Raw genomic sequence first — 70,726 nt, 5'->3', positions numbered from 1 at the left:
CAAACTTTGAGAACTCTTTGGTTCTTTCTTCATGTCTTATGGTTTTTACCAGCCGTGGGTAACAAACTTTGAGAACTATTTGGTTCTTTTATGTCTGTCTTAAGAATCAGTAAGCCATCATTCATGTATTATGGTTTTTACCAGCCGTGGGTACCAAACTTTGAGAACTCTTTGATTATTTTATGTTTGTCTTAAGAATCAGTAAGCCGTCATTCATGTCTTATGGTTTTTACCAGCCGAGGGTACCAAACTTTGAGAACTCTTTGGTTCTTTATTCATGTTTTATGGTTTTTACCTGCCAAGGGTACCAAACTTTGAGAACTTTTTCATTCTTTTATGTCTATCTTAAGAATCAGTAAGCCGTCATGCATATCTTATTGGTTTTACCAGCCGAGGGTACCAAAATTTGAAAACTCTATGGTTCTTTCTTCATGTCTTATGGTTTTTACCAGCCGTGGGTACCAAACTTTGAGAACTCTTTGGTTCTTTATTCATGTTTTATGGTTTTTACTTGCCGAGGGTACCTAACTTTGAGAACTCTTTCGTTCTTTTATGTCTATCTTAAGAATCAGTAAGCCGTCATTCATATCTTATGGTTTTTACCAGCCGAGGGTACCAAAATTAGAAAACTCTTTGGTTCTTTCTTCATGTCTTATGGGTTTTACCAGCCGTGGATACCAAACTTTGAGAACTCTTTGGTTCTTTTATGTCTGTCTTAAGAATCAGTAAGCCGTCATTCATAGCTTATTGTTTTTACCAGCCAAAGGTACCAAACTTTGAGAACTCTTTGGTTCTTTCTTCATGTCTTATGGTTTTTACCAGCTGTGGGTACCAAACATTGAGAACTCTTTGGTTCTTTTATGTACGTCTTACGAATCAGTAAGCCGTCATTCATGTCTTATGGTTTTTACCAGCCGAGGGTACCAAACTTTGAGAACTCTTTGGTTCTTTCTTCATGTCTTATGGTTTTTACCAGCCGTGGGTACCAAACTTTGAGAACTATTTGGTTCTTTTATGTCTGTCTTAAGAATCATTAAGCCATCATTCATGTATTATGGTTTTTACCAGCCGTGGGTACCAAACTTTGAGAACTCTTTGATTCTTTTATGTTTGTCTTAAGAATCAGTAAGCCGTCATTCATGTCTTATGGTTTTTACCAGCCGAGGGTACCAAACTTTGAGAACTCTTTGGTTCTTTATTCATGTTTTATGGTTTTTACCTGCCAAGGGTACCAAACTTTGAGAACTTTTTCATTCTTTTATGTCTATCTTAAGAATCAGTAAGCCGTCATGCATATCTTATGGTTTTTACCAGCCGAGGGTACCAAAATTTGAAAACTCTATGGTTCTTTCTTCATGTCTTATGGTTTTTACCAGCCGTGGGTACCAAACTTTGAGAACTCTTTAGCTCTTTTATGTTTGTCTTAAGAATCAGTAAGCCGTCATTCATATCTTATGGTTTTTACCAGCCAAGGGTACCAAACGTTGAGAACTCTTTGGTTCTTTCTTCATATCTAATGGTTCTTTTATGTCCGTCTTAAGAATCATTAAGCCGTCACTCATGTCTTATGGTTTTTACCAGCGGAGGGTACCAAACTTTGAGAACTCTTTGGTTCTTTCTTCATGTCTTAATGTTTTTACCAGCCGTGGGTACAAAACTTTGAGAACTTGTTGGTTCTTTATTCATGTCTTATGGTTTTTACTAGCCGAGGGTACCAAACTTTGAGAACTCTTTGGTTCTTTCTTCATGTCTTATGGCCGTGGGTACCAAACATTGAGAATTCTTTGGTTCTTTAATGTCTCTCTTGAGAATCAGCCAGCCGTCATTCATGTCTTATGGTTTTTACCAGCCGAGGGTACCTTCGTTCTTCATGTCTTATGGTTTTTACCAGCCGAGGGTACCAACCTTTGAGAACTCTTTGGTTCTTTTATGTCCGTCTTAAGAATCAGTAGGCCGTCATTCATGTCTTATGGTTTTTACCAGCCGAGGTTACCAAACTTTGAGAACTCTTTGGTTCTTTCTTCATGTCTTATGGTGTTTACTAGCCGTGGGTATCAAACTTTGAGAACTCTTTGGTTCTTTTATGTCTGTCTTAAGAATTAGTAAGCCGCCATTCATGTCTTATGGTTTTTACCTGCCGTGGGTACCATACTTTGAGAACTCTTTGGTTCTTTTACGTCTGTCTTAAGAATCAGTAAGCCGTCATTCATGTCTTATGGTTGTTACCAGCCCAGGGTACCAAACTTTGAGAACTCATTGGTTCTTTCTTCTTGTCTTATGGTTTTTACCAGCCGTGGGTACCAAACTTTGAGAACTATTTGGTTCTTTTATGTATGTCTTAAGATTCAGTAAGCCGTCATTCATGTATTATGGTTTTTTCCAGCCGTGGGTACCAAACTTTGAGAACTCTTTGATTCGTTTATGTTTGTCTTAAGAATCAGTAAGCCGTCATTCATGTCATATGGTTTTTACCAGCCGAGAGTACCAAACTTTGAGAACTTTTTGGTTCTTTATTCATGTTTTATGGTTTTTACCTACCGAGGGTACCAAACTTTGAGAACTCTTTCGTTCTTTTATTTCTATCTTAAGAATCAGTAAGCCGTCATGCATATCTTATGGTTTTTACCAGCCGAGGGTACCAAACTTTGAAAACTCTTTGGTTCTTTCTTCATGTCTTATGGTTTTTACCAGCCGTGGATACCAAACTTTGATATCTTTGGTTCTTTTACGTCAGTCTTAAGAATCAGTAAGTCGTCATTCATATCTTATGGTTTTTACCAGCCAAAGGTACCAAACTTTGAGAACTCTTTGGTTCTTTCTTCATGTCTTATGGTTTTTACCAGATGTGGGTACCAAACATTGAGAACTCTTTGGTTCTTTTATGTCTGTCTTAAGAATCAGTAAGCCGTCATTCATGTCTTATGGTTTTTACCAGCCGAGGGTACCAAACTTTGAGAACTCTTTGGTTCTTTCTTCATGTCTTATGGTTTTTACCAGCCGTGGGTACCAAACTTTGAGAACTATTTGGTTCTTTTATGTATGTCTTAAGAATCAGTAAGCCGTCATTCATGTATTATGGTTTTTACCAGCCGTGGGTACCAAACTTTGAGAACTCTTTGATTCGTTTATGTTTGTCTTAAGAATCAGTAAGCCGTCATTCATGTCATATGGTTTTTACCAGCCGAGGGTACCAAACTTTGAGAACTCTTTGGTTCTTTATTCATGTTTTATGGTTTTTACCTACCGAGGGTACCAAACTTTGAGAACTCTCTCGTTCTTTTATGTCTATCTTAAGAATCAGTAAGCCGTCATGCATATCTTATGGTTTTTACCAGCCGAGGGTACCAAATTTTGAAAACTCTTTGGTTCTTTCTTCATGTCTTATGGTTTTTACCAGCCGTGGGTACCAAACTTTGAGAACTCTTTGGCTCTTTTATGTTTGTCTTAAGAATCAGTAAGCCGTCATTCATATCTTATGGTTTTGACCAGCCAAGGGTACCAAACTTTGAGAACTCTTTGGTTCTTTCTTCATGTCTTATGGTTTTTACCAGATGTGGGTACCAAACATTGAGAACTCTTTGGTTCTTTTATGTCCGTCTTAAGAATCAGTAAGCCGTCATTCATGTCTTATGGTTTTTACCAGCCGAGGGTACCAAATTTATAGAACTCTTTGGTTCTTTCTTCATGTCTTATGGTTTTTACCAGCCGTGGATACAAAACTTTGAGAACTTGTTGGTTCTTTATTCATGTCTTATGGTTTTTACCAGCCGAGGGTACCAAACTTTGAGAACTCTTTGGTTCTTTCTTCATGTCTTATGGCCGTGGGTACCAAACATTGAGATTTCTTTGGTTCTTTAATGTCTCTCTTAAGAATCAGCCAGCCGTCATTCATGTCTTATGGTTTTTACCAGCCGAGGGTACCTTCGTTCTTCATGTCTTATGGTTTTTACCAGCCGAGGGTACCAAACTTTGAGAACTCTTTGGTTCTTTTATGTCTGTCTTAAGAATCTGTAGGCCGTCATTCATGTCTTATGGGTTTTACCAGCCGAGGTTACCAAACTTTGAGAACTCTTTGGTTCTTTCTTCATGTCTTATGGTTTTTACCAGCCGTGGGTACCAAACTTTGAGAACTCTTTGGTTCTTTTATGTCTGTCTTAAGAATTAGTAAGCCGCCATTCATGTCTTATGGTTTTTACCGGCCGTAGGTACCATACTTTGAGAACTCTTTGGTTCTTTTACGTCTGTCTTAAAAATCAGTTATCCGTCATTCATGTCTTATGGTTTTTACCAGCCGAGGGTACCAAACTTTGAGAACTCTTTGGTTCTTTCTTCTTGTCTTATGGTTTTTACCAGCCGCGGGTACCAAACTTTGAGAACTCTTTGGTTCTTTTATGTATGTCTTAAGAATCAGTAAGCCGTCATTCATGTCTTATGGTTTTTACCAGCCGAGGGTACTAAACTTTGAGAACTTGTTGGTTCTATATTCATGTCTTATGGTTTTTACCAGCCGAGGGTACCAAAATTTGAGAACTCTTTGGTTTTTTCTTCATGTCTTATGGTTTTACCAACCGTGGGTACCAAACATTGAGAATTCTTTGGTTCTTTAATGTCTCTCTTAAGAATCAGTCCGCCGTTATTCATGTCTTATGGTTTTTACTAGGCGAGGGTACCAAACTTTGAGAACTCTTTGGTTCTTTCTTCATTTCTTATGGTTCTTACCAGCCAAGGGTAACAAACTTTGAGAATTCTTTGGTTCTTTATTCATGTTTTATCGTTTTTACCTGCCGAGGGTACCAAACTTTGAGAACTCTTTCGTTCTTTTATGTCTATCTTAAGAATCTGTAAGCCGTCATTCATATCTTATGGTTTTTACCAGCCGAGGGTACCAAACTTTGAAAACTCTTTGGTTCTTTCTTCATGTCTTATGGTTTTTACCAGCCGTGGATACCAAACTTTGAGAACTCTTTGGTTCTTTTATGTCAGTCTTAAGAATCAGTAAGTCGTCATTCATATCTTATGGTTTTTACCTGCCAAAGGTACCAAACTTGAGAACTCTTTGGTTCTTTCTTCATGTCTTATGGTTTTTACCAGATGTGGGTACCAAACATTGAGAACTCTTTGGATCTTTTATGTCTGTCTTAAGAATCAGTAAGCCGTCATTCATGTCTTATGGTTTTTACCAGCCGAGGGTACCAAACTTTGAGAACTCTTTGGTTCTTTCTTCATGTCTTATGGTTTTTACCAGCCGTGGGTACCAAACTTTGAGAACTATTTGGTTCTTTTATGTATGTCTTAAGAATCAGTAAGCCGTCATTCATGTATTATGGTTTTTACCAGCCGTGGGTAACAAACTTTGAGAACTCTTTGATTCGTTTATGTTTGTCTTAAGAATCAGTAAGCCGTCATTCATGTCATATGGTTTTAACCAGCCGAGGGTACCAAACTTTGAGAACTCTTTGGTTCTTTATTCATGTTTTATGGTTTTAACCTACCGAGGGTACCAAACTTTGAGAACTCTTTCGTTCTTTTATGTCTATCTTAAGAATCAGTAAGCCGTCATGCATATCTTATGGTTTTTACCAGCCGAGGGTACCAAATTTTGAAAACTCTTTGGTTCTTTCTTCATGTATTATGGTTTTTACCAGCCGTGGGTACCAAACTTTGAGAACCCTTTGGCTCTTTTATGTCTGTCTTAAGAATCAGTAAGCCGTCATTCATATCTTATGGTTTTGACCAGCCAAGGGTACCAAACTTTGAGAACTCTTTGGTTCTTTCTTCACGTCTTATGGTTTTTACCAGCAGTGGGTACCAAACATTGAGAACTCTTTGGTTCTTTTATGTCCGTCTTAAGAATCAGTAAGCCGTCATTCATGTCTTATGCTTTTTACCAGCCGAGGGTACCAAATTTATAGAACTCTTTGGTTCTTTCTTCATGTCTTATGGTTTTTACCAGCCGTGGATACGAAACTTTGAGAACTCTTTGGTTCTTTCTTCATGTCTTATGGCCGTGGGTACCAAACATTGAGATTTCTTTGGTTCTTTAATGTCTCTCTTAAGAATCAGCCAGCCGTCATTCATGTCTTATGGTTTTTACCAGCCGAGGGTACCTTCGTTCTTCATGTCTTATGGTTTTTACCAGCCGAGGGTACCAAACTTTGAGAACTCTTTGGTTCTTTTATGTCTGTCTTAAGAATCAGTAGGCCGTCATTCATGTCTTATGGTTTTTACCAACCGAGGTTACCAAACTTTGAGAACTCTTTGGTTCTTTCTTCATGTATTATGGTTTTTACCAGCCGTGGGTACCAAACTTTGAGAACTCTTTGGTTCTTTTATGTCTGTCTTAAGAATTAGTAAGCCGCCATTCATGTCTTATGGTTTTTACCGGCCGTGGGTACCATACTTTGAGAACTCTTTGGTTTTTTCTTCATGTCTTATGGTTTTTACCAACCGTGGGTACCAAACATTGAGAATTCTTTGGTTCTTTAATGTCTCTCTTAAGAATCAGTCCGCCGTTATTCATTTCTTATGGTTTTTACCAGCCGAGGGTACCAAACTTTGAGAACTCTTTGGTTCTTTCTTCATGTCTTATGGTTCTTACCAGCCGAGGGTAACAAACTTTGAGAATTCTTTGGTTCTTTATTCATGTTTTATCGTTTTTACCTGCCGAGGGTACCAAACTTTGAGAACTCTTTCATTCTTTTATGTCTATCTTAAGAATCTGTAAGCCGTCATTCATATCTTATGGTTTTTACCAGCCGAGGGTACCAAACTTTGAAAACTCTTTGGTTCTTTCTTCATGTCTTATGGTTTTTACCAGTCGTGGATACCAAACTTTGAGAACTCTTTGGTTCTTTTATGTCAGTCTTAAGAATCAGTAAGTCGTCATTCATATCTTATGGTTTTTACCAGCCAAAGGTACCAAACTTTCAGAACTCTTTGGTTCTTTCTTCATGTCTTATGGTTTTTACCAGATGTGGGTACCAAACATTGAGAACTCTTTGGTTCTTTTATGTCTGTCTTAAGAATCAGTAAGCCGGCATTCATGTCTTATGGTTTTTACCAGCCGAGGGTACCAAACTTTGAGAACTCTTTGGTTCTTTCTTCATGTCTTATGGTTTTTACCAGCCGTGGGTACCATACTTTGAGAACTATTTGGTTCTTTTATGTATGTCTTAAGAATCAGTAAGCCGTCATTCATGTATTATGGTTTTTACCAGCCGTGGGTACCAAACTTTGAGAACTCTTTGATTCGTTTATGTTTGTCTTAAGAATCAGTAAGCCGTCATTTATGTCATATGGTTTTTACTAGCCGAGGGTACCAAACTTTGAGAACTCTTTGGTTCTTTATTCATGTTTTATGGTTTTTACCTACCGAGGGTACCAAACTTTGAGAACTCTTTCGTTCTTTTATGTCTATCTTAAGAATCAGTAAGCCGCCATGCATATCTTATGGTTTTTACCAGCCGAGGGTACCAAATTTTGAAAACTCTTTGGTTCTTTCTTCATGTCTTATGGTTTTTACCAGCCGTCGGTACCAAACTTTGAGAACTCTTTGGCTCTTTTATGTCTGTCTTAAGAATCAGTAAGCCGTCATTCATATCTTATGGTTTTGACAAGCCAAGGGTACCAAACTTTGAGAACTCTTTGGTTCTTTCTTCACGTCTTATGGTTTTTACCAGCTGTGGGTACCAAACATTGAGAACTCTTTGGTTCTTTTATGTCCGTCTTCAGAATCAGTAAGCCGTCATTCATGTCTTATGGTTTTTACCAGCCGAGGGTACCAAATTTATAGAACTCTTTGGTTCTTTCTTCATGTCTTATGGTTTTTACCAGCCGTGGATACGAAACTTTGAGAACTTGTTGGTTCTTTATTCATGTCTTATGGTTTTTACCAGCCGAGGGTACCAAACTTTGAGAACTCTTTGGTTCTTTCTTCATGTCTTATGGCCGTGGGTACCAAACATTGAGATTTGTTTGGTTCTTTAATGTCTCTCTTAAGAATCAGCCAGCCGTCATTCATGTCTTATGGTTTTTACCAGCCGAGGGTACCTTCGTTCTTCATGTCTTATGGTTTTTACCAGCCGAGGGTACCAAACTTTGAGAACTCTTTGGTTCTTTTATGTTTGTCTTAAGAATCAGTAGGCCGTCATTCATGTCTTATGGTTTTTACCAGCCGAGGTTACCAAACTTTGAGAACTCTTTGGTTCTTTCTTCATGTCTTATGGTTTTTACCAGCCGTGGGTACCAAACTTTGAGAACTCTTTGGTTCTTTTATGTCTGTCTTAAGAATTAGTAAGCCGCTATTCATGTCTTATGGTTTTTACCGGCCGTGGGTACCATACTTTGAGAACTCTTTGGTTCTTTTACGTCTGTCTTAAAAATCAGTAAGCCGTCATTCATGTCTTATGGTTTTTACCAGCCGAGGGTACCAAACTTTGAGAACGCTTTGGTTCTTTCTTCTTGTCTTATGGTTTTTACCAGCCGCGGGTACCAAACTTTGAGAACTCTTTGGTTCTTTTATGTATGTCTTAAGAATCAGTAAGCCGTCATTCATGTCTTATGGTTTTTACCAGCCGAGGGTACTAAACTTTAAGAACTTGTTGGTTCTATATTCATGTCTTATGGTTTTTACCAGCCGAGGGTACCAAACTTTGAGAACTCTTTGGTTTTTTCTTCATGTCTTATGGTTTTTACCAACCGTGGGTACCAAACATTGAGAATTCTTTGGTTCTTTAATGTTTCTCTTAAGAATCAGTCCGCCGTTATTCATGTCTTATGGTTTTTACCAGCCGAGGGTACCAAACTTTGAGAACTCTTTGGTTCTTTCTTCATGTCTTATGGTTCTTACCAGCCGAGGGTACCAAACTTTGAGAATTCTTTGGTTCTTTATTCATGTTTTATCGTTTTTACCTGCCGAGGGTACCAAACTTTGAGAACTCTTTCGTTGTTTTATGTCTATCTTAAGAATCTGTAAGCCGTCATTCATATCTTATGGTTTTTACTAGCCGAGGGTACCAAACTTTGAAAACTCTTTGGTTCTTTCTTTATGTCTTATGGTTTTTACCAGCCGTGGATACCAAACTTTGAGAACTCTTTGGTTCTTTTATGTCTGTCTTAAGAATAAGTAAGCCGTCATTCATATCTTATGGTTTTTACCAGCCAAAGGTACCAAACTTTGAGAACTCTTTGGTTCTTTCTTCATGTCTTATGGTTTTTACCAGATGTGGGTACCAAACATTGAGAACTCTTTGGTCCTTTTATGTCCGGCTTAAGAATCAGTAAGCCGTCATTCATGTCTTATGGTTTTTACCATCCGAGGGTACCAAACTTTGAGAACTCTTTGGTTCTTTCTTCATGTCTTATCGTTTTTACCAGCCGTGGGTACCAAACTTTGAGAACTATTTGGTTCTTTTATGTATGTCTTAAGAATCAGTAAGCCGTCATTCATGTATTATGGTTTTTACCAGCCGTGGGTACCAAACTTTGAGAACTCTTTGATTCTTTTATGTTTGTCTTAAGAATCAGTAAGCCGTCATTCATGTCATATGGTTTTTACCAGCCGAGGGTATCAAACTTTGAGAACTCTTTGGTTCTGTATTCATGTTTTATGGTTTTTACCTACCGAGGGTACCAAACATTGAGAACTCTTTCGTTCTTTTATGTCTATCTTAAGAATCAGTAAGCCGTCATGCATATCTTATGGTTTTTACCAGCCGAGGGTACCAAATTTTGAAAACTCTTTGGTTCTTTCTTCATGTCTTATGGTTTTTACCAGCCGAGGGTACCAAACTTTGAGAACTCTTTGGTTATTTCTTCATGTCTTATGGTTTTTACCAGCTGTGGGTACCAAACTTTGAGAACTCTTTAGTTCTTTTATGTCATTCACGTCTTATGGTTTTTACCAGCCGAGGGTACCAAATTTAAGAACTCTTTGTGTCTTATGGTGTTTACCAGCCGAAGGTACCAAACTTTGAGAACTCTTTGGTTCTATGTCTTTTGTCTTAAAGACTTATTTAGCCGTTGGATAATCAACCAAAACGCAACCTCTTTTCCAATTCCCCACATGCATGCACTACCAAGCCAACAGTTCACGAATTTGCTCGGGACAATGTTCCCAAAATAGAATCTGACAGAACACTATTAGATTAGTGTCTGCCCATGATCTTTTTTGGGTTTTAAAAAAACAAAACCAAAACAAAAACATCAAAAACTAAAATCCCTGCATAAGAATCCGCAAAACAAGAGATCAATACAATAAAACTAAAATGTGTTGCTCTCTTAGGCTTTTCTCAGCTTGATATCTCAATAAAATCTTTAACCAATAAAAATATTTCAAATAATACAACTCAACAGATCTCAACCTATAGAATGTCTTTTTTTTCTATATCATTTTTTCTCTTAAACTTGATCTTATTTTATTGGGCTTAGTTTTTAAAATAAGTGGGCTTAAAAGTTAAATAATACTATTTTATTTTGTCCGTTTAATCAATACTACATATATTCTTCTTTGCACATATAACGATATACCCAGTTTAATATGGTTCGTTAAATAACAAGAACAAACCAAGCAATAGCAAAATTCGGATAGAGGACAATAATCAAAACTTGTCATAACACAGAAGACAAAGATTATCATTAAATCGTTAGCATTTGAGAACAAAGATTAAAAGGAAACTTGAAATAAAGATAACGAGAATCAAAGTTTTTTTTTACTCTAGACGGTCTTGGCGGCTGAAGCAGCAGCTTGACCTCTCCTTAAAAAAAGATTTACGTGATGGATAAGCGCTGTTCTTAATTATGCTTAGGAGCCCAAAGAAACTAAACTGAAGTCATGGGAAGGAGTAGATAATTTGGTTCTTGCCACAGAGCGGTTGATGATATGTTGTTTACTGTTAATTTTCATGAGTCAAGAGTGTATGATCCAAAGGAGATGCATTGGAAACCTTGAACTTGAGAGTTTTAAAAGGTTTTTGGTGCTTCGCAAGTAGTCTAAAATTGTGAGTTCTGGCACTGATCAGAGTCGGTTTAGTAAGTATATATTTGATGGGAATTAGATTTTGGTTCGGAGAGATTGCGTTGGAAATAAAGGAAGGAGGTGAGACTTGGGGAAGGATGAATAAGTCACGGTTGTGCTTACACCACCCTTAAAAGTCACCGTCCGTTGAGTTTTGTCCAACTGTTACGGTTTGCATGTTTGCTTCTGTGATTAGTATGCTATATAATATATGTACGTTTGTTGAAGAATTCATACTTTTAGACCTTTTTCTCTAGCCTCAATACTTAGTTAGACTTTTATGAACTTGCAGCTAAAGGATCTATACAGATTGTTGGTCTGATAAGAAATATGAAGCAGGAGTGGCTACGAAGCTGTTAAGATTAACTCGTCCTTTGTGACAATGTGAAGGTGATCTATAGTTATAGATTTTTTGTATAGTAAAATTATTAATTAATTTTTTAAGCAGATACCAATACATTTACTTACATATTCCATCTTATATAAAGTCGTAATAGTTAGTTAAGAGGTATAGGTATAATAATCAATACAATAAAACAAGAATGTGTTGCTATCCTCATCTAACAACTCAATCATGTGCAGGTCCGAAACACTGAAAAAGACAGACGAAAGTCAACTTTTTTAATGAAAACATCAACCTAGAAAGTAACATCACGGGAATTTCATCAGAGATGAAAGCTCCACAAGAATAACTTCATAAGCATCTGAACCAATTTTATCACCATAGGCTATTACCAATGTATTCATAGTAACCAGTGTTGCTTGCCTTAGAACCCGATTAGCCTGTTTCACAAAACATTAATAGAAATTGCCTAAATACCAGATATTGTCTTCAGGGAATTTTTCACTAACTATGAGAAAGTAAACAGAAGAAAACTGCATATTTGATGCCTATTAAGATATGTTGGTGAGAAGTCATTATACCTTACGTAGGAATCCCGTCAGTTCAGTAATTAAATGGCCCAAGACACATGATAGATCAATGTGCAGCGGAGAAGTGGCAATGGCAGCAAATGCCTGCATGCACCAACACAATCACATACATGAGCTAAAAACAAATTAATGAAAAAAGCTTCAACAGAAGCACAAGAACAACCTTTACTGCAGTGAGGCGAGTGATTTCATTTCCCATTCGACAAGCACAGGAAGGCATGACCGTAATCTGCTCTCAGTTGATCGCCAAATGTTGAAATCACAAGTCCCATGCAGGTGATAGCACACTCCTTGACCTCCTGTTGAAGTGAAGAGAGATTGAGAAATGGATACGATAGAAAATTACGAATACAAAAACACAGCAATCTGCTTGAATTTTCCAATTCTGTAATTAATCATAATGTTGAATTCAAAGAGTTCAAATATGAATATTAGGTTAATTACCCCAAAAAGCATGGATTTTTATAAACAAGACTATAAAGGGAGATTCATGCCACAGACCTGATCTTGATCTTGATTTGTCAAGCGCGACATTAGATTGGATGAACAAATGGTTTAAAATCAAAGCCCATTGCCTAAAACAGAAAAGAAAAAATATTAGTGAATGCAAAATCTGTGAGTCATGGGTAAAGTATATGGTTCAAACTTCGGAAGTCAAGAGAAAGTCTGAATCAGTAAGTGTGTACATGACATCGCAATGTATATACTCACCGTAGTACTTGGGCGAACTACTCTGACAAGTTCCGCACAAACCCTTAATGCCTCAGCAGTCACCTTGTAATAGCTTTCACCAACAGCAGCTAAAACAGGACTTGAAAGTGCCTAGAATGACATAAAAGTTTAAGAGTCAGTCACAGAAACCGTCATCCGTTTCATTTACTATTGAGCAATGGGTTTTGAAGTCTATGGACTCATCACTGTCGTTGAAAATTTGGTCAAATTTCAATAGACTGAACACTTTGTTCCCCAACCTTGATATAAGGATGAAAAACAGGAGGCGCATGTGATCCCAAGACTAATTTTGTGAAGACAAGAGCTTCAATTTTCAAGTTGGAAGTTGAAGATTTATCCTGGAGAGGGAAAAATTAGAGGAAAAATGAGCACTTGAAAAAGAGTAACACTGACAGTCCATAAAAAGTGTACATTCGGTATCCACTAACATTTAGCGCCCTCTCAATTCCAGGAACAAGTGAACCAATATGAGCAGCAAGGCAGTCAGGCAGAACAACCACAAGTTCTCTCAAAACGGAGAATGCACCAACCTACAGATAGGTAAATCTATGAATCTATAAAAGAGGAACCATGCCAAAACGAATGTTTAACACTTTCATACCTTTGTCTTAACAGACTTTTCCCGCAGTTGCCTATTAATGGATTTCACAATCTTTGAGACTTCTTGCTTCAGTAGCCATTTTGGACTGCATCAACAAAAGGTACATATTTAGTTAGCAGGGTTTCGGTAGTGACAGAACGTCCATACTGTTCGAGTGAAAGGATGTCAGAACATTTGCCTTGATTCGTCGGTGTCAGTTTGACCTTTCGTAACATTTCCTGTCTGCCGTAACAGATCATTGAATGTGTTGTATACATCCATCTATAACAATAGTACCTTAGGATATCAGATCAGCGACCATGTAGCAATGCAAAATAAAGTACTCTCTCCGTTTCAAAATATAAGATGTTTTAGAAAAGTTTTTTGTTTCGTAATATAGGATGTTTTCAAGTTTCTATGCAACGTTTAGATTAGTTTAGTATTTTATATTATGCAGTATTGTTTCTGATTGGTTGAACTTTTTAAAAGTAAATATTTCTTAATCTGCGTGCTTTAGTTAAAACATCCTATATTTGGAGAGAGTATTATTTATTTTACATACCTTCACATTTTCCTCCCTTTCCTTAAATCTATCAATTAGTTTCGGGCAGGCCTGCACAAGAAGAGACTAATTATTGAACTCTGGAACAATAAAGACTACTGTAGATGCTTGTTTCTTGTTTAATCAGAAAGTAAAAAGAAAGAAGATCTCTTCAAGAAAGTGATTCTTGTACAGTCCTGTCATCAAAGATAAAATCGTCTCAATCATTACAGAAAAAAGATATACCTCTTGATATACTTTAGAGAGCATCTCAGAACGAGACATGAGTAATCCAGCTAAGCATTTCGCTGCAGCTCTCCTAACTTTCCAGCTAGCATCCTCATCATTTGTGTACTCATTTGCACTCTCACTGTGAGAAAAAAAAGACTAAGGTCACTGAGATAATGGTGTACCATAAGGAGCTAGGTTACTGTTCTAATGATTAAACTAGAACCTACTCATCTTCTTCATCTTCAAGAGTCTCACTATCAGTATCTTCCTCCATGTTGTCAGAAAAATTTGGGTCATAACTAATATATTCCAAAGTGAGATTTAAAATTTCATCACAATATGGTGAGATCCCTTGCACAATGTAGCAAGAAACTTTCAAGTGCCTGCAGTCAAATTTCAGAATGGACATGTTATCTACATTTTTCATATCACTTTTATTGAAGCTAAGATTAAAATACCAACTTAATAACACAGAAAACGAAAAGAGACTACAAGCGCCTAAGTAATTGTCTGTTTAGTAATTAGATGAGAAAGCTAAAACTGCACGCCTAGTGAGAAAATAATATCAAAAGAGAAAGGGTTTTGTGCAAAAAAACCCTTCAAATAATATTTTTTTGCAAGAAAACCCTCCAATTTAAATTAATGCAGGTCAATACTACCATCTCAAAAGTCATCCGCAATATAACCCTTCTCTGTATCGATAACGTGGCAATTCAAAATCTTCCTGTTTTGAAAACAGAAAAACGGCAAAGCATTGAACTTTTTTAAATTTTTAATAAAAATTAAATAAAACAAAAAAAAAAATTGTTTTCTTCCTTCCCCGTCTTCTTCTCCTCCCTTCCTCATCTTCTTCTTTCATTTCTCTTTAACAGAATCAATGGCACTAACAGTGTAAACCCAAGAGCAGAGATTGACCTACGAACTCCGATCAAAGAGCTCAAATATTTCTTCTTCTTCTTCCTTTGATTATATATATGCAACAAACAAAATTTCTAATTTCAAAACCTAAGCCCCTAATCCAAATTCGTGAAATTGAGGTCAATTTGGTATTAAAACTGAACCTTCAAGCGTAAAATTGAATATCCAATTCATAAAATCGAGTTTTTGTGTATAGACCTTCGGCCCCAATTGTGATTTTCACAACTTATGCAACCTCGGGTACCGGAGATGACAATTGCGGAGGTTCCTTGCCGCGTTTACAGAAGCTCGTGTGCTCTCGTTTTTGTTATTTGATTTGAAATTTGGATTCTTGTTTGATTGATTTTTAGGGATTGATTATGACTATATACCAATGAATTTGCTTAAAGGGGATCAATTGGATCCATGTTCATAATTTTTTCTTTTCAGATTTGATTCATATTCACAGTTATAGAGAAATTTGAAGAATTCGAGCTCCTTGACCAGAGTTCTTGGGGCAATCTCTGTTTTTGGGTTTACACTTTATGCTGTTAGTTCTATTGATTTTGTTGAAGAGGAATCGAAAGAAGAACACGGGGAAGGGAGAAGAAGATTTTTTTGTTTTCTTTAATTTTTATTAAAAATTAAAAAATCAATGCTTTGCCATTTTTTTTGTTTTCAAAAGAGCAAGATTTTTGAATTGCCACGTCATCGATATAGAGAAGGGTTATATTGCGGGTGACTTTTGAGATTGTAGTATTGACCTGCATTAATTTGATTCAAAGGGTTTTATTGCAAAAAAATATTACTTGGAGGGTTTTTTTACACAAAACCCAAAAGAGAATCATGAGACCTGGAAGCTATACTCGCGCAGATCCTCGTCATTTTCTGAAGCGCTGGTGCAGTATTCGATTAATACTGGCACAGTGTTACCTAGATGAGTCCCAAATCGATATCCAACAGAACGGCTGAAACAAAAACACATTAAATACCATCACAACCACAGGAAGCTTAGTCGTAGATGCGTAGGACAAGCACCACTAACAGAAGCAAACTACAACACTACAGTAAGAAATTTTAAGAAATTTCAAAACAATATAAAAGGATAGACAAGAAGTACCATAAAGCTCCAATCATTTGAATATTGGTGCGTGTAATCTCCGATTTGGCATTCTTATTACTTAGGTTTTTCACAACTTGAACTGTTGCTTTTGCAAGCAAATCATCAGACAGACTGGAAGCAAGAGATGCTGACACCACAAAAAAAAAAAACTTAAAAGAGGATACATACCATCGAATTAAGAATTCTATATAAGACTGGCAATAAAACAGCACTGAATGTATCATTTGAACCAGCATTGCTATCACAAGAATTGACACCAACAACTGCAATCCCTATTTCTAAAATATATGAAGAAAGCTACTACTCGAGCCTCGTCAGATTAAAAGCTGACAAAACTAGCCAGCAATCTTATTGACTAAATTTTGTGAACTTACAAATGCATGTAACAGTCTTCTTCCTGACTGTGGCTTGGTTACATCCCAATTGCAATAACAATGTGTTCAATAGCTTCTCATGATCATCCGCCATTAAACTTCCATATTTTTGAACAATATCACACATGATCTCAAGACATTCACACTTAATCCCTGCGCTCATTCCCTTCAGAAGCAAGAAGAAAACATTGTTATATGCGTATACTGTGCTCTAGTCTACAAAAATTTATTCAGGACTATTAAACTGTATGAACTCCAAAAAACATTACATAAAATCAACTAAATTTCCAATAGATCTAATCGAAAAAGTGAAATAATCGAAAAAGTAAAATTACACGCTGCTTCCTTTACTAGGTAAGACTTAAACGCTAACAGAGTAATAAATCTGTTATTGTCTTGTGTTTGATCTTCTTTTGGCTATCATCTTTTTGATGAAACTCCAATAATTTCTTCGAAAATCATTAGTTGCGATCCATCTGTTACATCACAAACCATATACATATTGCCATTTCTTGCACCAAAAAATGACATCTTTCTTGATTGTAGATAATATCCATGATTGTGGATATAATGATAAACATTTTCTGACCTGCTTTTCATATTAATATCGCTTCCTCCTAATCTCCAATATCAGCGTGTCTCCCCAACATCCATATAATTGTTGCACTGATTCTATTTTGGAACACCATGTATATGGTAAATTACTAACATTGTATGCACTGATAATGGAGGCAAATACGATTCCAAAACCAACATTTTGTACTATTCTCCATGGTGGTTTCCACGGTGGTTTCTTCCAAAGCAAAGCCGTTAGGATTTGCCCATAAAATTACAGAAGTATGAAACAACAACCCTTTCTTTTCTTTCACAGTGAGATGGAAGCTGATAAAAAAAATTATAAATGGGTGTTTTTCGGTTAATAGTAAATGGGCTTGGCCCAGTTACTTTGTTTTTTTCAACATTGGCTAAAGTGTACGTTGGACTTTCTGCAAGCAGATGGCCCTGCTCTCAAATATATATTTTACTTGAACCCTTCAGAGTATCTCCTCCACAAAGTCACTAGAAAGTTTAATTATGACGTCATTATCATCGTGTCGACAAAGATTGATGTGATTAGGGTTGTATCTAGTGTAGTCGAATAAGTTAAGGTTTACATGTCACCTTCAAAAACTCTTTCTAATTTCATTTTATCTTTGTGGTTTGGTTTCTTTGGTTCCTAATATTCTAAATTTGGTGTATGTACCAAATTCTTCCTACGTCATGTCCTTGGACGTCAATCAAATTAAGCCCGACGGATAATATATTTACGCAACCGTATTTGCCATTATTCTGGTGTTGTATAGTATGAACTATCAGCGAAGGAGAAACGCTGAAAAAGTACTATCATAGTTTGCCTTATTTTTCTCACCCAATCAGTCATAAGTTTTCTATTTTATTATTACGAAATCAAAAGCATATGATCATCCACAGTTTTCTTCTTCACTCACGATATTAACGCAAATTGTTGCCACTTTTTTGTTAGGCATAAAAGATCTTAAAGGCCTCCTGCAATGCCTACAAATTAATTGCATTAAAATAATTATATATATATATGGTCATTCCAAATATTTTGTGTAGAAAAATAAGAAACAAGTGAACAATATAAACAAACAAGTCAATCAAGAGACCTCCCTCGTCAAAATATGATTAATTTCATATTAATGAATAAATAATATCATAATTAACAAACCTCAACTAGTTTCGACTCAGTGCTTGAATAAAGGTAGCGAGTGACTCTCTCTTTCTCCCTTTGTAGTCACACTGCAATATAGAACTATTGACATTAATATATATATATACTAGGTGCTTCCCCACGCAACGCGTGGATTTTGGTGTAGTTGGTACTTTCTTGTTTTTTTTTTTTTTGTCTTTTTTCGTTTTCTCTTTTGTATTATTTCGTTTTAATTACGTATATACGGGCTTTGCCGTCACTTTTATTTAAATACTATATGTTTATACCATTTCGTTTAGATGTGTATAATTGTGGCGTTTATTTTTTATGAATTGTGAAGATGTTGTTTCTTACTTTTGAGGATCCAATCTTATCATTGACTGATATTGTTTCCAACACATTTATTGTATTATAGATTTTCTAATTAACTGCTTATGTAAACCCTTCATACGGTGATGTTGCAATAATAAGTTATTTTTTTAAATATCTTCCGTGTAAGTGATTATGTTTGTATGCCCATGTTTTGGTCTAATATCAATAAGATCGTTTCTGTTTTTCTTTAGTTAGCTTTGAAACCAATTTTGAGTTAAGCAAATAATGAGTCGAATTATGGTGTTAATAAGTAAGATAAATTCTTATGTATATATATTGTATATATGTGACTATAAATTTAGCTAACTAAAAAATTATGTAATATTTAAATACAATCTTGAACATATATATATATATATATATATATTATTTGTGGGAGGAATGTATGAAATTATTGGATAGAAGTTATTTTTGAGTTAAATGACCTTTAATGTCTTTAAAGTGAGTTAAATATTAATAAATTTTTATTTGTGTCTTGACTTTTTTTAAAAGGAATACCAAGTGTTTCTTTCCAAATTTGAAGTGACATAGTATCTTAGTTTTCTTATATGATTTTATGAACTTCAATGTAAAAGTTTTTCAAAGTAATAAGTATACTCACTGATTGAATTATAAAATTTGGAGAAATGTTTATTTTGATTAATCATCTGCTCTTTTAAATAAATTAAATAAGTATGTTGTTATTCCTACAAATAGGACAACATATATTATAGTTTAACCATGGAGTTAAGCAATGAAAATGGAATTTGTGATTGCAAGACAAAATGCTTATATGTTACACATTGATCGTTTAAAAATGAATAGGAACATCTAATTCTCAAATAAAGTTGATTGTTTTGTTAAAACCAACATATGTAAATTTAAATTTAACTATGCAAATTAAAAAAAAAATGATTAGATTAGAAAGGCAAGAAATATAAAAGAAATATTTTTTTATAATAAAATAAAAATTGAAAACAATGTTAAATATATATAATACTTTCTACATTAAAATATAGAATTAAACTCTTACAAGTTACAACACATATGAGATATAACAACATTTGATATTGGTAGGAGAGGAGGAGAGAATGTTTACTATAAGATGGTAGTCCAAATTAGATAATGGAGATGAATCTTTAAAAAATAGAACAATGTAATATATATATATATATATATATATATATATATATATATATAATACTTTTTAAATTAAAATATAGAATCAAACTCTTACAACACATATGAGATATAACAACATTTGATATTGGTGGGAGAGGAGGAGAGAATGATTACTTATAAGATAATAATCCAAATTAGATAAAGGAGATAAATCTTTTAAAATAAGAACAATGTAAAATATATATCATGTAGTCTCTAAAATTAAAATTTAGCATTAACAATTTACAATGATATTTCATTTGTTTTTTACAACCCATATAACAAAAATAAGAAATCAAAAATAACAAAAAAAAACAAAAAATGATTTGAGGTATTGTAGAAGAGAATGAGAGAATGTGAAAATGAGATAGTAAAAGAATGTCAATATGAGAGAATGATAGATTGAGAGAATGCTTATTTATATGATAAGAAATGATGGAAGTTACATTTAGAACTATAGAGTTACAATAGTAACTTATTGTGTTTGAATAAAATTGAGTGGTAGAATATGATTAATGCATAATTTATTTTATTTTCAGTTATAATTTTATTTTATTGTGTGAGTTAAATGTATTGTGTTTATTGGGTCTTAAATATTGTTTAAAGCAATTAGAAAGCAAATAAAAAATAAATAAAAATTAGAAAACATTAAATGAAAATCAACCAATAAGGAGAGACAAAACCTTACTTTTATATATATGATATATTGCTTTAAACTTTGTAATGAGAAATATATTATAAACAATAATTTTACATGAGAAATATATTAATTTAGCCAACCAAAATATGAATATAAGTTTAGCCAACCAAAATAAATAAAAAATATTAAAATTTAACCAAAAATATTTTGTCTTGAAAGATAAATAAGTTAGTAGGAGGAATGAATTAATGTACAATTATTAGATAGGAGTTACATTTGAGTTAAATGGAGTTACATGTCTTTAATTATAAATAAATATTTTAATTTTTTATAACCTATAATAAAAAGAATACCAAGTGGCAAATCAAAATTCACATGATTTGGTTGTTTGTGATATAAACTCAACACTTACACATAATATTTCAAAATAAAAATATTACTTTTTAAGTGACAAACTAAATTAGTTTTCTTATAAAATTATATGAATTCTTCAATCTCAATAATTTTTAAAATCTCAAGGATAACTTATATTTTTTTGGTTTTCACTCATCAATTTAATTTATAGTGCTAGATTTCATACTAATGGTTTCATCTTTAGAGAATTTAGTGAAATGATATTTTAAAAATTATATTTTATTTTTATATTTATGTTCCAGTTGAATATGTTTTGTTTTTTGGATTATTTTATATTTTGATTAAAGACACAAAAAACCAATTGTTAATTATGTTCTTTTTGTTTTCAAAAACCTAAAATCATATATATATATATATATATTATATTGATCTCTGCAGATTTATCAATTGGATCACAAAACAAAATAGTCTTTATAAATAGATAATTATATTGATCTTTAAATATTATATTGATCTTTATAAATTATTAAAAATGATACATGAATATGTGAGATAAACAGAGACATAATATATAATTACATATGGATTATTTCAACTTTATGATCTTATGGTGTGGTGAATATTGTAAGGAAGTATGAAAATAATAACTTATAAGATGTTAATATAAAATAGAAAATGGAGATAAACATTTTAAAAGATTAAAATAAATATATAAGATATACATATCATATAAACTCTAAAACTAAGCTTTTACAATAATATTTGATTTGAATTTTCATAACCCATACAACAACAATAACAAAAAAAATACAAAACAAAACAAAACAAAAAAGAGATTTGAGAGTAGTGGAAGAATATGAGAGAATGAAAGAGTGATAGACTAAGAGAATAAGATAATGAGTATTTATAGGAAGAGAAATGATGAAAAATTACATTTAGAAAAATGAAAGTTAAAATTCTAATTTATTGTTTTGTTTTAATACAATTTATTAATATAACTTAGTGGAGAAATAAAGTTAATGCATAATTTATAGGGAGAATTTATATGATTTCAGTTTTAAATTATGTGAGTTAAATGTGAAAATTAATTGTTTTTGATTTGTGTTTTAATATAAATATTTTTTTTTGTTAAAATTGCATTGTCAAGTGGACCAATAAGGAGAGAGTGAAACCTTACTTTTATATATATAATATTTACTTTGCTGAAATCAAATAAAATTACATATATATAGTAGGCGACATGCCTTTAGCAAATAATCAGAGCTAGAACACTCCTTCATCCACATTGATGCCTTGCGAGAATAGTAGGATACAGTATCTTGCAGCATGAATCTTTTAGAATCCTCTTCATATCTTTCTATAGTTCCCATCCCATTCTCCGCATAGACTTCTAATATGTTTTCCACTAGTTCCTTATCAATCTGTTCTCCCTCACGTTCTTTATGAATCTGGCAAATACAAGTTTCGTTTGATATAAAATTCAAGAATCAGGTTCGACCGGAGTTTTTTCATTATATAATACCAATACGTACAAGTGCTAGTACAACTTCGGTGGCCGTGGACTGCATCTCACGATAAATCTGAAGTACATAATTGCATATATAAACCGTTAGAAACGTTTGAGGCAGTGAAAAATTTGAAGCATAGGGATATGCATGACAAACCAGGTCGTGAAAACACGTCAAGCCAACTTCGCTTAGTGATGGAATGCGTCTCCGAGGAATAAAGTATCTGTCAAGATAACCAAAGACCCTGCTTAACCTGTGGAGCAGAATTTTATTGTTCTACATAAACTGTGATAGTAATTTAGCGAGAAGATTTAGTCATGGATCCAAAATACCTCTCGTATTTCTGTCTAAGAATTTTGATTATATCATCTTCAGTATCCATGTTTCTCTCGCTCCTACAAACATACCTAGACCAATTATTCTTGTTATTGAAAATTTATATATTGAAATTATATATTGAGAAAAGTGGCAAAGTACTCACTGTAATTAGGATTTTGAACCTAGGAGGAGGATGATCATACTTTTTGCGATCGATTGAAAAAAATTATGATGTGTGTGTATCGAATCCATTAAATATGGGGTATAAAAAGGCAGAAATCATGGACGAAAAAAAGGATCGTGGATTTTGGGTTGGTCGGTTTTAAGAAACTGTCAGTCAGATGTTTTTTTTTTTTTGATTCTTAGCATTATGTCACTAAAATAGGAAATTTTTAGTAATTTTAAAAACTGTTTGTAAAATCTATGTGGCCAATTTTTATTAGTATGTGACTTGTGATTTATAAGATAAACAATTAAGTTAGAGAAAATCAATAGAATCAATATTTGGAAGACATGTCAGCAAAAGACAGATGTTAAAAGGAGAAAGTTGGAGTTTTTTGTGAATTTATTTGTGATTTATTAGATAAAGATTAGCATTATGTTGTTAAAATAGGAAATTTTTAGTAATTTTAAAAACTGGTTGTAAAATCTATGTGGCCAATTTTTATTGGTCATGTGACTTGTGATTTATATGATAAAGGATTATGTTAGAGAAAATCAATAGAGTCAATATTTGGGAGACATGTCAGCAAAAGACAGATGTCAAAAGGAGAAGGTTGCAGTTTCTTGTGAATTTACTTATGACTTATTAAATAAAAATTGTCAAAAAAAGACATATAATCCATGTAACAAATAAATTTTTTCTTATTGGATAGGGAATTTTTGTTTTTGTTTTTTAGATAGAGATATGTAATTTAATATATCTTAATATGTTTTTTTTTGTTGAAAGAAAAGTTAAAACCGCCATCTCATCCATCGTCACTTATATATATCTTTCGTTTTCTTCGAGGACGTGTACGTTCTTCACGATTCTCATAGTTAATTTTAGTGATTCAGATTGGATACTCTTCAGAAACTTTTGGTTAGTAACGTCTTTGGTTTTAGCCTTTGTCTACACGGTTTTGATCGAGTTTCAGGGTTACCTCGCTTCTATGTGTTTAAATAATCTTTGATTACTTTCAATCTTTGTCGTTGTTCTTACGTTTGGTAATCTAATTAGTTTTAGTCTACGGTTTGTGATAATATTAGCGTTGCGTATCGTTCTAAAGTACCGATAATGATAATTAACCTCACAAGAGCTAATCTCTGTCTATTACTTTATTTAAGAATTTGACTCAAGAGAGCTTGAAACAGATTCGAGAAGGATGCTCCTTAACTTTGAGGAAGGATGGTCCTCCTTGCAGAAAGGTATTACTGAGCTGATAAGGAATATAGAAGGAGAGCGTCAACCAGCATATAACAATACGCAATATTTGAATCTTTACTCGTACGTAGGCGTCTTATGTAATGTTTGTTTGTTAACAGGTAGCTACTATTAACAGTAATTTCTTATGTGATTCACAGAACTATCTACACTATGTGTACCCAGAAACACACTAATTACTCACAACAGCTTTACGAAAATTATCTTCAAGTATTTGAAGATTATACTATCCAAACAGTGAGTACCAAAGTTTTGGGTTTGGGCTTTGATTCTTGGATATTGTGAAAAAAAGACATATTCTTCTTTTCATTTTTTTTTATAACTTAAATCTCCTTTGTTATAATTTTTAATGTTTTTTTTTGTGTGTTTTTAGGTGTTGCCATCCTTAAGGGAGAAGCATGGTGAAGATGTGCTAAGAGAGCTTGTTAGGAGGTGGAAGATTCATAAAATTCTGGTCAAATTGTTAGGCAATATCTTCCATTATCTCCACAACTACTATGTTATTCGGCGATCCTTGCCAACACTGAGAGAAGTTGGATTGACATGTTTTCGCCGCCTGGTTTTTCATGCATTCCTATAGCTCCTAAATTTTTCACTGCCTCAAATGTTTGTGCAAGTTTGTAAATGTCCTTGCAAATATTATACTACAGGTTTATCGTGAGATGCACTCCACTGCCAAAGAAGCTGTATTAGCGCTTGTAAGTCTTGGTACCTATAATGAGAAATCTAAGGTTTAGCCTAAGTTTTGTTTCTATCTAACAAATTTTGTATTTGCCAGATTCATAAAGAACGTGAGGGCGAAGAGATTGATAGTGAACTAGTGGAAAACGTATTAGAAGTCTATGCGGAGAATGGGATGGGAACTATGGAGAGATATGAAGAGGATTTTGAAAGATTCATGCTTCAAGATACTGTATCTTACTATTCTCGCAAGGGATCAATGTGGATCGAGGAGTGTTCTAGCTCTGATTATTTGCTAAAGGCATGTCGGAGACTATGTTTTTATTCGATTTCAGGAAAGTAATTATATATATATATATTTATGTATATTATTAATGTCAATTGTTATGTACTGCAGTGTGACGAGTGTCTAAAAAGGGAGAAGGAGAGAGTTAGTCACTACCTTTATTCAAGCACTGAGCCCAAACTAGTTGAGGTTTGTTATGAAACTATTATTCATTAATATGGAATTAATCATATTTTGACGAGGGAGGTGTTTTAGTGTTTAAACTTAGTTATATGCTTATTTTCTGAAAGGTTTATGGCTTGTTTGTTTATTTTGTTCACTTAGCTTGTCTCTTCTTTGTCTACACAAAATATATTTTCAAATATATGGAAAGACCATAATTTTTTTTTTAATGTATTTGTAGGCATTGCAAGAGGCCTTTAAGATCTTTTACGTCTAATAGAAAAATGGCAGAGTGACTTGGAAGTTGCAACAGTTTGCGATGCTCAGATGCTCTTAATTTCTTAATAATAAAATAGAAAACTTATGAATGATTGGATGATTACTAAGGCAACTATGATAGTGTTTTTCAGTTTTTTTATTCTCTGGCTGCGTTGATACTTCATACTACACAACACCAAATAATGGCAAATACTGTTGCGTGAATATATTATCCGTTGGGCTTAATTTGATTGATCTATGTTGAAACGATGACAATGATGTCTAAAATTCCTAGTGACTTTGGAGGAGAGGAAGGATGGCAATGATGTCTAAAATTCCTATGTCTATAACTTTATTAAAGAATTTGACTCGAGAGTTTGAAACAGATATGAGAAGGATGGTCCTTAAATTTGAGGAAGGATGGTCCTCCTTGCAGAAAGATATTACCTGTAGAAGAGAGAAAAAGAAAGAACTTTGTTTTCTTATTTCTTCAACCTTAAGTTTCTTTTACAAAGACATAGTGTTTATATAGGGGTACAATGTTAAAACCCTAAAGTCTAGATCCTTCTACACTTGTCCAGCTGGTGTTAGTTGTCTTCAATCCCACATGATTCTAGAAGCTCAAACCTATTTTGTAATGTCACTGTCGGACCTCCTGCAGCTTCTGTTGATTCTCTGTTTCCTCTGTTTTTGTCTTCTACAACGTTTACCAAACCTCTGACTTGTTCTGTTCTGTCTTTGTCTTCTTTTGCAGGTAAACGTTGGTGTGAGTTGGGTACAGAAGCTGATGGGCTTGAGCTTGTTCTGGGCTTAATTGCTTGGAAGCCTAAGCCTGTTGCAAGAACGTTGCCGTTTTGAGGTTTAGTCTTCATATTACCAAGCATGATAAGGAATATAGAAGGAGAGCGTGAACGAGCACTTAACCCTCCGTAATATATGAATCTTTACACGTACGTAGGTCTTTTTATGTAATGTTTGTTTGTTAACAGCTCTATATATACGTACAGGTAGCTACAATTAACAGTAATTTCTTATGTGATTCACAGAACTATCTACACTATGTGTACCCAGAAACACAATAATTACTCACAACAACTTTACGAAAAGTATCGTCAAGTATTTGAAGATTATAGTATCCAAACGGTGAGTACCAAAATTAGGGCTTTGGAAACTAGTGAAAGAGATTGATAGGGAACTAGTGAAAAGGATGTGGAGAATGGGATGGGAACTTTTAGAAAATATGAAGAGGATTTTGAAAACTTCTTTCTTTAAGATATTGTTTCTTACTATTCTTGCAAGGTGTCAAGGTGGATCCAGGAGGGTTCTTCTAATTACAAGCTAAAGGTGTGTCTCCGATTATGTTTTGATTCGATTCATTAAAGTAAATAGATACTAATGTCAATAATTTGATATTGCAGTCTGATGAGTGTTTAAAAAAGGAGCGGGAGAGAGTCTGATACGATTCAACAATCGTATTATAAGAAGAAACAGAGGAAGGAGCCAGCTCAGCAGGAACTAGCCGTTGGGAGTGATGACGTGGAAGCAAGTAAAAGGCAAGTGGAAGACTTGGAGGGGAAATAAATATCTGAGGGTTGTTTCGTTGAGGGATTATGTTGTTTGTTGATGTGTGTTGACTAGCGATGTGCTAGGAGATCAATGTTGATCTGATACCGATATCGTTCTGTTATTCTTTTCTCAGACTTGAGCTTACATTCTCTGTAACTCTCGTTATCTTCTAATTGCATATTGAGTTTGTTAGAGAGATCTATCTTAAATCTATCATTGGTGCGGCGTAACTGCGGTTGAAGCTTCAACGCGGCGACGATGGTGACGGTGGATGAAATTGACGAGACGGAGATGATCCAGAGCCCAGAGTTTCAAGAGAATCCCGATAAAGCAGCTCTAAAATTCTTTCGTTGCGGTTATACTCGAGTGTTACACACAATCTCCGAACACAGAGATAAGTTCGATTCAATGGAATCGACACTCTTGGAGATGAAACAGACTTTATCGCAGCTCTCAAAACAGCTTGGGAAACGTCCGATTCAAGCTGAATCATCTCATCAACCTCCGCAGGTACCATATTCCTCAGATCCATATGTTCGCGATACTCATGAGCCATTACCGTTAGAGAATCGTTCGAGTTTGCTTCGTAAGATTGAGATGCCTGTATTTGATGGTTCTAATGCGTATGAATGGTTATCTAAAGTGGAACGATTCTTTCGAGTAGGGCATTATTCGGATTTTGACAAGTTAGACTTGGTTGCTTTGAGTTTAGAAGGTGATGTATTGAAATGGTTCAATTGGGAAATGACTCGTCGAGAGTTTCATTCTTGGGAAGAGTTCCGGCGTCGACTGTTTTTACGTTTTGGTGTTGCTAGAGAAGAAACACCGGGAAATCGTCTCTTTGCTATCAAACAAACAGGAACGGTATCCTCATATGTCACTGAATTTGAGGACTTATCAGCACAAGTATTGGGATTGGATGATTCTCATTTGGAACAGATATTTTACAATGGATTAAAACATGAGATGAAAGAAGTTCTGAAGATAAAGGAACCAGTTGGATTGGATAATCAGAAGGCTGTTGTGTTACGGATGGAAACAAGTTCTTTTTGTCAATTGTTGAGTGATAAACAAACCAAACCAGTGGTGCCACAGAAAACTTTCACTTCGAAGCAGGTAACTACTTACACTCAACCCAAGCCGTTGTTGTTACAGAATGCAGGAGGACAAGAAGCTGCACTCCAAGCTCCTCAGAAGAATTTAGCACCACCACGACAGAGACACACTGCTGAAGAGCTTGATGCCATGAGAAGTAAGGGAAATTGTTTTCGCTGCAAAGGCAAATATACAAGAGGACATGTGTGCCCTTTGAAAGAACTACAAATATTGACAGTGGTTGAAGGTTTGGAAGTAGAAGTTTGGGATGAAGAATTATTGACTGGAGAGGTTAATCAAGTGTGCCAAGAAACAGCTCTTTACCACTTGTCCCTTAACTCTTTCATTGGTTGCCATTCGCCTAAGACTCTGAAATTGGTTGGTTGGATAGGCAAGTCTAGAGTGGTGATTATGATTGACTCTGGTGCATCCCACAACTTCATCACTCCGTTTGCAGCTACTAAATTACGTTTGAAGATATCGGGTAATGACAACTTACAGGTTGTATTAGGAAATGGAGCCTCTGTTCATGGTTCTGGCACTTGCAAAAATGTACAATTCCAAATCTCAGGAGCTACATTTAAAACTGATTTTGTGGCTTTGGAACTAGGAAGTGTTGATGTAATTCTTGGAATGCAATGGTTGGAAACATTGGGACCGTGTTTGGTGGATTGGAAAAAGCAGGAATGGGTCTGTGTACACGATGGTAAGACTGTGAAGTTTATTGGTGATACGTCATTACACGAACCACCTTTGCAATTAAAGTCTTTTGCTGTCCCAAGCTCACAAGTACTACAAGGGCAAGTTACGGCGAAGTTGTCACAGATACAGTTATCTACAGCTGAAAAACAAACGCCATTGGCCATTACTCAAGTGCTCGAACAGTTTGCTCCTGTGTTTGCGTTACCAACAGGGTTACCTCCAGTGAGAGGTCAAGAACATGCAATTGTTCTTAAGCAAGGGGTACACTCTATCACGGTATGACCCTACCATTATCCCCATGCTACAAAGGAAATTATGGAGAAAATGGTGGATGATATGCTGGTTGCAGGCATCATCCGTCCGAGTAGTAGTCCGTTTTCAAGTCCTGTCTTATTGGTCAAAAGGAAGGATTCCTCATGGAGGTTCTGTGTGGATTACAGAGCCTTGAATCGGGCTACAATACCGGATAAGTATCATATTCCTGTCATTGATCAACTTCTTGATGAGCTTCACGGTGCTGTGATATTTTCTAAAATTGATTTGCATTCTGGATACCATCAGATTCGCATGTGTGAAGAGGATATTAAGAAGACAGCATTTAGAACTCTAGAAGGGCATTATGAATTTCTAGTGATGCCTTTTGGTCTCACTAATGCACCTGCCACATTTCAGGCTCTGATGAATAAAGTGTTCAAGCCATTCTTACGCAAGTTCGTGTTAGTTTTTTTCGATGACATATTAGTCTACAGCACAAGTTTGGAGCTACATGTTGAGCATCTTAGGATGGTATTACAGGTGTTATTAGATCATCAGTTGTTTGCCAATGCAAAGAAATGTTCTTTTGGAGAAGCACAAATCGAATACCTAGGCCACATCATTTCTGCTGATGGAGTCGCAACTGATGCTGCTAAAACGGAAGCTATGTTACAATGGCCAGTTCCAGTGAATATTAAACAGCTGCGTGGGTTTTTGGGATTAACTGGCTATTACCGAAAGTTTGTTAAAGGCTATGGCACTATAGCTAAACCTCTAACAGAGTTATTAAAGAAGGATCAATTCGTTTGGTCAGACAAAGCTCAGCTTGCGTTTGATACCTTAAAACAAGCAATGGCAACAGCACCTGTTCTTGGACTACCGGATTTTAATAAGACGTTTGTGTTGGAGACTGATGCCTCAGGTACTGGTGTAGGAGCAGTGTTGCTTCAGGATAAACGACCATTAGCATATTTTAGCCATGGTCTAACAGCACGGGAGCAACTTAAACCTGCGTATAAACGAGAGTTGATGGCGGTAGTTATGGCTGTACTTAAGTGGAAGCACTATTTGATGGGAAACAAGTGTGAGGTGCATACGGATCAAAGAAGTCTGAAGTTTTTATTGGAGCAAAAAGAGGTAAACTTGGAGTATCAAAGGTGGTTGACTAAGCTTTTGGGATATGAGTTGGACATTGTTTATAAACCAGGCGTTGATAACAAAGCTGCGGATGGTCTTTCTTGTATTCCTCACTCATTTTCAACCTCTTTGTTAGCTCTTACGGTTCCTTCGGTGATTCAGATACAAGACCTTTACCGTGAGATTGATGCAGATACGAATATTCAATCTACAATTTCACAACTTCGTTCTGGGTTGCTGGTTGGTACTCATTTTCATTTAGTGGATGGACGTTTGTGGTACAAGAAGAGACTGATGATCCCAAAAACCTCGAGCTTGATTCCGGTGATACTTCATGAGCATCACGACAGTAGCATTGGTGGTCATGCAGGTGTATTGAAGACTCTCAAACGGGTGCAGGAGACATTTCAATGGGATGGTATGCAAAAGGATGTGCAAAAATATGTGGCAGCCTGCTCTATTTGTCAAACACACAAGTATTCTACCTTGTCTCCAGCGAGTATGCTTCAGCCTTTACCTATTCCTAATGCAGTTTGGGAGGACATTTCACTGGATTTCATTGAGGGTTTACCAACCTCTGATGGTGTGAATGTAATTCTGGTAGTGGTAGACAGGTTGAGTAAGGCAGCTCACTTTCTGGGGCTGAAACATCCTTTTAAAGCTTTGGATGTAGCGAACAAGTTCATTGCTGAGATTGTTCGCCTTCATGGGATTCCTCGTACGATCGTTTCGGATAGAGACAGAACATTCTTGGGTGAAGTTTGGCGTGATTTGTTTCGACTTTCAGGAACTAAACTGAAGTTTTGTACTGCTTATCATCCACAAACCGATGGCCAGACTGAGGTGTTAAATCGTTGCTTAAAAACATACTTGAGGTGTTTTGCTTCAAGTCACCCTTGATCTTGGCAGCAATATTTGGCGTGGGCAGAATTTTCATACAACACATCTTATCACTCCGCTATTAAGACGTCTCCCTTGAAGGTGGTATATGGGCGAGACCCTCCCCAGTTACTTAAATTTGAACCTGGTTCGACAGAGAGTTGGGATTTGGAAGTTCAGCTGAGAGAACGAGATTTGGTTCTTTCTCACATTCAGCACAACCTGCAAAGAGCTCAGGAGATTATGAAGCGGAACGCAGATAAGAAGCGTCGTGAGGTGGTATTTGCCGTGGGGCAGTGGGTTTATTTGAAACTGCAACCATACCGTCAAATGTCAGTAGTTCATCGAACCCATCAGAAGCTGGCGGCTAAGTATTTTGGTCCTTTTCGAGTGGTGGAACGTATCGGAGCAGTTGCATATCGTTTGAAGTTGCCCGATGGTTCTAAAATATATGATGTCTTTCACGTTTCACAATTGAAGGCTATGGTGGGAGATCATCACCAGGTCCAGCAGATTGCTCCACCGGAGTTCATCGAGGAAGAGTTGTTGTATCCTGAGTCAATTGTAGCATTCAGGTTTGATGATATGGGTCGCAGAGAGTTCTTAATACAATGGCAAGGACAGGAGGCTTCGAGTAATACTTGGATGCGGTCTAAGGACTTCGTGCAGCAGTATCCGTCTTTCAAGCTTGAGGACAAGCTCGTTCTCCGGGGGGAAAGTATTGATACGATTCATCAATCGTATTATAGGAAGAAACAGAGGAAGGAGCCAGCTCAGCAGGAACTAGCCGTTGGGACTGATGACGTGGAAGCAAGTCAAAGGCAAGTGGAAGACTTGGATTGAAAAGAAGACTTTGCGGTTAGGACGTTAGAGGGGAAATAAATATCTGAGGGTTGTTTCGTTGAGGGATTATGTTGTTTGTTGATGTGTGTTGACTAGCGATGTGCTAGGAGATCAATGTTGATCTGATACTGATATCGTTCTGTTATTCTTTTCTCAGACTTGAGCTTACATTCTTTGTAACTCTCGTTATCTTCTAATTGCATATTGAGTTTGTTAGAGAGATTTATCTTAAATCTATCAGAGTCACTCACTACCTCCATTCAAGCACTGAATCCAAACTAGTTGAGGTTGGTTTTGATCTAATTATTTGGAATTAATTAATCATAATTTTACGATGGGAGATTTTAGTTTTTGAATTAATTAATCATAGTTATTGGCTTTCTTATTCTTGCTTTTTCCATATTACTGACAATAGTTTTTTTTTAATGCATTGTAGGCCGTGAAAAAGGCATTTGATGATGTGCACATCTGGATTGCATCGACTCTGACTTTGGAAAATTAGCTATTAGTCTATTACTCTGCTTTGTTCTTTCTCTTAAAAACAAACGTTGCACATTATATAAAAGCGCTATTTTTTTAATCTAATTTAATATATATATATATATATATTTTTTAAAAGGCATTTGGTGCAAGTGAGAAGCTTGCTTAAGTTATAAAAGTATTAAAGATATATATGCTTGATTCATGAAGTAAATTTTTTTTCGTTTTTTTCAATTCAATAGGATTTGCTTTGGTATTGTCTCCTCATCAACTCTTTTCTTGTTTTACAAGCAAATTCAACATATATAATCTAAGGATGTTTGGTGAAAATTAAAGTATTATCATATATATATATATATATATATACGAAAATAAACTAAAAGTGTTCAGTAATTGCAGTATTAAACAGATTATCTTCGTATCAACTAATTATATTTTTTCTATGACCTCTAGTTTGATACTCGCTTTATATGGACTTCATTTCCCTCGGGATAGATCATATGTCTGGTCCGTCCCTGATTGATAGAGATTATGGCCCCTGACTCACTTTAGCAATCTTTTCTTTAATCAACAAGCAGAATTTGGAGCATATGATCATTGCAAAAGCAGATTCATATCCTCTAGTAAAACGCAACAGACTCATGATTGTCATTCCTTTTTTGCATTTGATCCCTTGAAAACTTCATATTTGGAACAAACTAAATTTTGTTTAGAAAATCTGGAACTAACAGTGTCGATATAACTTACCATTTACCAAGGTTTTACTGATGATAAAACTTCTCCACATCTGGCAAAAAATGTAAACCAAAATCCAGAAAAAAAAAAAAAAAAAAAAGAAGCCAAATACAAGAAGATAACTAAAACTATTAGCGACAACATCTTGCTGAATGCTAGGATCAAACACAGACCAGTTGTGGAGAGTTTGATTTCTCTATTCTTTAACTACCAAGAGAGGAATTCAAACCCAAATAGACACTTGGAAACTAGAAATATACTATACTAATCCTGAAGTGTTAAATTTGTCTTAAAAAAGACACAATTTTAGTAATTAACTTAGCATTACTAGGTTACTACAAATGATCTAGTATCTTTTCAACCAATGTTTTCTAGACTATCACTATATGATTTCGTTTTATCTGGTGACAGCAAGGAAGACAACTTTTACCTCCTAGTCTGTTCATGTTGACATCTCCTACTCTCCATCCAAAATAAACAAATTGAAACACTTTTGAACGACAATAAACTTCCAATTTCTCCTGAAAACTCCAGATATCAATTTCCTGAAAGAAGCAATCTTGTCTGTGTATATATACGGAAAAAGCCATAAGTCTTATTTCCTTCTCATAAGAATACACTAGAGGCAAAGATTAGCTAAAACCACTTGTAACACCAAACTCTTCAGTCAGTTGCTTTCCAAAAAATCAAAAAGCATCTTATACTGATCATAAAGCTTCAGAAAGACCAGCAACACATATGATGGTATCAGATATATAGTTAAGAACAAAAAAAAAAAGGAATGGTGTGTCATCCTTAAACCAACCATTCTACACTGCTAGTAAATCTTAAAAATGTTACGAGATGAAGAAACAGAACCGAACCGAACATGGAACTATGGAAGTTAAGTTCAGTTAGTCAGTGTATGAGCCGACACAAGTTTAGAAGAAAACATACGAGTCATCCTTTTTTTGATGTAGATACCAAATTTGTTGGACTTGACGGAGAGAAATTGGGTAAAAAGAGAAGAATGTGCTCGATGTTGAAGGCGCTTTGGACTCGAATTACACAATTTCTCTCCTTCAATGCCAACTTTAATTTCAATTCTAGTCCCCACCTTAGGGTTTTCAGACAGAACCATCACCCTCGGATCCGAATTCGAAGGTTTACGTTGGATGGTCTATGGGATCTTCTAATCTCTAGAAGGCAGTGTTGTTGGATTGAAAATTTTGGATGAGCGTCCCTCTCAGGGTTTACCATAACAAAAATAAAAGTTACGAATTCTGATCAGATGGGGTCGGTTTTTTACAAATTTGGGACAATGCGTAAATATTATTTATTTGTTTGGTTCAAAAGTATAAATAATTTGAGCAAACCGAACCGATCAACGAGCGAAGGAGGAGAATCTTCACGTCGATGCCTCGCCGCAGTTTTCAGGTTCACGGACGGGATTATAATCGTCCAGATCCGAAGCCGATTTATGAAATCAAAGCTGATATAGAGATATTCTTAGAGCTTCATCGTTGACTAAACGCAAATACAAGCTTCGACAGAGAATCTTGTGTGAAGAGATTGATGAGAGAAGGTTGAAAGGGCTGTGTGTCTTTTGCGAAGAGCCAGAAACTCCCAATCATTATCTACAGCAACACAAGAATTCAGGTATTCTCATGATTAATATAGTGAAGATCATCTCTCTAATTCGATGGTGGAAGAAATTAGGATTGAGATATCGAGTGATAGGTCGTTGTTGAATTCAATTGGTTGTGAATTAGAGAGACTGGTGAAACTGAAGAGCATTGTCTCAGTGATTCACATTTGCTAGTGAATGAGGTTAATAATGATTTGGTAAAAGTTGCAAAGTCTTGTGATTGTTATCATTTCTCGGATGTGGGGGCAGTGTTTGGATTCAGCGTAGAAGCGTCTAAAACAGATTCGTTGATTAGCCAGAGCCAACTGATCCAAGAATCATTCGACGGATTCAGTGTTGGAATCTAGCTTGGTTCATCATGTGTGCTTGCCTATTAAACTTCAGAGTATATCAGATAAGGTGCTCAAGCAAAGAGGAAAAAATAGCTTCATAAGTTTCAGTGTTCAAGCTGAATCCACTGCGAAGGGGACTGCATTTGAGTCTGAGAGATTGCTGAGACAAATACAAATATCAAGGCTGTGTGGAGTAGAGTGTGGCCGAGACAAATTTTTCAAGACTTGCAAAAATTTTACATTTGGCGACGTGTAGTTCCAAATAAAGCAGAAATGGAGATCTAAGCTCTTATACTCAGTTCCAGAGTTGGTAGTGTCATACTTCGACAATCTAGAGCTCTCGTGGGATTTCTTATGGATGAGATGGTTTTTTACAGTGCCTTATGAATGTTCTATCTGGGAACATAGTGACAAATGGAAGAATCTCTTATGCAGCAGGAGATTGTTTATTTACAAGCTTGGAAGTGAGAGCAAGACTTGTTGCAGGGAGGTATCCAAGCATAGATCAACTTGTTAAAATGGAAGACTCGTCTATACACTTTGAATCTGATAATTTGAACAAAATGGAACTTACCAAAGTGAATTCAGTGTTGGACAGCAGCAAAACTGTGGTGAGCGTTGTTAAGAGGATTCAGCGAGTGGTGAAAAAACTGAAGTATCCAAGTCTTGGAGATTTAAGTTTAAAAACAGGGACTTTAAGGGATATAACCTGAGCAGAGTGAAGTTCTTGCTAGAAAATAGTTTGGTAGTCATTGGGTATTGGCGATGGTTTATGATGGTAAAAGGATATAAGCAATGTCACAGGTTAGAGCATGAAAATATGGAGGCTAAGAGACATTGTTATCCACGTTATCAATTCATAAGGAATAGAGGGTCTGCTGGTGAAAATAAAAACGACCAGCTTCCTTTGAGATTCTCTATTAGGGTCATCAGTCCATGGTTTGGCTTCTTACACTTGTTACATATGCCAAGCATCTTTCGGTTGGAGTCGGTATGGCTAAGAAACCGTCTCAAAGTTCACTTCAAATCAACCCGAATATAGGACCCTGGAGGATTTTTAAGTGAAGATGCAGGGATATTCATTTTCTCAACCATGTGGGTAGCATTTTAAAGCTTTGTCACTTGTTTTGCGATTGGTTTCAGAAACAAAACGAGACAGAGAAAGGTTTTTTTTTTTTTTTTTTTTTTTTTTTTTTGTCTTTGGCATCTATGTTTGGGGGTGTCTGTCTTGTCTGTGCCTGTGAGTTTTTAATTTCTCATATCTCCGAACGATGATGTTGATGATGATGGTTCAGGGATTTCTTGCTCAAGGGTTACAGAGAACTTCTGCTGGTTTAGGAAGTGTAAGTTGTTACCTCTGGGGTCTACTAGTTTGCAACGCCTAAGAAAGTAATAGGGAAATGCTTTTGGGTTGCTAATCTGTCGCGCTGCAGGTTATAATTGATACTCAGCCACTGACTGTAGCTGTATTAGCATCTTTCCTATTTGGTGAGTCCATTGGAATAGTGAGAGCTGGAGGTTTGCTCCTCAGCGTTGCTGGACTTTTGCTTCTTGAGGTAAAAGATCTACTTAACTATCTATATAACAAGCCCGAGCTAGTATCTTAGTAGTGTTTTTACAACTTGAGGATATGTTTGATTCAGTACAGGTTCCATCAGTTACTTCAGATGGTACTAACTTTTCCTTGTGGGGAAGTGGAGAGTGGTGGATGCTTCTTACAGCTCAGAGCATGGCTATTGGCACTGTGATGGTTCGATGGGTCTCAAAATACTCGGATACAATTATGGCTACCGGTTGGGTAATGATACTTGATCCTCGGCCCTTCCAAACCTTACTTGTCCTCATTTCTCTTCAATGGCTTGTGTCTTAGAGTTCTTACAAGAACTTAACCAAACTAACATGTTTCAAAATTTATCTGCAGCATATGATTATTGGTGGCCTTTCTCTTTTGGCCGTTTCCATTATAAACCATGACCCAGTTTTTAGCGGCAGTCTTCAAGACTTATCCACAAATGATGTCATAGCACTTCTTTACACATCCATTTTTGGCAGCGCAGTTAGCTACGGTGTTTACTTCTACAGCGCTACTAAAGGTTCTATATCACTGCCCTTTCTCGAGAGACTTTCGCTGTGATATGAGCTGCAGCTTCCTTTGCCTTAGCTCTAGTAATAGAACCAAAATACTTAGAATCCGTGATGTAGAAAACAGAACACGATTAGGCTAAAGCTTCTTTAACCCTAGTCTCTCTTGAGAATAAGGTTAATGTTTGGAAGGTAATTCTTATTGATGTTGAGGTCCTTTATATAGATCTCTATAAACCGACATAAGCAAAGGTTAAAAGGAAAACTATCAAAACCTTACATAGTATAAAAAGGAAACGTTAAAACTAAGCCTTTTGAGCGATGGGCTTTCTTCTTTGATACGTGAGTCCATACTTCGTATCACGCTGCTTCGGGTTTGAGATCGAAGCCTAACTAATCTCAGCTCACTCACCTTGTTGACACCAATGTTTGCCTCAATCTTTGGGTAAGATCGAAATCAGCAAACAATAAATCCATGATTCTGATCACATGTTTCTGTAGTCATATAGTTCATATTCTGATATGTCCAGGTATCTGTACCTCGGCTGAGACACTATTTTTAGTTTGTACTGCTTTTTAAAACTTGTTATGAAGATGAAAAAGAAGTATCCAAGTAGACTAGGCTAACACTGAATATTTGTATGCCCGTGCCTTAGATCAACACTAATTAAATACTCCATGGTCCTCACGACCAAGACTGAAATGATGTTGGGATTGCTATAATTTTCTTGTATGTATGTGATCACTCTATACATATTATTAGGATATATCAGCTACAGGTTGCAGTGCCTTTTTCCATCGAATGAAATTTCAGGGAAAGAAGTCTCAATATTGTGTTGATGTTTATGCTGCAGCTATATATGTCAATGCTTTAATCTGTTCATGAATCAATGTTTGATCAATCTTTGATCACTGTATATATTGGTCCTTCTGTTGTCAAATAGAAGATAATTGTTGTTCTTGTTTCATTTGCAGGTGGATACATGGCTTGGATATGTGAGATCAAAACAATTCAGATAGGTACCTTTATAAACCTAGCTATGAATCGATTTAGAGTTTTAAAATAAGACTCTTGTTTTTGTATATGTTAATGGGTTTGTGTGTGTTTGTCTTGTGTATGTGTGAAAGTTTTGATTGTTGTCAGGTTTAGTGAATTTAACTTATACACAAGTTTTGTAAAATTTAAATTTTTAGAACCTCATTAGTTGGTCTACCATTGGACTATGTCAAATAATGGACACCTTCATAAATTGCTAAATTTTTTATTTTGCATTTTTTGCACTTATAAAAATGGTCCCTTATGGAGGATCCACCATTGGAGATGTCTAAGAGGCTCTTACAAGATGAATTAGAGGATTCCTTGTTTGTATTGGTTATTGAACATTGGATCTTCGTTTGGTGTTGAGGTGTGGTTATTTCATAACAAAGTTTCTATATTTGTTTCAAATATTGCTTAGGAATTAGAATCAGATAAGATTTCCAAATTTCTAAGATTTTGGAGATTAGAGAAAATTATAAATTAATGTATCTTCATAAATTTATAAATATAAAAATTAGCTGGGTTGGTGACCAAAAAAAAGAAAAAATTAGCTAAGATTCTCTAATATTACTTAGATGGATGTATTCAGACATTTTAATTGATTTGTGTAAAATTTACTTTAAATTTTATGTTATTCAATCATAGATTTTTAAAAGCCTATTAAAATCCATTGTTATTGAACTGATGATTTAAAAATTTAGTTTAAATCTATTGTTATTCAATACATTTAGTGGATTTGGATTTTAATAACTTTTAGGGATTCTCGAAGATTTTATAGGATTTGTTTAGTTAAAATACAGAAATCTAAATTTTATGGTTGTTGGTGGAATTTGAAAAATTTTTACAATAAATCATATCAATTTCTTTAAAATCTATCAAAATTCTAAATTTTCTAGATCCCAAATAATCTTCCAAAATCATTTTCAATACACCCCTAAAATTTGTAATTTTTTATTATTATTTTTTTTTTTTTTGAGATTAGAGAAAACTATACAATAATGTCTATAGAATTCATACTAAAAAAAAAAGTCCCAACCTGAAAAGGAAAACGTAGCAACAGCGTCGTTATTCCTACGGAAAATTAGGAAATATTAGATTCTTAGCTATGAAGAAAAGGAAAACCTAGAAACACTTCGTAATTCCAATGGAAAATTAGAAAAAATGGAAAACGTTGTCGCATTATGGCCGTTGATCTTGCAGAGTCTCTCTTTATAAATATATTACAGAGTCTTTTTAGTTTTTATCACTTCCCATCATTATTTATTTATTTATTTAATTTTACTCTCATACGTTCTCTCTCTTTCTACTCCGATCGAAACTTTTAGATCTACTTGATTTTGGATGGCTCCTTGCGATAAAAATCCATCAAAGTGTGGTGGCGATGATGATTTGAAGACGAAGAAGTACCTTTTCAAACAGAAATTTCCAACTTTTAAGAAGAAAGCGAGAGAGCTCTCTGTTCTTTGCGGCAACTCTGTTGGTTTCATCTGTTACGGTCCCGAAAACGATCTCCATGTCTGGCCTGATCCTCAAGATAACCCAGAAGCGTTACCGGAGGTTGTTGGAAAGTTCAATTCGTTGAGCGATCACATGAGGAAGAATCACGCCTCCGATCTCTTCGACTTGCCACATCTCAAGGGTTTGTCGAATGAAGAATTGCTTCGACATCTCGCTAAGCTTAACTCCCAATCAGTTGGGATCAAGCAGAAAAAGATGAGTATATTAAGAGAAGCAAACTCGAAGACTAAGGAGACGGGAGAAGATGATCATCATAGGGTTTCGGCCAACGCCACCATCTCAAACCGCAAGGCGGCTTTGTCGGATGATCAATTAGGGTTTAGGGATCACGAAACTGTTTCCAATTTGACCATCTCAAACCGCGAGGCGGATCAATTAGGGTTTAGGGATTTGGGTAATCACGAAACTGTTTCGAATTTGGGATCTAGTGCTGCTTCTGATTCTTCTCTGCACAATCCTCCTCTCACGTTAGGGTTATCTTGCGGCGATAATTCTCCGGTGGATCCACTGCCGGCCACTGATAACATGAACCCTCGTTGCGAGAAGCAAGTAATACCATCCCACCAGCAAAATCAATCACAGTTACGTTTGTCTTCTCCAAGCAAGTCCTGTGGTGGTGATGATGATGATGATTTGAAGAGGGCGAAGAGGAACTTTTTCAAACAGATTTTTCCTACTTTTAAGAAGAAAGCGACAGAGCTCTCTGTTCTTTGCGGCAACTCTGTCGGTTTCATCTGTTACGGCCCCGACAATGATCTCCATGTCTGGCCTGAGCCGCAAGAGAACCCACGAGCCATACCAGAGATTGTAGCCAAATTCAATGGTTTAAGTGATCTGAAGAGGCAGAATCACGCCAGCGATCTCTACGGCCTCCCAATGCTCAAGGGTTTGTCGGATGACGAGTTGAGGAACCATCTCATCAACCTTGACTCGCACTTACTTGGGATCAAGCAAAAAAAGTTAAGTTTATCAAGAAGAAGAAGCTCCACGCACAAGCCTAGTGATGCTGTTGTTTCGGATTCTTCTGTGCTCAATCCTCCTCTCACGTTAAGGTTATCTTGCGGTGATTATTATCCTGTTGATTCATTGCCGGCCACTGTAATACCTTCCGACCTGCAAAATCAACCAGAGTTACGTTCGTCTTCTCTTTCTTTGGAGATGGCTCCTTGTGATAATAATCCAAACAACTTCGGTGATGGTGATGGTGATAATGATGATGATGATGATGATGATACTGGTGTTTCGGATTCTTCTGTACTCAATCCTCTCACGTTAGGGTTATCTTGCGGTGATTATTATCCTGTTGATTCAACGCCGGCCACTGTAATACCTTCCGACCTGCAAAATCAATCAGAGTTACGTTTGTCTTCTCTTTCTTTGGAGATGGCTCCTTGTGATAATAATCCAAACAACTTCGGTGATGGTGATGATGATGATGATGGTGTTTCGGATTCTTCTATGCTCGATTCGTCAGGGTCATCTGGCGGGGACAGTCTTCCGGTGGATCCAATACCGACAACATATTTGGAGGTTTGTGCCAACGAAGGTGATTCGGAACTTTGTCGGATTGATTTGCATTTTGCTTCAACACTATTTCCTGGCTAGGAGCCACTGATTCTTTTACGGCAAAGCACTTAGGTTACAGATCATTTAGGGGCCGTCGTCAAGATTATAAGTGTAAGGGCATGACCACTAGTGTTTGAAATCTTTGTAATCCAGCTCTGTATATATTTCTTGGTGATTAATCATTGTTAGAAGTCTCTGAAGTTGTGTACGTTTTTCTTCACTTCTTATTTATTATTTGATGAATATATGAATGAAACCCTCCTCGATCACTATATATGTCATCTCTGCAATTGCTTCTTCAACCTTAATTATCACAAGGTATATATTACTAACATTCAGGTTATGCATTATGGAACTTTGTTTACATTTGGGACCTCTTCACTCTTTGAGGTCAGTTTGCTCTCTCACACTCTCTTATGCTCTGTTTCTATTCTCTATTTTAACAGAAGGATAGAGTTACTCTCTCTCTCTCTCTCTCTCTCTCTCTCTCTCTCTCTCTTGTGTTTGTTTCTCTTCACACCAAACGTTTCTTTACTAAGATAGAAGAGAGAAACTTTAATTGTCTACATTTTTATATTGGATCCAAGGATAGATTTCTTACAAACACGAGACACACATACATATAGTGGTGCTCCACTTGCATACTTAGACCTAATCATGACTCTTACACTGCACACCTAAAGCCCTCCTTCTTTAAGGTACGGTTGCGAATGACTTTGTGAAGCTTTCCTTCTTTTCTTCTTCGACTTGCAGTTCTCAGCTTTGCTCTTCTTTTCTTTAGCCTTATACTTCTCGTTTTTTGTGCATGCTCTTCTTGGTTTGCCTTGAGTCCACTCAAGGTTGCCCCCTCTTGCCTTGCGCTCAGGTCAGCTCAAGGTTTCCACCACTTCCATCTTCTTCTTATGGCTTACTCCTTTTCTCTTCTTCTTCAGTCTTTCTCAGACTGTTCTCTCTTCGTGGACTCTTCTTTCTCCGTGTCATCTTCTCCTAGTGGCCTCACCTTTCTTCTTTTTTATTTGTGCAGGCTCCAAGGATACTCAAGCTCTGATACCATGTTGAACTTCTGACCCCATTTTCACTTTGGTGGTCAGTTTGTTCTCACACTCATTCTCTCTGTTTTGTTTCTCTGTTTAACAAAGACAAAGAGAACATTACTCTCTCTTTACTCTCTTGTTTGTTTTTTTTTTTTGATAAGGTGTAGCGCGTGTATTTCAGAAGAAGGAAGGTTGATGACAAGGCATATAAGGATGAGTCACGTACGTGTGGAGAGGAGAATCTGAAGATGACAAAGGACTCAACACGTGAGAAGTGTTAAGGGTTTGTTAGCATCACATGGTGTCTATAAATAAAAAGGAGAAGCATCACAAAGGGGCATGATGAATGTTGTGAGGGATTAGTCGCTATAAGACTAACGTATGGGGAAGGAAGATCCGAAGGTATGCTGAGGATCTGACTTCATCTTTCACTTGTTCAATCTATCAAGCTGAGAGAAAAGTTCCTTTTATTAAGAGATATTGAGCTTTGTAATCAAACATTGGTTCACTAATGGAGGTTTGATTTGGAGTTCACAAGGTTAAGCTATTGTTCATAACGTTTCGTGGGTAGAAGCTTAACATGTTTCTCTTCATAAAAAACCAAACGTTTCTTCGATAAGAGAAAAGAGATTATTCTTTAATTGTCTACATTGATATTTCGGATCACAAGGATATTGATATTTTCTTACAACCCGACACATACTTATTACTTATACTACTAATACTAGTTGCACCTCACACATGCACCCATGCTTTACACACTACTCACTAGACCATAGTCTTACACAAGCCACATTAGTACAACAACTCATAACAATTACATTTAGACTTTAGACATAACTAACACTTGGTTGCACTCTAACTAAACAACCTTTCTCCACTTGGGCCTTATTCATCTCTGCTTACAACAAAACACAAAACCCAACTTCTTCTTGTTGCTAGCTCGGGATCTTTGTAAGAAGTTGGTACAAACCTCTGCCCACAATAAATAGGGCTTTAAGACCCATCTGATGGAAAAATAACAAACTGTTCAAATTTCAGAGGCATAAGTAAGTTATTGGATCACCATAATGCAAGAATCTCATATACTTATTGTTATGATAAAATCAGTCTACATCTGCAAAATAAAATGATAAAATTCAAAATGATAAAAATTCCTAGCAAAACCGATTATATGCAATAAACATTGATTCTATCATCCAACGACAAATTTACTTTCTAGCATCTATAAAAATTTCATAGATAGAAAAATAAAATTAAAAAAACATTAATTACATCATAACATGTGTTCGCAATGCAGTAAACATCGATTATATCATCCAACGACAAATCTACTTTCTAGCATCTATACAAATTTCGTAGATAGAAAAATAAAACTAAAAAAACATTAATCACATCATAACACGTGTTCGCAATGCAGTAAACATCGATTCTATCGTCCAACGACAAATCTACTATTTTTAACATAAAAAGGTAAGCATATTAGAAAACTTCCTAAAAGACGTTTCATAGTTTTTTCTTTTAAATCTTGAAAGAAAAATTGAAACGAAAGTACTAAAAATGAAGCAAAAGAAAAAGAGATGGAAGATAAGTAATGAGAAAAACAATCATGTTGCTCGCTATAACAAGGAATCAAAGAGTGAAGCTTGCTCGATAATCGACCAAGATCCGGACTTCACAAAAAAAAGTGATAAGTACAGGTAATTTGCAAATTGGTAAGAATTGTGATTATCGTTGAGCTATGGAATTTATTGATATAAGAAGATGATTTCACAAAATTTCTTGTTTGGAGAAATTGTCATGTAGCGTTGTCGATGAGATGGTATTCATAAAATTTCACCTATTTAATTAAACAAGAGCTTAGTCAAGTTTTTAAAATCACTTTCACAATTTCAAATTGTCTAGATTTCTACAGTTGATTTTACTTGCATGTATATTACTTTTCGTTTTTTCAAACAATTTTAACTTGCATGTATAGTTTTGTTAACATCTTGTAAAGTTCTTAAAAGCTCAACAATTTTCAAAGATCTGAAATGATCAGCTTTTCAAAGTTTACTATTTTCAATTTTCATATATTAATGCTTCAAAATAGTGTAAGCATAAGTTTTCAAATTATGAATTTAGAATATCCTTAAACATCCTTTTAAACGTAAAAGGAAAAACACAAAAATAGTTTTTGAAAGAGACATTAGTATTTATATAAATCTATATTTTTTATGATTAAGATGATATATTTGCATGAGTGCCTTATTTTATTCTCGTGCCGAAAAACTAGAGTATATAATATAATCATCTCTCACTACAAGAAAACAGTCGATTAGCGACTACAAGTAGCGACTACATTTTAGTCGCCAAAAATAACGATTAGATAGTGACCACTTTGCGACTAAGTTGTGACTACAGTAATTTAGTCGCCAATCAGTCACTACTTTACCGAGCACAGTAGATAGTCGTACTATAGTTGTCAATTTAGCGACTATTCTACGACTCATTCGGCGAGTCATTAAATAGTCACCCCGTAGTCGCCAAATAATCATAAAAGACAGTTAAAAAACGTGTTTTTCTGTGGGGGCCAACTGATATTGAGTAGTCACCTATTAGTGGCATAGGTGTAGTCTTTAAAAACAAATTGCACCCATTTGTCACCTTCATTCCAACACAATTGTCTTTCCTTCCCCAAAAAAAAAATGTAGATCAAAACAAAAAATTTGACTTTATAAAAACTTTTATTTTCTCCAAAAAAAAGATATATATAGTTCTTAAAAAAAACACAATATATATATATATATATATATATAATGGCGGGAAATTTTTCATTAGAATTCGAATTAGTGGGGTTGGACCAATTCTCGTTTGGAAGTAGCCAAGATACAGTTCAGAATAATGACGGTAAGTTTTTCTGTCCATGTAGTGTTTGCAAGAACAATAGATGTCTCTCGGGTAGAAGAGTTATGATGCATCCGTTCGATGCATTTAAACGATCGTGAAGTAACTGTCATACGAAAGAACCTGTCGGCAATAGAAGGGAAAGTAGAAGAAGAAAACAAACATATGTTTTAAGAAGTCTATCATTTTCTTACTTTTATTCACAAACAATATATATTTGTATAGGATTTCTCATGAATATGCTCTATTTAAAGCATCTATATATGTTATATATATAATCTTTTCCTTATTTCTTTTTTTGTTTCAATATTCATTAAGGATTAATAAGTACTAAAATAATTTATGTCTAGATTTATTATTATACTTAAGATAGAAATTATAATAATAAAATTAATTTATTGTTTTTCTAAAAATTGTAATTACAAATTCTTTTAATTATTATTATAATTAAGATAGAAATTATAATTACAAATTCTTTTAATTATTATTATAATTAAGATAGAAATTATATATAGAATCTTTTCTATCTTAATTTTATTATAGAAATTATAATTATAATTATAAATTAATTTTATTATTATAATTTCTATCTTAATTATAATTTATATCTTAATTATAATGTTTAAGGCCCATTAACTAACCTAAACACATTAACCCACTAACTAACCTAAACCCATTAACCCACTAACTAAAATCGTGAAAACCCTAATCTCACACACAACACAACTCTCTCGAAACTCAACTCTATCGCCTCTCTCTCAAACCCTAATCTCACAACACAACCCTAATCTCTTCGAATCTATCAGTTTCAATCACCAACAAGATGCCAAATCGAGGGAAGAAGAGGAAGGTTGGTCCTAACGTTACTCAGAGAGCGACGGGAGCACCACCAAATCGACGGCCTAATACTCTGCCCAGTCGGTACAACTTCACGCCGGCAGGACAAAATCCTCCTCCTCTGCAGACGCCTGAAGCACAAGTCGGCGGTTTGCAACGACAGTCTCCAGCCGAGATCCGGAACTATCCTCCGCCGCAACAACTTTTTCAGAACTCGTCTACACATCCACCTCCACCCGAGCTACAACGGACTCCTTCAGAAGAAGTCCACTTCAATCCACGGACTCAGGCCAGAAGTCGGGATGTCTCTCCGCCTTCTCCAATTTGACTCTCTCAAACTCAGGCGAGAGGTCAGGCGAGAAGTCAGGCCAGAAGTCAGGCCAGAAGTCGGTGACAATCGAACCTATGACCTCTAGGATTCGTCCTTGATGTCTTTGACTAGAATTAAGGACACTATGTAAAATATAAATATTCAATAGTTTCAGCATCTAATCAAAATTTTCTCATCAAAATATCTTTGGTTTTATAACACACACATAATATTCTAAAAAACACATCTACTCTCTTATGAATTATGATTGAAACAAAAGTCCAGTTTTTTAAAAATATTTGTGACATTAGTAGGAAAAATATGATATGGTGATAATCAATATCTTAGGCATGCCAAATTATATCAAAAATAATCAATATCTAACTTTCCTTCGTAAGCGTATTGCTCCCACTCTAGGAAATTGCACACATAGCCGGCCCAAGCCACAAGCTGGTGAAAGCATGTGCTTGCGGCTTGGTTCTACTTATTTTTCGGCTCTATTTTTGTCAAAAATTGCTTATAATTATACTGGTTAAGGTATGGGTGGAAGAGTGTTAGGTGATGGGTTCGATTCCCACACTTGCAGGAAGTCCTGAAACAATTTTTTAAGGTGTGAATTAGGCTTTTCTTTTTTTTGGGCTTTTGGCCTTCTAATTGTTAGCGGTAGCTCTGATGGCACATATCAAATTCTTTGAAATGCTCATTAATGTATTTCAATAAACATTTCAAAAGCAGAAATATTATGTTATGACCAAACAATTTGAGTCTTCGGATTTCTGAAACCTCCATCCAGAAGATGCAACATTGGTACCTCAGGTCTGAGCATATCGTAGACAGACTTGAATTAGGAGCGAAAATATCAAATTTTTGGGTCAAAACGCTTGGCAAGTACCATCTCCAACCGACATGATGATTGGTAGCCATTTGAACATCTCATATCCAAAAGAGGCGGTTTAGTGCTACCAATCAAAGCCATCAAAGATAATCAATATCTAACTTTCCTTCATAACCGTCTTGCTCCCACTCTAGGAAATTGCACACAGAGCCGGCCTAAGCCACAAGCTGGTGAAAGCATGTGCTTGCGGCTTGGTTCTCCTTTTTTCGGCTCTATTTTTGTCAAAAATCGCTTATAATTATACTGGTGAAGGTCTGGGTGGAAGAGTGTTAGGTGATGCGTTTGATTCCCACACTTGCAGGACGTCCTGAAACAATTTTTTAAGGTGTGAATTAGGCTTTTTTTTTTTTGGACTTTTGGCCTTCTAATTGTTAGCAGTGGCTCTGATGGCACATATCAAATTCTGTGAAATGCTCATTAATGTATTTCAATAAACATTTCAAAAGCAGAAATATTATGTTATGACCAAACAAATTGAGTCTTCAGATTTCTGAAACCTCCATCCAGAAGATGCAACATTGGTACCTCAGGTCTGAGCATATCGTAGACATACTTGAATTAGGAGCAAAAAGATCAATTTTTGGGTCAAAACGCTTGGCAAGTAGAGCATGGTTGAAGGATTTTGATCCACCCACTATAATAGGGAGTTTCCCGCTTGAAACTACTTTAGGTATGAAAAATATCGCTAAAGAGCAAAACTATGTCGGGGTAAGTTCACCGTCTTCTGGGCGGAACTCACCCAAAAGATGGTGTCAAACTCCACCTTACTCAAGGATTGGGATGAGATTTGTTGCAATCTCTATCCTGCCGTAGATTTGCATTTTGTCAGAGTTCATGATCTTCCCGGAAAAATGGGAAGAAATGAGGCCTATGAGGAAGTTGTGGCAGGCATGAAAGTAAGGACGTGTACGCTCTTGAAAAAAGCAGAAAGTAAAGATTTTGAAGCTAATAGAAGCATTTGGGAATTCAAGAGGCTCGGCGCCACAATAGTCATTATGGCGAGCTGAATAAGAGTTTGGCGTCACTGGGAGGAGGAAGGTGTGGTGTAGAGATTATGCAGAAGAACGTTGTGGAGGAAAGCGTGGAAATTGTGAAAAGTTTCTTGCTGGAAGTATAGTTTTTTCAATTAAATAACACAAATTGTGTTAATTATTTTTGTAATTTGTGTGTAAAAAAGAAATAAAACTCTATTGTGTGTAAACTGAATTTTATCTTCAAATCACAGTAGAGTTTATTTCTTTTTACCACACAAATTGCAATTTTTTTAACACACATTTTATGTTATTTAAATGAAAAAAATAAATCTAGCAAGAAATTTTTTCATAGTTTCCATGTTTCCTCCACAATGTCCTTCTGCCAAATCTCGATGTTACTCCTTCTTTCTCGCAATGTCGTCGAACTCTATTCAGCTTGCTATAATGACCGTCATGGCGTCAAGCCTTTTGATTTCCCCACTGCCTCTTAACAACTTCAAAATCTTTGCTTTCTGCTTCTTCACGAGCATACATGTCCATACTTTCATGCCCGTCATAGCCTCCTCGTTTTCCTCCTTTCTTCCCACGGCTTCTTGAATCGTCTTTGTTTTGTAGAATGGTTGCCAACTCAGTTCTCTTATCCATCGGTCCAATGCACTGGGGGCGAGATCATAAACTCTGACGAAATGCAAACCTACAATGGGACAGAGATTGCAACAAATCTTATCCCAGTCCATTAGCAAGGGGGTGCCTGACCCCATCTTTGGATGAGTTTCGCCCAGAGAAGGGTTAACTTACCCTCGAATAGTTTCACTCTTTTGCGAAATTGTCCATATATATCTAAAGTTGTTCCGAGCATGAAACTCCCTATTATAATGGAGGGATCCAAATTATTTAACCATGCTCTCCTTGTCGAGCCTTTTAACCGAGAAACTGAGATTTCCACTCCTAATTCAAGTCTCTCTATGATAAGCTCAGACGTGAGGTACAAATCATACATTTTCTAGATTGATGTTTCCCAGTTGTTTCTGTTCCAAAACGCGTGTAACCGCGTTGATCAAATGCTTGAGTCATGACTTTTCAAGTAGCACGCAGCTTTCTATGACCCTATAGTAGATTCAGGGCCAATACTTGGGGTTTGGAAGACTAAAGGGTAGAGGAGTTTGATCGATACTTTATAGTGTACCCAAGGCTGAGGAACATGGGATCGTGGGACCTGAGAAGAATGGAGGCCTATGAGGAGGCTGTGGCGGGCATGAAAGTAAAGACGTGTATGCTTATGAAGAATCATAAAGCAAAGATTTTGAAGCTGATAAGAGGTGGTTGGAAAATCAAGAAGCTTGATGCACAATGACCATTATGACCAAGCTGAATAAGAGTTCAGCGGCATTGGGAGGAAAAATGAGTATCATTGAGATTTGGCATGAGGACGTTGTGGAGGAAAGCATGGAAACTGTGAATAGTTTCTTGCTAGAAGAACACTTTTTTATTTTTTTCAATTAACTAACTTAAAATGTGTGTTAATTTTTTTTGTAATGTGTGTGTAGAAAATAAATAAAACTCGATTGTGTTTTCGTCTTCAAATCACACATTAGAGTTTTATTTATTCCCAACCACCTTCGGCCCATAATCTCCTCCACTCGTCCTTGCTTTTAGGTTTCCGACCTCTCTTCTTTGGCCCACAAGCTCCTCCGCTCGTCCTTGCTTTTAGGTTTCCGACTTCTCTTCTTTGGCCCAAAAGCCCCTCTGCTCGGCGTCGTTGCTTTAGCCAAGCTTCTATATTAAATTCCCTAATTTGATTCTTGTACTTGTGCTTGTGATCCTTTTTCTTGTGCTTGTGATCCTTGTGCTTGTCCTTGTGGTGCTCCTTGTGTTTGTGATCATGATCTTTGCTAGCAGATTTACCGTCATTTTCATTTGGCCTGGTCAACGAAATTTGATGTCTAAAAACCTTAGTCAGTGAAAGTTAATGTTTTAAATGGCATACAACAAAATTTTACGGTTTAAATAACCTAAATTTGAAAGTTCATGATTTAAATGGCCTAAATTTAAAGTTCATAGTTTAATTGCCACTTTCTCAAATTAAATTTCTCATCAACACGACGTTGTTTTGCCATTAAAGGAAAGAGTTAATGGCATAGTAAACGTCTTTTAGTTGCTCAATTATCCGATCTAACGTGATGTCCTTTTTGGCTTAATCAACAAAACTTAATGTTGAAAAGAACTTGTGAACGAAAGTTATACGATATTCTTCTTGGTCATCTTGACAAAGAAGAATGTCGTCTTTGAGCTTGACTGACATTAAGAATGAGATTATGATGAGGTACATGATCTCAGTGTCTAAGTGGATTTGCCAAAAAGTAAGGAGGATAGCGTTCGATTTGGTGATACAAACACAAAGACAACAGTTTGCAAAGCTGTGGGACTACGAGAGTGAGCTTAAGAGGTCTAATGAAGGCCCTAAAAATATATAGTTATATATATAAAGTAATGGAGCTATAAAGTTAGAAAAATAAAAGAAGCTAATAAAATAAAATAAATTAAGTAATGCAACTATAATCTGTATAAAAATCCATAAAAAATTCCTCTAGATAACTTGTTGTTGAAGTCACATTTTGTAAAGTCTTTTCCTCTCGATTGGGCTTCCAAATCAGGGGGTTATATTCAAATTTATGAGTGGTTGACAAAAACATTGTATAGAAAATATATATATATATATATATATATATAACTATTAAGTTAGAAAAATAAAATAAAATAAGAAATTTCACCGCACTAGCTTTGGTCTAATCCCCATGAGCTGCTCCAGCTACAACTATGTTACCGTTGCAGTAGTAAAACTTGACAAAGATGAGGCCAAAATCATTAAAATCTACAATTATTTTCTTCACATTTTCGAAGAAACCATCGTTCCACTCGTCTCCTCCAACTCCAACGCTGACTTGTACTCCTCTTAGGAGAGTGAAGCGGGATTCAACCTTCTGTTGTTGGGTTATACCCCTACCGCTCATCTTGAATGTTGGAACTTGGACCAAACTTGGAAAATAGGTACAGTGAAGAGGACAATCATACTCAACCAATTTTTTTATTTCAATTTCAGGGAACTTATCTCCCTTGGCGATAAAAATATAAGGTTTTTGCTCCTTGTTATAACAACATATTACAAGACTCATGAGACTTTTATCTTCATCGACAAAGTAACTTAGCGGGTAGTAGCTGACTCCTAAATTCGACCATTCAGGAACTAACACACTCATCACATTCACCCACTCTACAGCTTCTCCATCCTCATTTCAAAATATTTTCTTTTGTCACCCAAATCTCAATATTAATTCCTTTTATTGTACTCTTTCTCTAAATATATGAAAATCGATCTTCCCTAAATACTGAAAGTGATCTAGCATCGGATGGGTTCGCGTTTTTAGTAGGCAGGATACAATAGGGTTTAAATCTTTCGGTAGAAAAGTCAAAACTTTGAATAAAATACTCACGAGACTCATTATTAATAGCAACCCAATATAAAGTTCCATTCAATGATACACTATTGAGCGAACTATATATATACCAATTATCGAATGCATTAATCTCGAACGATTTCCATTCATTGGATCCAAACTCGGTGACTGTAGCTTTCACGGACTTTGTGTATGTATCATGGTGGTAATTTGACTTAAAGATCTTGTAGTGCTTGCGAGGTCTACTATTGTCGTATCCAATCCCACTGAAAGCATGAAATCGTTCATTGGATCTAATCCATCTAATCTGTCTTAACCGTGGGTTGCACAAACCCCGATCACTACAAGAAAACATGGAATTGTCGACTGCAAGTTGCGACTTAAAACACAATCGCTAAATTTAGCGACTGAATTGCTATTGTTTTGCTACTGAATGGCTACTAAAATAAAACAGTCGCCTAGTAGACTCTAATTCGACACTGATGCATAATGTCGCAGTTTAATCACCAATTTGAGACTAATTTCAAGACCAATTTGACAGTCGTCAAACGTTGCGACTAAGCAGCTACTCATTAGCGATTGATATATTTAATTTGGGCCTTAATCCAAATTTGGGCCGTAACAAAACGGCGAAAACTCAAATCGATCTCATCTTCATCCCCGAGATACCCTAATCCCTCATTTCTCTTCATCCGCCGAGAAAACTCTAGATCTCAATTTCTCTCAATCGAGAAAACCCTAGATCTTCATCCTTGTCCTAGTATCTCTTGATTTTGATGGCCTGAGTAAAGAAAAGAGGAGGAGGAAGAAGAAACCCCTCAAATCGAACCTCTGGAACCTCACAAACGGCAAATCAAAGACCCGCTAATCTTCCCAGCCAGTATGCCTTCACGCCTGCGAACCAGCAAGACCCAGACACTGATTCTCAGGAAAATCCTGTCTCAATCCTCTAGCCTCCAGCGAGACCTACACCTACTTACAGAGACTATCCACCTGCGACAACTCGAGGAGCTTTCCTAGAACATCCCCTTCCAGCGAAGCTCCAATCAGGCGTCATTTTCCTCAACCTCTCGCCTCCGCGACGAATCCACCAGAATTCTCGAGTCAACTTTGAGAGTCTCCTCAACCGTCAGTCACAAATCATCATCGACAATCTCGTCAAGTCTCGAATCTACCTCGACAGTCTCCTCACGTCTCAAATCATCGACCACCCTCTTCTCAACCTGGTCAACCTCGAGCAACTTCTGCATCGCATCACAGTTTTCAAGCGCAAAACTCACATGAGGAAGAAGAAGCTGATTCTGAGGATGACGGTTTAAGGCAATCAAATCTGCCAGCTGATGTACTCACTTCTTTACATGACATGCTTGTCCAACCAGGTCGTGAGTTGTATACCACTGTCCTCTCTCCCTCATTAGAGCGTGGAACCACTTGGTAAGATTAGAATTTTTAGTTGATTAGATTGATTAGAATTTTACTTGGATTGATTAGAATTTTTAGGTTTGTTTGTGTTTGGAACACTTGTGTTTGTGTTTGATTAGAATTTTAAGAATTTTGTACTTTCGATTTGTTTGTGTTTGAAGGTTTGTTTGTGTTTGATTAGAATTTTACTTTTGATTTGTTTGTGTTTGAAGGTTTGGTAAAGACAAGCCATCACTTACCCGAAAGATTACAAAAGTGTTTACAAACAAGTTTGATGGTCCATATTACAATTGGGGTTGTGTTTCTAATGCAAGAAGAGAAAAATACTTCTTGGAATTCGTAGTAAACTTATACTCCTTTCAATTTGATTCTGTATTTATAGTTTTTTTTTTTTGTCACTAACACTAGTCTTCTTTTGTAGAAAACACACACCTGGGATCCCTCACTAACCGGTGTGGTTCAAGAAAAGTTCTATACTATTTGTCAAAACCGTATGAAAGACATGGTTTCCAAGGCAACAGCTCAGCGAGATCATGTGAAACCGAGTTGGATTGAGAAATCTATTTGGAAAGAAATGTGTGTGACTATTGGAACACAGAAGAAGCCATGGCAAAGAGTGCAACCACTTCAGCAGCTCAAATGTCTGACCTTAATGGTCTTGGCCCTCACAAGCATGTATCAGGGCCAAAGTCTTACTTACAAATCGAACAAGAGATGGTGAGTTACATCATAACCTTTTCATTTTTTAATTACTTGCAAACAGATGGTTCCTAACCTTTTAATTGTCTAACATTTCAGGAAGTGGAATTGGGAAGACCGCCAACTATTCCTGAAGTTTTTCTCGGGGACTCATACCAAAAAAATGGTACTTTTGTGGATAAGAAAGCGCAAGCAGTTCATGAGGCCTATAAGAAAAAAAAGAAAGCTAAGTTGACTGCTCTGGATAATGATTAGTCTTCTGATGGTACTTAACGTTGATCAGAGCTATCTCACGAGGAGGATGACGAGCTCTTTCTTCAGGTAATTTGCTTTTTCTAATAAGCTATTAAGTTTTTCATTGTTAAGTAATTATGTTAACTTTTTCTCTCTGTTTTGTTTATGCAGTATACTTTCATAAATGATAGAGGAACATACTTTGGAGTTGGAAACCTAGGGAGTTACATCAACGGGAAGCGGAAGTTCCTTGGAAGCTCTTCTACTTTCACAAGCCTGCAACAACAGATTGAAGAAGCTAACCGCAAAATAGAGCAAGCAGCTCTACAAGCAGAGCGTGACGCAGAGGCTTCACGGGTTGCAACTGAGGCTTTATGGGTTGCATCTGAGCAACAAGCAGAGATCTCACGCTTGGTGAGCTTCCTCAAAACTAACCCAAACTATGTCGCCTTTCTCGAGTCTCAAAACAATGACCCAAACCATGCTGATGTTCAAAGTTAGGTTCCTTCACTATCCCTCCTTCTCTCATGATTATGAAAACTTTTGTAATATTTGCGACTTGTACTCTTAGATGTTTGGATGTTTTCTGGAACTTATGTTGGATGTAAAATTAAATTTATGTCTTTGTTTAATTTCATGTTTGTTATGTTTTAGTTATAGTTTTCATAATCAGTTTTAGTATTACAAGATCAAATAATTCATTTTTACCAGAATTTTTTTAAAAACATGATAATTAAACAGTCGTAAAACAGTCACTGAAACGTACACAAAACAGTAACCAAAACAGACGCAAATCAGTAACCAGATCAGTCGCTAAAGCGTTGCAATTCAGTCGCAACTTTAGCGACTGTTTGGCGAGGGAAGAACGATCACAATTATCAGTCGCCAATTAGTAGTTTCGTGTCGACTGTTTAGCGACGCACTGTTTAGCGACTACGTATGTCAGTCGCCAGTCGTTACTAATTAGTTTGCGACTGTGTAGTGAGTGTTTTTTAGTCGGCAAATCCATATTTTCTTGTAGTGGATCCCTTTAAAGGTAAGGTAAGTGAACAACCCATCGCAATATTCGATGTTCATGGGCATTGAAAGTGCATCAGCAAGAATATGTGAGGGTAAATCTCTATCGATGGACCGTCAAGATTAACGTACACGGAACAAATCTTGGACCCGGAAAACAAGATAAATTGTGGAGGGGCGAGACACAAATCATTGTTGAAAAACCTACGTTCCTTGAGAAGAGTGTTCCATCTTTTGCAAACAGAACTAAATCGAGCGAGAGTTTTTGTTTGAAGGCGAGAGATTATAATTTATATCTTCCTCCAATTCATGTGGAAGTGTCTCAGCTGGTTGCATTATATATTCTGTTTAAATAAATTAATGTAGTACAATAAGATTATATATATATACGGATATGTCAGGATGTGTATCACATAATTTTTAATTAATACTTACAGATACTGGTACTATTACTAAATGAAAATAATAAGTGGAAAAAAATAAAAATAAAAATATATATATTGAAATACACTTTTGTCCAAACATGATTAATTAGAAGTAGAAAAAATATAAAAATGAAATGACTATAGATATGAGACAATTAAGATTAATTATGAAAAATATAAATAAAATAAGTTTGTTTTAGTTTTGATGTGACTGACTAGATTTGTAGCATATATATATAATACGTATACCATAATTTAGATAAATAAATAAATTCTGGCAAATAATATCCCTCTTTAAAACATGTTTACTTTGATTAAATAATGAGAAATTTTTAAATATTGTCCATTGTAATAATTACTCTTATTAAACACATACCCATGCTAGTGAACCAAACTTCCTTTTCCTTTCATGTTTCTTGGTGTGGAACTCGAGAGTTGCTTTAATCTGATTGGTTGTTCTTGAAACTCCAATTGTTATCTTTCATGCATAGTTGTTTTTTTTTTTTTTGTTAAACATGCATAGTTGTTAGTGTCAATGGTTTGAATCACACTACAGAGAGTTTCAGGAATTTGGTTTTATCTATGAACTCTTTTACATCTTGCTTCATGGATTATTGGCTTTCATTTTGTAGCTCTACTTAAAGCAAGATCTTCCCATGTTTCATAGCTTAAGTTTAACTTGTCTACCCGATGACGAGGATAATAAGAGCTAGAACTAAGTAAAGGGCGTATCAGTTTTCATGTTTGGAGCTGTGGAAAAACATGAAACCTCAAATCATATAAGCTTCGTATTTTCAATTTTTTTATCCGTTCATATCTTTGTACTTAGTGTCCGTGGCCTATGGGAGCATGAAATATATGTATAAATAATGTTATTTGGTCAAATAGATACTGCTATCTAACTAATGTCACCCCATCACATTGTTTATGATCTAAATAATGTCAACGATCTTTGGGGTTATGCACATCGGTCGTTCACCAACATAATTCAAACCAGCCAATTAAACTTAGAAAAAGTCAGCTCATGTCACACAATGATACGACGGCGTTGAAAGCTGAAAACACGAACAAGTCCAGCATGGCGGGTTTTGAGAAACCAATTAAAAATTTGAAATTTATTTAACTCTCACGCGCCAATCCTCCAAACGCTTAGCGCAATAAGCCAAAAGTAAAACTATGGTTCGTTAACGTATTACGTATGTATTCGATAATTATCTAATAGATACAATATTCACTTTAACAATGATTTAATTTGGTGTAAGTATTTAATAAATGGTTTTGCTTATAACATATGATAATATTGCTCTCCATATTTGACATCTTCATCAGCCATCAGGGTCTAGCTTATCCACCATGGGGTTGACTGTTTGTAAAAATAATATAATGGTATCAGAATATAATTGCTTAATCACCCCATGAAATAACAGAAAACAATAGTTTCGAAAAATAATTTAAAGGTATTAGTTTTTTAATAATTAGAAAATAAAGATAATATATCGAATATAAAAAAATAAAAAAATTGACACACTTTTCTTTTCATGAACTTTATTCATTATTAAATTCGAGATATAGTATAAAATATTTCTTAAAGTTTTATGACATGAGCCATATATATATTAATATGCATTATTCCAAAAAAAAAATATTAAGGGTGATTACGAGATTAGAGAGTAAACACTGGAGCATATGGTAAATCGGGAATACATTTATTAATTATTCAAAATAATCATTCGTGATTCCTCTGTGTAAAACATATTGTCTAGATTCATAATCTCATTAGTATAATACAAAATTCGGGTTTCAGAAGTTTAGTTTATTGATTGGTTGGAGAGTTCATTTTTAATAATTACAAGAACACATTTTCAGCATTTATATAGAGTTTCTAATTCACAAGAAATTTGTTAGAAGGCTAACTGAAGAAAATCAAACCGTACCAACATATTGTGGAGTCAAAAGAAAATCAAATATTAAGATTGAGTTAAAGAATATATAAAGTTGTTAAATCACTTGCAAAAAGATCAATATTTATCAATTATTTTTCTTTATGATTGAGACTAAAACATCATTTTAATTTATTTATTTTCACGGTTACTGACTTCATAATAATTTTCTGGTTATAGAGATCTAGCGAATCATCATGTAAGTCTTGATCGCATCCATATATAAAAGATTTGGAAAAGATGTAGGGAAAGATGAGATTTATCTGGTAATAGCAAACTATTTTTGTTTTATATGGTCTCTACACAAACCTCATTTGTGCTAAAACTATCTCCAATATATATTCTATTTTTTACTCTAAAATAGAGCATAGTTTTTTTTCAATGTATCACTCTATTTTTGACTCTAAAATAGAGTTAGTGTAAAAAAATAAAGTTGAAGATAGAGTAATCATAGCATTTACTCTAATTTAGAGTAAGATATATAGTAGTGTTGGAGCCAATGTTACTCTATAATAGAGTAATGACATTTAAAATAGAGTGTGGCTGGAGATGCTCTAAGAACCTAACAATTTATCACAAAACAATAAAATCTAAAACAAAAGAACTTTGAAGGATTTAATTACTTTAATCAAAAATATTTCTGATATATATGTTTTGTTTATTTTATTTTGCTTCAAAACATTAAAAATCATATATATGTTTTGTTTATTTTATTTCATAAAAAAATCATTTCAAAAATATATTTCTAAATTTGATATATATTATAATTAATAAAAAAATATATATATATATATCTCGCGCATCGCAAGAGCCTATTTCTAGTTTTTTATATAGTAAAGATAAAAATATATATTGTTAGTTTGAATAAATTACTAGGCTCCCATCTTACACATCATTATTCATCTTGAAAATAAAAAATCTAGGGAGAGGGGGAGAGATGGACGCCCAGAGCAGTGAGATGAACATCAGAACTTCTTCCGTAAAACCCGATGATCTTCGAGCATCGTCCTCCTCCAAGCACAAAGGGCATACCCTCTAATACTCCTAACAGTTGCGTGTTACGGCCCTTGTGCAACCGGAACGTGATGGAGGTGATGTGACTCTCAGTGTAGGTCCCCTCGACGGCTTCAATATAGTCGTCGTCATTAACTGTAAACTTTATTTTTTAAAAAAAATTATATAATATATACATGGAAATGAAACTATAAAGTTAGAAAAATAAAATAAAACAAGAAATGTCACCCAGCAAGTTATTCTCGAATCTCCATGAGCTGCTCCGGCTACAACTACGTTATCCTTGCAGCAGTAAGACTTGACAAAGATGATGCCATAATTATTAAAATTTACAAGTATTTTCTTCACATTTTCGAAGAAGCCATCGTCCCACTCGTCTCCTCCAACTCCAACGCTCACTTGTACTCCCCTGGGGCGTGCGAAGCGGGATTCAACCTCCTGCTGTGGGATTATACCCTACCACTCATCGTGAACGTAGGAACTTGGACCAAACTGGGAAAATAGGTACGGTGACGAGCACAATATCGACCACTTGGTTCAACGAAATCTTTAATTTCAATTTCATGGAACTTATCTCCCTTGGCGATATAAATATAAGCTTTTCCCTCCTTGTTATAACAACATATTACAAGACTCATCAGACTTTTATAATCCTCATTGACGAAGTAACTTGGCGGGTAGGAGCTGGAGCTAAATCGTAAACTCGACCATTCAGGAACTGACACACTCATCAGATTCACCCACTCTACAGCTTCTCCATCTTTTCTTTTGTCACCCAAATCTCAATATTCCTTTTGTTGTAATCTTGCTCTAAAAATGAAAACCGATCTTCCCTAAATACCGAAAGTGATCTAGCATCGGATGGGTTCGCGTTTTTAGTAGGCAGGATACAATAGGGTTTAAATCTCTCCGTCGAAAAGTCAAAACTTTGAATAAAGTACTCACGAGACTCATGATTAATAGCAACCCAATATAAAGTTCCATTCAATGATACACTATAGAACGGCATACTTATATCCCAATCCTCGAATGCATTAATCTCGAACGATTTCCATTCATTGGATCCAAACTCGGCGACTATACCTTCCAGGGATGTTTTGTTTACAGAATAGTGGTAATCAGACCTAAAGATCTTGTAGTGCTTGTCAGCTCTACTATTGTCGTATCCCATCCCACTGAAATCTCGTGGTGCTTTCCAGTCTGAAACATTGGATCTAATCCATCTAGTCTGTCCTAACCATGGGTTGTAAATCCCAAAACCTTTATCCGTAACATAAGATAATAACCCGTCGCAGTATTCGACGTGCATAATCATTGATGAAAATACATACGAGGGAATATCTGAGGGTAAATTATACACCTCTATAGATGGACCGTCAAGATTAACGTCCACGGAACAAATCTTGGACCCGGAAAACAAGATGAATTGTGGACGGGCGAGACCCAAATCATTGTTGAAGAACCTCCGTTCCTTGAAAAGATTGTTCCATCTTTTGCAAACAGAACTAAATCGAGCGCGAATTTTTATTGGAAGGTAAGAGAGTATCTCTTCCTCCAATTCATGTGGAAGGGTCTCAGCTGCTGGTTGCATTATTACTAAATACTCTGTTTATGGATGACGTTTATGATTAAAAAAATGTTATATTACAAATAAGATTTTATATATATATAGATGGATATGTCAAGATGTGTATCACAGAAATTTAATATTTACATACTATTACTAAATGAAAATAATAGGTGGTAAAAAAAATGAAATGTACTTTTGTCCAAACATGATTATAATTAGAAGAAAAAATATATATAAAAATTAAATGACTATAGATATGAGACAATTAATATTCATTGTAAAAAGAAAATAACTTTGTTTTAGTTTGGATGTGAATTGACTAGATTTGTAGCATAAAAATAATAAGTATACCACAATTTAGATAAATAAATAAATTGTGGCAAATAATATCCCTCTTTAAAACATGTTTAATTTGATTAAATAAATAGAATTTTTTAGAAAGACCCTTTTTGAAAATGTCCATTTAAAAAATTACCCTTATTACATTTGAAAATTTAATAAAATTTTATAAGATTTATAAGGTATTTATGGATGATAACTATTACTCGAAACAGAAGGATTTATGGGATCCCTGTTTGTGTTGTCACATATATCGTTAAGGATAATCACATATTTACTAATTACAGTTTGAGGAAGTTCAGCTTGGATGGATCCCTGTTTGTGTTGTCATCATCATTAAGATTCTATGCTTCTCCGAACTCCGTCCAAAATTTTGCAAGGTTGTTTGCTAAACATATTTTCATGTAAACTACTGTGAAACACATACCCATGCTAGTGAATCAAACTTCCTTTCCGTTTCATGGTTCTTGGTGTAGAACTGAGAGAGTTGCTCTGATCTGATTAGTTGTTCTTGAAACTCCAATCGTTATCATTCATGCATAGTTGTTGGTGTCAATGATTTGAATCACACTAAAGAGAGTTTCAGGAATTTGTTTATATCTATGAACTCTTGTACATCTTGGTTTCATGGATTCTTGGCTTTCATTTTCTAGCTCTAAACTTAAAGCAAGATCTTCCCATGTTTCATAGCTTAACTTTAATTTGTCTACCTGATGAGGATAATAATTAAGAACGAGAACTAAGTTAAGTGCGTATCAGTTATGATGAGCTGTGGAAAAACATGAAACCATAAGTCAGATAAGCTTCATATTTTCACTTTTTCTTTCTTCATATTTTTGTACTAAGCTCCATGAAATTTATGTAATTATGTTAATATAATGTTATTTGGTCAACATATATACTGATATATAATGTCACACCCATCTCCATTAAATTATTTCTGATAGTGCCATTATTCAACTGATAGCTATTATTATTTCTGCTTAACCTCCTATTTCTTATCTCTTAGTAACATTTTCTTCTAGATCGAAGTTTTAAACTTTTGACAAGAGAAGTTTGTTGTTTACCGATTAAAGACATGCAAGAAAGATCTAGATTGGTGTATATTTAATTCCCGGTTCAACTTCTTTTGCTATACTGTATATTGGTCTTTTGTCAACAATTTATATTTAATTCCACGATCTTTGGGGTTATATGCACATCGGTCGTTCACCAACATAATTCAAACCAGCCAAATTAAACTTAGAAAAAGTCAGCTCATGTCACACAATGATACGACCGCGTTTTAGAGCTGAAAACACGAACAAGTCCAGCATGGCGGTTTTTGAGAAACCAATTAAAAATTTGAAATTTATTTAACTCCCACGCGCCAATCCTCCAAACGCTTAGCGCAATAAGCCAAAAGTAAAACTATGGTTCGTTAACAATGATTTTATTTGGTGTCAGTATTTAATATATGATTTTTGTTCAAATGATATTGTTCAACCATGAATTTAATTAGTTCTTTACATTTAATATTATTGGTTATAAGATTTGTAGATGTATACTAATTTATCTTTTTGTCTATTAAAAATTAATGCTTTTAAATTATGGTAACTTGAAAAAAATTATTATTAACTCCATTATTATCCAAAATACTATTAACATGAGGTTTCCAATAAAGTGTTTTAAAGGTTTTTCTCAATTAAATATATAAAATTCAGATATCATTATTTTAATTAAGATTGCATAAGAATTAATAACAAATTTTCTAAATTCATCCAAAATCATCTAAAATCTATTACACCTCTTAAAGAGACTAGAATATGACAGAAGTACATGTTAGAACACCAAGTATGGAATAAATTTGTGAGTAATATGTCATGCTTTAATATATTTTTCATTTTTAAGACAATCAAAACTGAATATACCATTACACGTTTTTTGAGCCTGACTGGTTCAAACGCTGCGGTTGTGGTTGCAGTTGCGGTTGCGAAAGATTGCAAAAGCAGGCGATTGTGGTTTCAAGCGTTATTAAGCGTTTTGAACTACTGGTTTAGCAGTTTAAAATTAGTGCGTTTGCGGGAGGTTTACGACTGGTTGATCAGCTGGTGCAATAGCGGTTGGAACATAACAAATGTGATATATAAAATATAAATGTTTAAAAACACCAAAATTTTTATTAAACTTGATTTATAATTAAAATTTATTAAAAAAAATACTAAAATAATTATTCAAAAAACAAATAAATTTCATATTGAAATACTTAATCCTTTATACATTTGGCTTCTCACCAAAATTTTAATCAAATAATCTGATAAATGACAAAACATATGCTTTAGATCGTAGATCTTTTCTCTTTTCTCTTATCTCTTAGATCGTGGGTTAGTAGTTGCATCGATAGGAATGGTCAAGTGAGAGTTGAGAAGAGTCACTGGTGATTTTTTTTAATATTTTTATACAAATAATCTTATTTTCTTAAATTTCTGATGAAATATTATATTTATTTAGATTTTTTTCAACTTATGTGCGATGTGCCATTAAATTTATATCAAGTTTTCCGGGTTATTGTTAATTGGAATATTATTTTCTTCTAGATATTTATTTTATAGTCTCTGCAATCGTATCCGTACTTCATTTTCTCTCATCCTTAATGAGTAAAATGGTTAGATAGAAGATATAACAAAAAAAATTCATTATCATTGATTTCTTTTAAGTTTTTCTACAAAAAAAAAAAGAATTCCAACCGCAATCGCCCGCAACCGCAAACGCTTGCGGGAAACAGCTTTTAGAATTCAGTGGTTTGAAGTAGTTGGGAGCGATTAGAAACGATTGGGAGCGGTTTGTGTGATTGGTTCCAATCGCTAGCAACCGCTACCACCCGCAAACGCAGCGTTTGCGGGAGGTAGCGGGAGAACCAGTCAACATCTAAAGAAATAAAAAAGTAAAAACAAAAAAATTAGATACAATTGTCAATTACCGTTATCCTAATACAATGCATTCAACTACTAAGACTCTCGAGACATACGATCAAAACAAAAACACGCTTGATATTGATCTCTTTCACATCTTCCTAAATTAAAAAAAAAAAAAAAATTAACCATGATTTCTTTCATTACAATAATTCACTATAATATGTTACTACTAGAAGTCATCCCGTGCTATGCACGGATTTACCTTTCATTGTTTTTGAATTTTAGTAATTTGAGAATTTTAGTTTTTTATTAGCTTACATTAACAACAAAATTTTTAAATATATGATAATAACATACGATTTTCCTTTTTTGAGAATAAAAAGGGGTAGTTTAATAACGAAGACTAATAAGAAGCTAACTTTACAATAGAAAGACTCATATGCATCATCCATTAAGAAAAAATTTTAGCTTGCTTTACCACATAAATGTTCAAAAGAAAAAAAATAGAGATTCTAAAATATATGAAAAGAACAAAACCTAATAGGGAAAAATGTCATTAAAATCCCCAAGTTAGCATTTTCGTTGATTTAAATCACGAAGTCTTCATTTGTTGAAAAAAATCCTCATTTTTTTCTTGACTTCTATTTAAATCATGAAGTCTTGTTGACTTTGCCGTTTGAAACACAACATTAACTGGCCAGACGGAGATATTAAATGGGGTTAATTAGGCATTAATGAGATCCATTAGTTGGTAAAACGACGTCGTTTCTTCTTTAGTTACATCCTCAAATCGAACCCGATTATCAATTCCTCCCAAAATTCCCAAATCAAAAACCTTAATTTGAGATTCCTCCTATCTTCATCGATTAGATCTTCTTCTTCGAATTCAACTGATGACTCCGGCTCCAGAAACACACTTCGATGGCACTCCACGGTCAAACGACCATCGATGTCTCTGAGCTAGAACGCATATGTTGAACTCGAAGAAGAAGAGAGAAAATCGAAGAAGAAAAGAGATTATCGATTATCGATTTCTCAATTTGGGGGGGGGGGGGGGGTTTAGGGTGTTATAAACAGCGTTGTTTTGCTATTATCGGATCTCGTTAACAGATAATTAACTCCGTCTAATTTTTTCGTTTGGCCACATAACGTTGTGCCTCAAATGACCAGGTCAATAAGAGTTTGCGAATTATTTGGAAGTCAACAAATGATTGGTGTTTTTTACCTCCAAGTCTAGAGTTCGTGCTTTAAATCAACGAAAATGCTAACTTGGGGATTTTAATGATATTTTTCCCAAACCTAATATGTTAGTTCATTTTTTTCATGATGTAGTAGTATTATATTAACACAACCAACAAACACGACAACCCTGATGTTAACATAAAAAATGGTTCAAGACTCGGCTCATAGGCCAAGCAAGTGAAGCCATTAGGACATCAAAATTTTTGGGGCATATTTTAGATCAAAAATTTTAACTATTTTATGTAAGGAAAGAAATAAAAAATTATAAGTTCATTTGTTATTGGATTTTTTTTTTTAAGTTCAAAAAAAATTGTAAGTTCAAGTTTTATATACAAAAACAATATATTTATGGATGAAGTTTTATTAGTTTTATGTAAAAGACGATCTCATTTTTTGAATTGTTTGCGAATGAGCATTAGATCAATGAGTGAATGAGCGTCACATTAAACTTATTGTTAATGAGTTTTAAACTTATAGTACAGATCTATTTTATTAAAATAATTTTTTATATTACTATTTTTATGATTTTTAATAGTAAAAATAGTTTATTACAAAAAATTGGGCGTAGGGCATCTAAAATTATCGGACCGACCCATGGAGATTAGGAAAGGCATACATAAGTTCTCTAATTATGTCAAACATTCTCACATAATTTGTTTTCTATGTAGTATTAATAATGCTAACAATAAGTGTAAAAAAAAGTTATTCAAAAATATCTACTATAATTTGGAAAGATATATTAAAATAATATAATTCTTTGTAGAAACCTAATGACTGGAAAAAAATGTTTCAAAAATAGAGTTATTAGGGATTGAATTCTAATTTTATGGAAAACAAATTGAATTCTAATTTTATGGAAAATGAATTGGTAAGATCTAATGAGGAATAAATGAGTAAACAATTATCAAATTACTTACATAAAACATCCTACCATTAGATTGTCATGGTGTTATTTTCTAATTATTAATGTTTGGTTGATTTTAAAAAAAAACCTACTATTAGATTATATAAGATTAATGGCCAGAAACTAAACCTAAGAATAAAAATCAGCTCATGTCACACAATGATACGACCGCGTTTTAGAGCTGAAAACACGAACAAGTCCAGCATGGCGGTTTTTGAGAAACCAATTAAAAATTTGAAATTTATTTAACTCTCACGCGCCAATCCTCCAAACGCTTAGCGCAATAAGCCAAAAGTAAAACTATGGTTCGTTAACAATGATTTTATTTGGTGTCAGTATTTAATATATGATTTTTGTTCAAATGATATTGTTCAACCATGAATTTAATTAGTTCTTTACATTTAATATTATTGGTTATAAGATTTGTAGATGTATACTAATTTATCTTTTTGTCTATTAAAAACTAATGCTTTTAAATTATGGTAACTTGAAAAAAATTATTATTAACTCCATTATTATCCAAAATACTATTAACATGAGGTTTCCAATAAAGTGTTTTAAAGGTTTTTCTCAATTAAATATATCAAATTCAGATATCATTATTTTAATTAAGATTGCATAAGAATTAATAACAAATTTTCTAAATTCATCCAAAATCATCTAAAATCTATTACACCTCTTAAAGAGACTAGAATATGACAGAAGTACATGTTAGAACACCAAGTATGGAATAAATTTGTGAGTAATATGTCATGCTTTAATATATTTTTCATTTTTAAGACAATCAAAACTGAATATACCATTACACGCTTTTTGAGCCTGACTGGTTCAAACGCTGCGGTTGTGGTTGCGGTTGCGGTTGCGGAAGATTGCGAAAGTGGGCGATTGTGGTTTCAAGCGTTATTAAGCGTTTTGAGCGACTGGTTTAGCAGTTTAAAATTGGTGCGTTTGCGGGAGGTTTACGACTGGTTGATCAGCTGGTGCAATAGCGGTTGGAACATAATAAATGTGATATATAAAATATAAATGTTTAAAAACACCAAAATTTTTATTAAACTTGATTTATAATTAAAATTTATTAAAAAAATACTAAAATAATTATTCAAAAAACAAATAAATTTCATAATGAAATACTTAATCCTTTATACATTTGGCTTCTCACCAAAATTTTAATCAAATAATCTGATAAATGACAAAACAAATGCTTTAGATCGTAGATCTTTTCTCTTTTCTCTTATCTCTTAGATCGTGGGTTAGTAGTTGCATCGATAGGAATGGTCAAGTGAGAGTTGAGAAGAGTCACTGGTGATTTGTATTAATATTTTTATACAAATAATCTTATTTTCTTAAATTTCTGATGAAATATTATATTTATTTAGATTTTTTTTGAACTTATGTGCGATGTGCCATTAAATTTATATCAAGTTTTCCGGGTTATTGTTAATTGGAATATTATTTTCTTCTAGATATTTATTTTATAGTCTCTGCAATCGTATCCGTACTTCATTTTCTCTCATCCTTAATGAGTAAAATGGTTAGATAGAAGATATAACAAAAAAAATTCATTATCATTGATTTCTTTTAAGTTTTTCTACAAAAAAAAAAGAATTCCAACCGCAATCGCCCGCAACCGCAAACGCTTGCGGACACAGCTTTTAGAATTCAGTGGTTTGAAGTTGTTGGGAGCGATTAGAAACGATTGGGAGCGGTTTGTGTGATTGGTTCCAATCGCTAGCAACCGCTACCACCCGCAAACGCAGCGTTTGCGGGAGGTAGCGGAAGAACCAGTCAACATCTAAAGAAATAAAAAAGTAAAAACAAAAAAAATAGATTCAATTGTCAATTACCGTTATCCTAATACAATGCATTCAACTACTAAGACTCTCGAGACATACGATCAAAACAAAAACATGCTTGATATTAATCTCTTTCACATCTTCCTAAATTAAAAAAAAAAAAAAAAAAAAATTAACCATGATTTCTTTCATTACAATAATTCACTATAATATGTTACTACTAGAAGTCATCCCGTGCTATGCACGGATTTACCTTTCATTGTTTTTGAATTTTAGTAATTTGAGAATTTTAGTTTTTTATTAGCTTACATTAACAACAAAATTTTTAAATATATGATAATAACATACGATTTTCCTTTTTTGAGAATAAAAAGGGGTAGTTTAATAACGAAGACTAATAAGAAGCTAACTTTACAATAGAAAGACTCATATGCATCATCCATTAAGAAAAAATTTTATCTTGCTTTACCACATAAATGTTCAAAAGAAAAAAAATAGAGATTCTAAAATATATGAAAAGAACAAAACCTAATAGGGAAAAATGTCATTAAAATCCCCAAATTAGCATTTTCGTTGATTTAAATCACGAAGTCTTCATTTGTTGAAAAAAATCCTCATTTTTTTCTTGACTTCTATTTAAATCATGAAGTCTTGTTGACTGCGCCGTTTGAAACACAACATTAACTGGCCAGACGGAGATATTAAACGGGGTTAATTAGGCACTAATGAGATCCATTAGTTGGTAAAACGACGTCGTTTCTTCTTTAGTTACATCCTCAAATCGAACCCGATTATCAATTCCTCCCAAAATTCCCAAATCAAAAACCTTAATTTGAGATTCCTCCTATCTTCATCGATTAGATCTTCTTCTTCGAATTCAACTGATGACTCCGGCTCCAGAAACACACTTCGATGGCACTCCACGGTCAAACGATCATCGATGTCTCTGAGCTAGAACGCATATGTTGAACTCGAAGAAGAAGAGAGAAATCGAAGAAGAAAAGAGATTATCGTTATCGATTTCTCAATTTGGGGGGGGGGGGGTTTAGGGTGTTATAAACAGCGTCGTTTTGCTATTAACGGATCTCGTTTAGAGATAATTAACTCCGTCTAATTTTTTCGTTTGGCCACATAACGTTGTGCCTCAAATGACCAGGTCAATAAGAGTTTGCGAATTATTTGGAAGTCAACAAATGATTGGTGTTTTTTACCTCCAAGTCTAGAGTTCGTGCTTTAAATCAACGAAAATGCTAACTTGGGGATTTTAATGATATTTTCCCCAAACCTAATATGTTAGTTCATTTTTTTCATGATGTAGTAGTATTATATTAACACAACCAACAAACACGACAACCCTGATGTTAACATAAAAAATGGTTCAAGACTCGGCTCATAGGCCAAGCAAGTGAAGCCATTAGGACATCAAAATTTTTGGGGCATATTTTAGATCAAAAATTTTAGCTATTTTATGTAAGGAAAGAAATAAAAAATTATAAGTTCATTTGTTATTAGATTTTTTTTTTAAGTTCAAAAAAAATTGTAAGTTCAAGTTTTATATACGAAACAATATATTTATGGATGAAGTTTTATTAGTTTTATGTAAAAGACGATCTCATTTTTTTTTGAATTGTTTGCGAATGAGCATTAGATCAATGAGTGAATGAGCGTCACATTAAACTTATTGTTAATGAGTTTTAAAATTATAGTACAGTATTTTATTAAAATAATGTTTTATATTACTATTTTTATGATTTTTAATAGTAAAAATAGTTTATTACAAAAAATTGGGTGTAGGGCATCTAAAATTATCGGACCGACCCATGGAGATTAGGAAAGGCATAGATAAGTTCTCTAATAAATAAATAAATTTATCAAGCATTCTCACATAATTTGTTTTCTATGTAGTATTAATAATGCTAACAATAAGTGTAAAAAAAAGTTATTCAAAAATATCTACTATAATTTGGAAAGATATATTAAAATAATATAATTCTTTGTAGAAACCTAATGACTGGAAAAAAATGTTTCAAAAATAGAGTTATTAGGGATTAAATTCTAATTTTATGGAAAACAAATTAAATTCTAATTTTATGGAAAATGAATTGGTAAGATCTAATGAGGAATAAATGAGTAAACAATTATCAAATTACTTACATAAAACATCCTACCATTAGATTGTCATGGTGTTATTTTCTAATTATTAATGTTTGGTTGATTTTTTAAAGAAAACCTACTATTAGATTATATAAGATTAATGGCCAGAAACTAAACCCAAGAATAAAAATCCATAATTTAACATTTGAACCAAAAACTTATAAATTTTTAAGGGGAAAATCTCATAAAAAACTACCAAAGTGGCTACGACTTCCATTTTAAACCTTCGAACTATTATACTTCCAACTAAAACCACCAAAGTGTCAAATTTATAAAATCAAACTTTCAATATGACATTCGTGTTTGTGGGTCCATATTTATCACCAGAACAGTTAACTCCGTTAACGGAATAGTCCATCCCGTCAGCTGAACATTTTTAGAATCTTTTCTTACCTATGAATCATAGATAAGATTATGAAACTACAAAGTAAGAAATGATGGTTTTAGATGGGAAGGGTCTACAACTGGTTGTGATTGAAGAAGAGAAGAAGAAAATATTGATAGTTTTTTTTTATGGGCCTATAGTTAATTAGGTCCAAATCACAAATAAATTTAATTAATTACAAACAACAATAAAATACATGTGTCAGATAGGTAACATGTGTCATCTCCTTAGCCAAAGTTGAGAAAAACTTTCTCATATTATATAAGATTCATACTCAGTTTATTGACAGCTTCCATCGTAAAAGACTAGACTCTCTATTCCAAATGAGATCGTATTGAAAAATACTGGATATTTTTTGTCAATCAAAGAATTGGGAGGGTATTTACGTACACCACCGTGGCTCTCATTGCGGGTTGTTGAATAATGTTTTTCCATACTATGATGAAGATCATGATTAGATGGATGGAAGTTGGAGACTCAAACTCAAGGTTCTTCCATACTATGATGAAGATCATGAACGCGTCAAATTCCATCAAATATGTCCTAAGACCTGATGGGTCGAGATCAGTCTTCTTGGAAGAGGTTCATCAGTTACCTGAGACATATTTCTCTTCCATCTTATGCACTCCTAGGGGGGATTTCTGCCCCTTCTTGACAGATTTCTTAGGCAGGCTCATCACAACTAAGTTAAATTCCCCTCATTTATGGTTGCCTTCTAGTGAGTTTTCTTCTCGTGAGATAAAGGCAGCCTTGATGTGTCTGTTTTTGAATAAAACATCAGGTCCTGATGGCAACCGGTTGAATTTATAGAGTTTCCTAGCATGTTATGGGGCATGAGTTCATTAAGGCAGTGAGAGCTTTTTTTGCATCCTCCTTCTTGTCGTCTTGTGTCAACGCCACTTCTCTGGTTTTGTCCCAAAGCGTAGGGGAGCTGAAGATCTGAAGGATTTCAGACCAATTTCTTGCATGAATACCAACTACAAAGTGATCTCTCTCATACTTTCAAACAGACTAAAGAAGATCATTCCTTTTGTTATCCTTCCAAATCAGACCGCTTTTATCAAGGATAGACTATTGATCGAAAATGTTCTTTTAGAATCAGAGGTTCTTCAGGGTTACCACTTGGACTCTCTCTCGCCAAGGATCACCTTAAAAGTGAATATCTC

The 70,726-nt window shown here is 34.8% G+C and overlaps 5 protein-coding genes, 2 long non-coding RNA genes and 4 pseudogenes across 14 annotated transcripts; 8 read left to right on the top strand and 3 right to left on the bottom strand.

The window, feature by feature from the left end:
• Positions 1-11,665: 11,665 nt before the first annotated feature.
• LOC147944175 (cullin-associated NEDD8-dissociated protein 1-like) lies at positions 11,666-22,532 on the bottom strand (annotated as a pseudogene). Its single transcript, XR_015598083.1, has 19 exons — positions 22,483-22,532; positions 22,307-22,373; positions 22,175-22,222; positions 21,956-22,090; positions 16,426-16,591; positions 16,049-16,178; positions 15,782-15,896; positions 14,259-14,414; positions 14,047-14,170; positions 13,822-13,872; positions 13,459-13,541; positions 13,281-13,365; positions 13,108-13,209; positions 12,919-13,017; positions 12,659-12,769; positions 12,449-12,522; positions 12,111-12,246; positions 11,939-12,031; positions 11,666-11,797 (listed from the first exon to the last, which is right to left on the bottom strand). The product of XR_015598083.1 is annotated as a cullin-associated NEDD8-dissociated protein 1-like (transcript).
• A 910-nt stretch (positions 22,533-23,442) lies between these two features.
• LOC104787172 (putative cullin-like protein 2) lies at positions 23,443-25,524 on the top strand. 2 transcript variants are annotated; one of them, XM_087450566.1, is made up of 8 exons: positions 23,443-23,549; positions 23,822-23,875; positions 24,032-24,128; positions 24,265-24,450; positions 24,542-24,589; positions 24,670-24,873; positions 24,970-25,047; positions 25,262-25,524. In XM_087450566.1, exons 2-8 carry the CDS (start codon positions 23,856-23,858, stop codon positions 25,295-25,297), a joined length of 669 nt encoding a protein of 222 aa, XP_087306692.1. In that variant the 5' UTR covers positions 23,443-23,549; positions 23,822-23,855; the 3' UTR covers positions 25,298-25,524. The 2 variants fall into 2 exon arrangements, with proteins under 2 accessions (XP_087306692.1, XP_019100860.2); XM_019245315.2 differs by having other exon boundaries at positions 23,444-23,549; positions 23,822-23,954.
• Positions 25,525-27,102: 1,578 nt separating this feature from the next.
• Positions 27,103-31,973, top strand: LOC147944174 (uncharacterized). Its single transcript, XM_087450565.1, has one exon. The coding sequence runs from the start codon at positions 27,103-27,105 to the stop codon at positions 28,921-28,923; it is 1,821 nt and encodes a 606-aa protein (XP_087306691.1). The 3' UTR covers positions 28,924-31,973.
• Positions 31,974-34,317: 2,344 nt separating this feature from the next.
• Positions 34,318-41,406, top strand: LOC104789363 (uncharacterized). 4 transcript variants are annotated; one of them, XM_087450562.1, is made up of 7 exons: positions 34,318-36,024; positions 36,225-36,272; positions 36,363-36,485; positions 36,578-36,727; positions 36,851-37,022; positions 37,987-38,031; positions 39,376-41,406. In XM_087450562.1, the coding sequence occupies exon 7, from the start codon at positions 39,392-39,394 to the stop codon at positions 41,171-41,173; it is 1,782 nt and encodes a 593-aa protein (XP_087306688.1). In that variant the 5' UTR covers positions 34,318-36,024; positions 36,225-36,272; positions 36,363-36,485; positions 36,578-36,727; positions 36,851-37,022; positions 37,987-38,031; positions 39,376-39,391; the 3' UTR covers positions 41,174-41,406. The 4 variants fall into 4 exon arrangements, with proteins under 4 accessions (XP_087306688.1, XP_087306690.1, XP_087306687.1 ...); XM_087450564.1 differs by having other exon boundaries at positions 36,573-36,727; XM_087450561.1 differs by having other exon boundaries at positions 34,318-36,094.
• Positions 36,201-37,063, top strand: LOC147944173 (WAT1-related protein At3g02690, chloroplastic-like). Its single transcript, XM_087512485.1, has 4 exons — positions 36,201-36,272; positions 36,363-36,485; positions 36,578-36,727; positions 36,851-37,063. Exons 1-4 carry the CDS (start codon positions 36,201-36,203, stop codon positions 37,061-37,063), a joined length of 558 nt encoding a protein of 185 aa, XP_087368611.1.
• Positions 41,407-41,857: 451 nt separating the features above from the next.
• LOC147944172 (uncharacterized) lies at positions 41,858-42,705 on the top strand. Of its 2 annotated transcripts, none has more exons than XR_015557329.1 (3): positions 41,858-41,999; positions 42,159-42,220; positions 42,330-42,705. It is a non-coding gene; the product is annotated as an uncharacterized LOC147944172 (long non-coding RNA). The 2 variants fall into 2 exon arrangements; XR_015557328.1 differs by having other exon boundaries at positions 41,868-42,010.
• A 959-nt stretch (positions 42,706-43,664) lies between these two features.
• Positions 43,665-45,343, top strand: LOC147944171 (uncharacterized). The gene is made up of 2 exons (XR_015557327.1): positions 43,665-43,868; positions 45,080-45,343. It is a non-coding gene; the product is annotated as an uncharacterized LOC147944171 (long non-coding RNA).
• Positions 45,344-48,561: 3,218 nt separating this feature from the next.
• On the top strand, positions 48,562-49,646 carry LOC109132993 (adenylate isopentenyltransferase 6, chloroplastic pseudogene; annotated as a pseudogene).
• A 27-nt stretch (positions 49,647-49,673) lies between these two features.
• On the bottom strand, positions 49,674-51,880 carry LOC104789362 (jacalin-related lectin 38 pseudogene; annotated as a pseudogene).
• A 763-nt stretch (positions 51,881-52,643) lies between these two features.
• Positions 52,644-54,183, top strand: LOC147944170 (uncharacterized). The gene is made up of 5 exons (XM_087450560.1): positions 52,644-52,959; positions 53,160-53,286; positions 53,369-53,664; positions 53,746-53,967; positions 54,052-54,183. Exons 1-4 carry the CDS (start codon positions 52,889-52,891, stop codon positions 53,879-53,881), a joined length of 630 nt encoding a protein of 209 aa, XP_087306686.1. The 5' UTR covers positions 52,644-52,888; the 3' UTR covers positions 53,882-53,967; positions 54,052-54,183.
• Positions 54,184-58,140: 3,957 nt separating this feature from the next.
• Positions 58,141-59,868, bottom strand: LOC104789361 (jacalin-related lectin 38-like; annotated as a pseudogene). Its single transcript, XR_015598027.1, has 2 exons — positions 58,505-59,868; positions 58,141-58,418 (listed from the first exon to the last, which is right to left on the bottom strand). The product of XR_015598027.1 is annotated as a jacalin-related lectin 38-like (transcript).
• Positions 59,869-70,726: the final 10,858 nt, after the last annotated feature.

This window comes from Camelina sativa, chromosome 5 (assembly GCF_030686135.1).
Source record: "Camelina sativa cultivar CO46 ecotype springtype chromosome 5, ASM3068613v1".
NCBI classification, from domain to species: Eukaryota; Viridiplantae; Streptophyta; class Magnoliopsida; order Brassicales; family Brassicaceae; genus Camelina; species Camelina sativa.
This window is presented reverse-complemented; position numbering and strand designations above follow the sequence as displayed.

Bases quoted from the DNA above. Each gene is read 5' to 3' on its own strand.
- LOC104787172 (XM_019245315.2), top strand. From the start codon at position 23,833: ATGCTCCTTAACTTTGAGGAAGGATGGTCCTCCTTGCAGAAAGGTATT. The intron at 24,590-24,669 runs GTAAGTCTTGGT...TGTATTTGCCAG, and splicing joins AAGAAGCTGTATTAGCGCTT to ATTCATAAAGAACGTGAGGG. The intron at 25,048-25,261 runs GTTTGTTATGAA...ATGTATTTGTAG, and splicing joins CTGAGCCCAAACTAGTTGAG to GCATTGCAAGAGGCCTTTAA.
- LOC147944174 (XM_087450565.1), top strand. From the start codon at position 27,103: ATGGTGACGGTGGATGAAATTGACGAGACGGAGATGATCCAGAGCCCA.
- LOC147944173 (XM_087512485.1), top strand. From the start codon at position 36,201: ATGATGTTGATGATGATGGTTCAGGGATTTCTTGCTCAAGGGTTACAG. The intron at 36,486-36,577 runs GTAAAAGATCTA...GATTCAGTACAG, and splicing joins CTGGACTTTTGCTTCTTGAG to GTTCCATCAGTTACTTCAGA. The intron at 36,728-36,850 runs GTAATGATACTT...ATTTATCTGCAG, and splicing joins CAATTATGGCTACCGGTTGG to CATATGATTATTGGTGGCCT.
- LOC104789363 (XM_087450562.1), top strand. From the start codon at position 39,392: ATGGCTCCTTGCGATAAAAATCCATCAAAGTGTGGTGGCGATGATGAT.
- LOC147944170 (XM_087450560.1), top strand. From the start codon at position 52,889: ATGCTTGTCCAACCAGGTCGTGAGTTGTATACCACTGTCCTCTCTCCC. The intron at 52,960-53,159 runs GTAAGATTAGAA...TTGTGTTTGAAG, and splicing joins TTAGAGCGTGGAACCACTTG to GTTTGGTAAAGACAAGCCAT. The intron at 53,287-53,368 runs GTAGTAAACTTA...CTTCTTTTGTAG, and splicing joins AAAAATACTTCTTGGAATTC to AAAACACACACCTGGGATCC.